Source organism: Camellia sinensis, chromosome 8 (genome assembly GCF_055761805.1).
Source record: "Camellia sinensis isolate YWXY chromosome 8, ASM5576180v1, whole genome shotgun sequence".
Taxonomy (NCBI): Eukaryota; Viridiplantae; Streptophyta; class Magnoliopsida; order Ericales; family Theaceae; genus Camellia; species Camellia sinensis.
This window is the reverse complement of record NC_138968.1, coordinates 191,512,211-191,584,299: the sequence shown is the minus strand read 5'-3', so window position 1 is coordinate 191,584,299 and position 72,089 is coordinate 191,512,211. Positions and strand designations below refer to the sequence as shown.

General features: G+C 38.7%; 1 protein-coding gene across 12 annotated transcripts; it reads right to left on the bottom strand.

Moving 5' to 3' along the window:
* Positions 1-32,758: 32,758 nt before the first annotated feature.
* LOC114323589 (uncharacterized) lies at positions 32,759-54,079 on the bottom strand. 12 transcript variants are annotated; one of them, XM_082884474.1, is made up of 6 exons: positions 53,873-54,069; positions 52,394-52,704; positions 38,192-38,269; positions 36,043-36,121; positions 35,876-35,959; positions 33,700-33,999 (listed from the first exon to the last, which is right to left on the bottom strand). In XM_082884474.1, the coding sequence occupies exons 2-6, from the start codon at positions 52,417-52,419 to the stop codon at positions 33,868-33,870; spliced, it is 399 nt and encodes a 132-aa protein (XP_082740600.1). In that variant the 5' UTR covers positions 52,420-52,704; positions 53,873-54,069; the 3' UTR covers positions 33,700-33,867. The 12 variants fall into 12 exon arrangements, 7 of the variants coding, with proteins under 7 accessions (XP_028127022.1, XP_082740600.1, XP_028127016.1 ...); XM_028271215.2 differs by having other exon boundaries at positions 53,748-54,062; XM_028271221.2 differs by lacking the exons at positions 33,700-33,999; positions 35,876-35,959 and adding an exon at positions 32,759-33,240 and having other exon boundaries at positions 53,748-54,062.
* Positions 54,080-72,089: the final 18,010 nt, after the last annotated feature.

The following is a 72,089-nucleotide window of genomic DNA, read 5'->3' as shown; positions in this document are numbered from 1 at the left end:
TTCATGCAACCAGCACTTTTACAGGCCTTAAAGGTTCGCTCGAGCGGGGTAGTCCATGCTCGAGCGAGGACCCTGTCTTCTGAGATTTTATTTTCGCATTCTGTGTTTCATTTTTCGTTCTCTCTCACTTGCAAGCACTCTTAGGCATGTGTTAAACATTGTAAATGAGTTAAAGAGATAAGAATAAAGCCTTATGAGGAAAATGTGAATTTAGAACGGATTGGATTGTTAGTGACCCTTTTGTGTTCATGGAATGTGTAGGGTCGAGCTCCAGGGCAAATCTGCAAACCGATCTGTAGACACCCCATTTTTGACCGACCTTAAGACTCAGACGTCACCGATTGAGCGCTCAGTGATGATGCATATTGTGCTCGTTCTGAGGTTGCGGAGTCTCGGCTGAGAGCCTTGCCTCCGGACTTCGGGCTCTTTTGTGCTTTGCCTCGATTTGCAAACCAGGTCCTGTTTTCTCCGTTTTTCTCTCCCCGAAGGGAGGGAGAGGTCTCATAGACCATCTCTCAGTGGCCGTAGGTTACGTTTCATGATCGTAGACCATTTTTCCCGTTTAGGGACCAATTTCCGGTTTTCGGAGCCGTCGGTCGTGTGCCTCGGTTCGGGACCGCTTAACTACCTCCGTTTGCTCCGATTTTTGGCACATACCTTGTTTCCTCTCTTTTGAGGGACACTGTGGCCTGAGAGACCACCTTCGTGGTCGCACGCCACTTCCGGTAGCTAACAGCCTGTTTTCGGGGCCCCGAGCCGCATGTTTTGGCCCCCAAACCCTCGTTTTGCATCGGTTAGGGTTCATTTTTGGTATGGACCCTATTTTCATTGTTTGGGAGGTGGTACTATAGTGGGAGACCAGTAATTCTTTTGGAAATCATTTTCTCTCTCCTCCAACTGATTTTCTTGGCAAAAAGCTAGTTTTCCTCACTTTTGGGCCATAATTTCTGGTCTCCCATACCCACCATTGTGTTGTACTCATCTGGGAGGCCACCAATATGGGTAGGCCGACCAGCTTTTCTTCCTGACCCTTTTGAACCTTGCTAGAAAGCTGGTTTTTCTCTCTCCTAGGTTACATTTTCTGGTCTCCCACCATACAACTGTATTCTACTCATCTGGGAGGCCACGTTTCTGGTATGGCTGACCAACATTCCTTCTTGACCTTTTTGAACCCTGGTCGGCCGGTTAGGGAAAGTGGTCGGCCGACCACTTAGACTGGTCGCCCTACCTTCTGCTTTTTGGCCTTCTTGAGTTGCATACAACTGTGCCAGTTGTGTAGTATTTGACCCACTGTCCGAGATTTTGAGCATTTTGTTGGTCTTTTTAAGTTGGTTTTGACCCTTTTGCTTAGCTTCAAGGAAAAGCTTGACCCTTTTGTCAAGCTTCTTGAGGAAGCTTGATCCCTTTGGTCTAGCTTCCTCAAGATGCTTGACCCTTTTGGTTAAGCTTCTTTGAAAAGCTTTGACCCTCTCTTGAGGCTTCTCCAAGAAGCCTTGGCTCTCTTCCTCTATAAAACAAACATTTCCCCTCCATTTGCAAGGGTTGAACATTTTGGTCTCAAGATAGATGCACTCCTCCATATATCTCTACATCCCAAGCCTCCAAACTCCATTATTCTTGGCCATTTACACTACACCTCCTAGCACAAAACCTCCACCATCCATCCAAGCACCTTAGAGCTGATTTTCAGAGGTTGAAGACTCACTATTTTGGTCCAGAAGCTGCTGGCCTTCTTCTCTTCAAGGGTAAGTCTCAATTTCCCCCATTTTGACATTGTTTTGCTCCATAGTTTAGCCCTATTTGCAAGCATTTTTGGACTTCAACATAAACTAAAAAAAGTCTTGTTTTGAGCTCCTCTTCAAGTTTGTTCAGGGTCATTTTTCTGTTTGGGGTCACCTTCCCCCTTGCATGCTTCATTTTCTCATGTTTTGAGCCATGTACTAGAGCATTTTTGATGGCCTTGGTTTGGCCTTTTAGCCACTAAAATCCAATGGATTTTCAGTGGTTAACATGTGTTTTTGAGCCCCAAAATCAGAGAGGGGTGACCCTCTCACCCCTTGTTCTCTTTACTAGCTTTGTTGGCCTTCCAAAGGGGCCCCCATTTGCATGTTTCAAAGGCACATTTCAGGCCCTATTTGGTGAGTTTTAAGGTCTGCCTTAGCTCTGTCCAGAGCCCTTTTGGCCGTATTTTGTGTCCCTCATGCATGTGTAGAGCAATCCTCCTCAAGGCCTTTCAAAGGGACCTTTCATTGCATGCTTCATTGACCTATTTCAGGCCCTTTTCAGTGAGTTTTAGGGCTGTCATAACCTCTTTCTAGAGGTAGTTTTGCCACTTTGTATGTCCATCATATATGTGTAGAGTAATCGACCTCATGGCTTTCCAAAGGAACACTTCATTTTTGCATGCATTGACTGAGTTTCAGTGGTTATTTGGGCATATTTTGGCATGGCATACTTCTGTTTTTGGCTGATTCGGTGAGCCCTCATGTGCTTCACATACTTGTAGTGTAAATCATGGTTCACTAACTTATTTCGCATGCTTTGTTGACCCTTGATTTTAGCTCTTTTTGGCCTTGCGTTAAACTGATTTTGTGCATATTTTAGACTTCCCCAGCTCTGTTTTTGGGTCTTGTGGTCGAATGATGTTTTTTTTGCATGCTTATAGTTCAATACCCATGCTTAATTTTGAGTTTTGAGGCTCATTACATGCATATACTGAGGTGTGTTCATGTTTTGGGTCCATTATATATCATATTTCAGAGCTTGTATCAATGCCATATTGCCATGTTTTATACTTCTTAAGTGTGCTTGAGAGTTGTCCATGAATGCCTTGCTTTCGGACCATTCAATGAGCTCCATTTCATTGCATCCCGAGCCATCATTTTAGGCCATTTCCCCACTGTTTCAGACCTGCCTAAGGTCTATTTGGGGTTGGTTTTTCCATTAGTGCATTGTTTTGGGTACCTCTAGAGTAACGCACTTCGCTAGTTTCGGTACCCGGGCCCCCTAGCTTGCATTGTGTGCCATGTTTGCATGTTTCGGGACCATTTTGTATCATGTTTCAGGGCTTAAATTTCTATGTTTGTATGCCATATTGCATCCTTTTCCATGCTTTGGTAGAGTGGCATTTGATGCCTTAGGATCGATCCCTTGCATCGTGCATGTTTGCATATGTTTCGGTTGTCTCATTTCCATCACATGGCCACTGATGTGAGTGTGGCTGAGGTCCACTCATATTGGTATAAGTCCATCTTGCATTGCGTATGCCATATAGAATCATCTTGCATTGTGTATGCCATGTTGCAATGTGTTGTGCATGTTATGTTGTTAGCATTGTGTATGCCATGTCATTTCTCGCATTGTGTATGCTAGGTTGTTAGTCGCATTGAGTATGCCATAGGTTGTTAGTCGCATTTAGTTCATGAGCATTATGCATGCCATGTAGTGTTAGCATTGTATATGCTAGGTGCATGTTTGCATTTCATCCCTTGCATGTTTGCGTCATTCAGTGGCATTGCATCTAGGATTGCATGTTAGAATTGCATTCATGCATATCATGCATATTGCATTGTGTTTGGAGTAGGGTTTAGTCCAAACACGGGAAACGAGGGACGTTTCGTACTCCAAGTGATGAAACGTGCCTCGATTCCCGGTCGCCGACGCTCTGGATTATCCATGATGGAGTTTAGGCCTTGTTGCGTTTATATGTGCATTCATTTCACATCGAGTTGTGCAATTCGATTCCTCGGCCATCATGCATCGAGATGCGTGATTGGTGGCACGAGGATTGAGGACCACACTCCCTAGAGCTTGTGCAATGACGGGGAGAGTAGTCGTGCACACATGTGTTGCAAATGCCTTGCTTTCTCTTTCTCTTGCCTTTGTTGCAGAAAAACTAGAAACTGGAGGCAGGAACAGGTCGGCCGACCAGCTTTTCTGGCAGGCCGACCACCCCTTTTGGTTTTTCCCACATAAACTGGTCGGTGGGTGGTCTCCAAGCCCAATAGCTGGTCGGTGGCCCTCCCACAGCTTCCCAGAGTGGAGTTTCAGCCTCTCGGAGTTTTGTGCAAGTTTCTGGATTCAATTGCAAACAAAGGCGAGTCAAGACATCTCGATGGAATTTACCGACAAGGCAAATTGAGCATGCATACACCCTCCATCATTCCGAGCAGAGCTGAGACAGTCCATTGCACGTAGCATAGCATGCTAGTTTACTTTGCTTACCTAGTTCATTTGTTAAGTAATTAGTGTTGTGTAATAATTCGTTATTTATTTTGGTTGTGTAATATTCATTCGGACCCTCCGAGCGAGGGCATGATTGTAATAAGTGTGCGTGAGTGTGATGTATGTCTTCCAACCCCACTTCTTTCTCCCTTTTATTTACCAACTTATGATGGTTAGATTAGGACATGTTTCAATTAGCATACTTATGCTCGCATGTTTGCATCCATTCATTTGTCTTGCATGCACCGGGCTTGGCGCATCATACTAACTGTATTGTATTTCAATTCCGAGTTGAATACTTATTAGTTGTAGCATTTCACATGCCATCTATAGAATAGCCGAGCCTATTTTAGTTGCATTCTGCATGTGTTGCATTAGGCATTTCTGTGTAGCTAGGATCATGCATGGATTTCTAACATAGCTTTTGTTTTGGCTTGGATTACTCGGTAAGTTTTATGCTTTAGCATCCTTGCATGCGTGTGAGTGACTGCCATGATAGCATGCTTACCATGAGGCTAACTGCTTATGTGATATATCTGCCTGAATGCCTGTGGGTGAAAGTCGGGTTATCTGAATTGGGATAATGCATTGACTGTGAGTTTTAAGCCCACTAGATAGTGGCAAAACCATGTTTTCTAAAGCCCACCCGAGGGTGGCAAAATCTGCATTTTAAGCCTACTTGCGAGTAGCAAACTGCTTTAAAAAACAAACATAAAATGTTTTATTCCAATTCAGGCGATCCGGTCTATACTTGTATGCTGTGCGCATCACATAGTAAATCTAGGCTAATAACAGGAATAAGAATGCATAATGTTTTCAAAACCCGATATCATGGTTAGTAGAGGCCGATCTTTGATCGAGCGAGCGGGGGTGCTCACGAAGTGACCTTCGCCAATCGTACCCAAGTTCCCGAGCCGAGGCAACTTTGGTGATGACGTACAGAAGGCCTTAGGCAAACGAGTCAGGGTTTCCTAAATTCCCTGAAATAAAATATTTAGGTGGTGACTCTGTATCTGGCAAAGTAGTCCATGTTTGGCACTTCTTTCAAAAAAATCTATTTTCAAAAACGATTTGCCGGATTTGGACTCTTTGATGATTCATCGATCTTGCATTGTGCTCTACGAGATTAGATACAGGACTGTGACATTTGAGTCCTGAACTGTAGTGAGCCCAATGAACAGAACGGGGGGGATTCCCTCCCGAGACGTTCGGGGACGTCTACAGTTTCTGGCGACTCTGCTGGGGAATTAGAGAACTTGACTCGAACTCATGACATCGGGTTTTGACTACACTTATGTGTTTATTTGCATTGCATGTGCATTGGTGCGCCTAGGACACCGTGTTTTCCGTATGCTATTCCTGAACGGTTTGCCGGAGGCTCGCTTTGCAAAGCGTGCCATAAGGCTGACTGGTTGCGGGCTCTGCCACGATGGGAACACAAACCCCGATTTTACCGGGGCACCCTTTTAACCATTCGACCTAGTGCATATTTGAAATCCATAGTGACCATTCCAAGCTAGGACAGGTTGCTTACCCGAGTTTAGGTTGTTTGAAACTGCTGTGTACGTAGTGAAACCCTGGCTCCTGACAAAATAAGACAGGAAAACCCTACCCCACCATAGGGGTGTTTTGGCTCTCATTTTCTTGCTATGTGCTTTTAGAGTGCGTCTCTACAGGAATACATGTATCAGTTTCCGAGTCCGAGCATCACTATTTGAGGAATCAGTTTTACCCAAGGGTATCAGATTTGAGGTAGAATTTTGGGGCAGAAATCAGTAACGAGTGTAGTCATTCAGCTATGCTCAAATCTGTTATGATGAAATTGGGCTGAGATGCTATCTGTTTTCTCTTTTGCTAGGGGTAGTCTTGGAACCATAGCTTCAAAAGGCTCTGAGATCCCCCAGATTCATTGGACTTGTGTTCATAGACTTTGTCGGGTCAGAGATTCAATTCAAGGGCAATCAGTATTCCTTTGCCAGAGGCAAGGTAAAAGGGCCAGTCAGGCACAGATCACCAGTTCAGCAGTTACCAGATCAGTGACCCTTATCCACCCCACCAGTGAACAGTCAGGCTGAGGCCTCAGTTTTTATCACAGAGATAAATATACCAGTCAGTCAGCCGAAACAGCAGAACATGGCAGGGATGGAGGAAATGATGCGTCAACTCTAAGAAAGTATGCAACTCATGCAGCAAGACGCTGCTCGCCAGACGGCATTTGCCAAACAGCAGGCTGCGATCATGGCCCAGCAGGCTGAGCTAATCACCAGGCTGTAACAGCAAAACAGAGCATTTGCTTCGCATCAAGCTCCTCCCCCACCAGGAGCTCCAGCACCTGGGGAGACACCAAATGTCCAGGAAAGTACGGACATTCCGACGGGGCCGACTCCGCCCACAATCTTACTCCAACTGTCTAAAGCACTAATCAACCTACCAAACTCTCCCTTTGAGTTCGAGATAGACCATACAGCGTTGAAGTTGAGCAAGCTTGAAAAGATGTTCAAGAAATCTCAGGGAGTAAAGTCCATCCCGGACATCGAGGATGGGTATACCGATGCAACTGTGACGTTGCCGGACAGATTCAAAATGCCGCATATCGATCGCTTTGACGGCTCTAGAGACCCAAGGGTGCACCTCCACCTGTTTTCTGATATCTTGAGGCCAATGGGTTTGACCACAGCTCAGAAGTTGTCTCTCTTTGGTCGTACCATGTCTGGGATAGCCGCAATCTGGTATGTGAAATTGGAGGACTCTGTGAAACGGAACTGGGAAGAGCTGACTGAGGCCTTTATTGCTCAATACTCCTACAACACACAGATCGAGGTCACAACTTGTGATCTCGAAGTCACCCGCCAAGAACCAAATGAGGGTTTCTCAGAGTTTGTGACGAGATGGAGAGCAAAGGCCTCAATAATGACTACAAGGCCTTCCGACAAAGATCAGATCAGGATGATTGTTCGGAATTTACATGGCATGTTGTTGCAGAAAATGATCGTACTACCACTGTTTACCTTTCCAGACCTTCATTCAAATCGAGGATGCCATCCGACAAGGGATGTTTACAGAAAATAATGAGCCGTTGAAGAGAAATGTTGCTCGCAATTCCAATGCTACTACTGATGGTAGTGCAGCTGTGAAATGCTCAGAAGTAGACTCTATCACCACTTCCCTCAATGGCCAAAAGACCGCCACTTCAAATCGCTCCCAAGCCCGAAAATTCCATCCTCTTTACATGAGTCTCTCTCAAGCTTTGAAAAAGCTGCGAGAAGAAGGGCACCTAGAACTCCTAGAACCCCAACCCCTTCCAAATCCTCTTCCACCAAGATATGATCTAGCTAAATACTGTGCCTATCATCAACAACATGGTCATGATACGAACCGTTGCATCCGCCTCCGTCATAAGATTCAGGATCTTATTGATGAAGAGACCATAGCTCCACCCAAAGGACCTCAAGTTAGTACTGACTCGTCACCTCCCCACCTCAACCTCATCCATACACTACCATCCACCTTCGACCCCAGCATATACATCACCTCGGCCTATCTATCCAAGCCTAAGGTGTTCATTCCAGAAAGCATGGACTTATGCATGATGGATGCACTTGGACCCCAATCATCTCAAACCCGTGAGCCCACTACTTTTGAGTTGATGAGAATGATTGAAGATCTTCAAAGAACTGTGACAGATCTGGCCTCCGGGACATTAGCTCCCTCATCGACCACATCACATACCGGGAATTTCATGACAAAAGGCTCCCCAATCTTAGGACTGGCTGCATTTGAAGAAAGCCAAACCCTTGGCAAAGGGGAAGCAGGTGGTAAGAACAAGGTAAGGGCAAGCATTGGTCCCCATGAACACTTTCAATGGGCTGTTGAGGCTTTGAAGGCCGAAGGACTAAACAAACAGCAAGTGCTTGCAGTGGTTGCAAAAACTGTGGATGATACTTTTGCCACTCAAGTTGGGGGTAATCTGAATCAAGGGGCAAACCGAGACAAGAGATGTTGTACCAGAAACACCCATTTTAGCTCCAATCCTACACTGGGAAGAGATCATCAAAAGTTAGCACCTACCGACCCCTTCGCCGTTACATCCAACACAACCAACTCACAACCTGCCAAATACCCACCTCGGGGGCCAAAGGGTGTTCACCCCACTAGACATGTCTCTGTCAATGGCCCGGAGGGTCTTGATCGAAAAGGGGCATCTGAAGCCTCTAGAGCCGCGGCCATTACTGAATAAACTTCCTCTCTCCCACAACCCGGCGAAGTACTGTGTCTTTCATCAACAAGCTGGCCATGACACTGACATGTGTCTTCGTCTTCACCATGAAATACAAGATCTGATTGATAAAAAGGTCATCGTCGCGTCAGGTCCTGCAAAGTCTATCAGCGCTGGATCGGTGAACTTGGGAGATAATGTGACCATGTGATGGGGGAATGAACCAGCTACGGGCGGCGCTCGATTTACTCCAGACATGGGAATGGCACGCATTGTTTTGAGCATTTGCGAGTGCTAGCTTTTGTGCTTTCTGACTTGGGTATTGGGTCAGTCTTGTCGTTTTGTATTGAGTCAGTCTTTTCATGTTAAGTCAGTAGGGTCTGCCTGGTTGTACCGAGTCAGTCCTGTTTTGTTGAAGTCGGGTGATATCGGGGGTGTTACCTCGGACATCACTTGCTTGTTTTGTGTTTGTTTTTTCGTTTTCTTTTGAGTCTGTTTCTGCCTTGAAGCCAGTAATGCCAACAGATTTGAATGAACAACAGTGGTCTTTCATGCTTTTGTGCTTGCTTCTGCCTTGTGCCAGTTGTGCCAGAAAGTTTGAATGAAACGGCAGTACTTTTCGCCTACTTTTTTGTGCCTCAAACTCATTATATTGACCTAAGTTTTTCAAAACTTTTTGAACATTGTGATGAAAACGAAGAGGAAGGAATTCCTCGGGATTTGTAAAATTTGATCAACTGAGAGAAAGAGAGGCGTGCTAAGCCCTTGATGAATGAAATCATGTTTGTTAATGTGAGTATTGAGAAGGACTTTAGCTTGATCCAGATTGGTTCCACACTATCTTCAGCGCGAGTGATTAGTAGCTTTTCTTAAAAGATTTCAAAAAATATTTTGCGCAGTCCTGCGAAGACTTGTGTGGAATTGCTCTTGAGATTGTGCAGCTTAGGATCGCTCTCAGCCCCGAGACTCGGCCCCTCACTTTCAAACCTTGAACTTGAAATTCAGAATGTTCAACGGTCAACTACAATGTGAGGCCTGTGTGCCAGATTTGAAGCAGCCCATGAACTAGGGGCAATGAGGTCAGAAATAATCAAAATGAAGGTTACGAAGCTAGATCAAAAGCCCTCGAACTAGGGGCAAAGATGTCAAATGTGCTCGAAGAGTCAAAAAATTGGGATGTTTCTCAAGCTAACAAAGATCGGCAAGAATGCCAAATCCTAGAAGGGAGGAAAGAAGAAAGTATTGCTAAAGGATAACTAAGTTCCTACCCACAACACTAGGGGCAGATTCAGCCCCCCTTTGGATGGACTCCTGCATCATCAGCAAACAGCAGCCATTCTCCTAGATTCAGATGACTTCAGGATCTCAAAACCATTTGACATGGACAAAGCTACACTTTTACCCTTGAGAGGCTCGCTGGGCCGAAAACCCAGAAGGGCGACCCAGACAAAAGCTAGAGCAAGAAAAAGAACAAAAAGAACAAACAAAAAAGAAAAAAAGAAAAATGCAAAGAACGAAGAAAAGAAAAGAAGAAAAATGAAGAAAACGAAAAAGAAAAGATGAAAAAGAAAAGAAAAGAACAAAAATAATTGAAAAGAAGAAAAACAGAGCTCGCAAGGTTGAAAACCCGGAAGGGCGGCCTTGGCAAAAGTTAGAGCGCAAAAGGAGAGGTTTATACCCGAGTGTACCTTAACCCCGAACTGCGTAAGGCTTGATTCCCATCTTTAGGATACGTAGACAACTTTACTCTGAAGTCCAGCCGTAAAACACTTCAAATCCGACTGTGTCCATGTGATGGTTCTGGTCATCTTTGTCTTCTCTGTATCCGAGAATTTGGTTGTAATTGTCACTGTGAGGACTGGTTGCCATGTGCTGCAGCGCAATTCAGACTAGGGGCAACTTTTCGTTGCCATACAGTGTGCCGCGGTGCTATTCAAACAAGGGGCAGCTTTCCGTTGCCATGCAGTGTCCTTTAAGCAGGGGGCAATTTTCCTTCAAATCTGAGGTTGTGCATCTCAAGAGTAGGTTCCGTGCTCGTTGAGCAGTGGTCGTTTGCAAAAATAGTTTTTGAGAATTTTTATCGAGGTTGACTGATTTTCTCGAAAGTATTCCATTTTTCAAAACTAGACCATTTCTTGGACCCAAAAAAGGAAAATTTTCAGTGCTCATAGCCTGACTTGCATGATTTTAAATCAAAAAATTGAACAAGCATGTTAATCTAACTCTCATGTCGATCAAAATTGTTTTAGTAGAAAACCAAAACAAAAATGGTCAAAATAATGAACTAGGAGCACAGTTGAGTCAGGTATTCTATCTTTTCCCCGTTGTCAACATACTTGCCAGAAAAGGGCACCATACTTGCCGGAAAGGGCATTCTATTCACCAAGAAGGGCACAACTGAAGCTAACAGCAAAATGTCGAAAGCTCTCTCATCCTCCAAGCAACGAGGTAGAAGCACGAGCTGGAATGGATCAAGCTATTCCACTCCCTCATCTGGAAAGATCTGATCACGTCCAAACTCCCCAGCAGAGCATCGTCAACCGATGTCAGCTACAGATTTGCTACACACCCAGTTGTAGCACAGCCCCTCTGTGGGAGAAACTCACTGTTGTGAACAAGAATGAGAATCTGGCAGAATACCAGGGGCTAGAGCCCACAATTTCCAACTTATCCATCAACCACCCAGGGGAGGGATAAAAAATGAGAGATTGAAGAATAGAGAGGTGTGCGCTGAGAGAAAAAGTGAGGAAAAGGACTTTTTCAGAAAAAATAGAGCTTGAGGGCCGAGTGATGTGAGAATCACAAATAAGAAAGGGTGGGAAACAATACCCAGAGAAACGAGCTTCATGTGTTTGTCTGCGTGTCGTGTTTTTTTGTTTTATCTCGATTCTTGTTTTGAGTCGTTCGGAGTGTTACTCGATGTGTTTAGGTTGTTTACCTTTTGTTTTCTGTTGTTGAGTTGTAGTGAGCTGTGTTCAGTCTTAGGCTCAATACCCCGGTCAAAAAACTCATCTCTCAATTTCAAAAATAAAATCGTTTTGCACTCCGAGTGCCGTGCCGTTCTCCACATCTATGCAAAACAAGATTCGTTCTTTCATAAAACCGCAAGGTTCAACCCAGGTCATGCGCGAACCGTAAAACTAGGACCTATCTGAAGCTATATAGGTTTCGGGCTGCAAAGCAAAAGAAAAGAGGGAAAATGTCGGGCATCTGAGTTTGCTTTAACTTTTGCAAGTTCCGTCATGGCATCCTGTATGTTCAGAATGAGCTGTGTGTTCAAAATTAAAAGAATACTGTGTTATGAGCCATGTGTTCAGATCGAGCAGTGTTGTGTCATGAGCTGCGTGTTCAAAATGAAGTGAATGAGCTGTGTGTTCAAAAATGAAAATTTATGAGCTGCGTGTTCAGTATTAAGAATGAGCTGTGTGCACAAGAAGTATAGGAGCTGTGGGTTCAAAATTGAAAAGTGTGAGCTGCGTGTTCAGCATATTAACTGTGGGTTCAGAATTGAAATGTGTGAGCTGCGTGCACATGAAGTATAGGAGCTGTGGGTTCAGAATTGAAATGTGTGAGCTGCGTGTTCAACATAAAGTATATGAGCTGTGTGTTCAGAATTGAAAAGTTTGGGCTGCGTGTTCGATTTTCAACAAATGTGCGCTGTGTGTTCAAATTCGAAAATGGGCTGCGTGTTCAGAAATTTAAAAGTTTGGACTGCGTGTTCAACTTTCAACAAGTGTGTGCTGCGTGTTCACAATAAAAAATGGGCTGCGTGTTCAGAAATTCAAAAGTTTGGGCTGCGTGTTCAACTTTCAACAACTGTGTGTTGCGTGTTCACAATCAAAAATGGACTGCATGTTCAGAAATTCAAAAGTTTGGGCTGCGTGTTCGACTTTAAACAAATGTGTGCTGCATGTTCACATTCAAAAATGGGCTGCGTGTTTAGAAATTCAAAAGTTTAGGCTGCGTGTTCAACTTTCAACAAGTGTGGGCTGCCTGTTCACAATCAAAAAATGGGCTGCGTGTTCAGAAATTCAAAAGTTTGGGCTGCGTGTTCGACTTTCAACAAATGTGTGCTACGTGTTCACATTCAAAAATGGGCTGCGTGTTTAGAAGTTCAAAAGTTTGGGCTGTGTGTTCAACTTTCAAACAAATGTGCGCTGCGTGTTCACATTCAAAAATGGGCTGCGTGTTCAAAAGTTCAAAAGTTTGGGCTGCATGTTCACAATAAAAAATGGGCTGCGTGTTCAAAAATTCCAAAGTTTGAGCTGCGTGTTCAACTTTCAAAAATTGTAGGCTGTTTGTTCGCGACAACAAGTTCGAGCTGTGTGTTTAGATTTCAAGAAAATGTGGGCTGCGTGTTCACGACAAAAGTTTGAGCTGTGTGTTCAGATTTCAAAAATGTGGGCTGCGTGTTCACGCCAAAAGTTTGAGCTACATGTTCAGAAATTCAAGTGCTTGAGCTGTGTGTTCAAAAGGCAAACCAAATGCTGTGTTAGGGACTGAGTGTTCAGATTGAGCAATGTTATGAGCTGTGTGCCCGAAGAATGAGCTGTGTGCCAGAAACGAGCTGTGTGCTCGAAGAATGAGTTGTGTGCTCGAAACGAGCCGTGTGCTCGAAAACGAGCCGTGTGCCCGAAATGAGCTATGCGCCCGAATGAGCTGTGTGCCCAAAAGAGCTGTGCGCCCAGATAAACAAAGTGCTGTGTTTCGAGTTACGTGCCAAATAAACAAAATATTGTGTTGTGAGCCGCGTGCCAAACAAACAAAGTGTTGTGTTGTGAGCTATGTGCCAAATGAATGGAATGCTATGTCGTAAGCCGTGTGCCAAGTCTTGCATTGTGCATGCATTTTATCGCGCTATCTTGCGCACCTCATTCGCACTGTTTTGTGCATCTCATGCATTTTGCATACATTTCATTTCACGCTATTTTGCGCATCGCACTATCTTGCGCACCTCAATCGCACTGTCTTGTGCTTTGCATTTCATTCACGCTATTTTGCGCATTGCACTGTTTTGTGCAGTTTACATTCGTGCTATTTTGCGCATCGCACTATTTTGTGCAGTTTATCATTCGCGCTATTTTGCGCACCTCAATCGCACTGTTTTGTGCAGTTTACATTCGCGTTATTTTGCGCATCGCACTGTTTTGTGCAGTTTATCATTCGCGCTATTTTGCGCACCTCAATCGCACTGTTTTGTGCAGTTTACATTCGCGCTATTTTGCGTATCGCACTGTTTTGTGCAGTTTGTCATTCGCGCTATTTTGTGGACCTCAATCGCACTGTTTTGTGTAGTTTATATTCGCGCTATTTTGCGCATCGCACTGTTTTGTGCAGTTTATCATACGCGCTATTTTGCGCACCTCAATCGCACTGTTTTGTGCAGTTTACATTCGCGCTATTTTGCGCATCGCACTGTTTTGTGCAGTTTATCATTCGGGCTATTTTGCGCACCTCAATCGCACTGTTTTGTGCAGTTTACATTCGTGCTATTTTACGCATCACACTGTCCTGTGCATTGCATTCATTCGCGCTATTTTGCGCACGTCAATCACACTGTCTTGTGCATTGCATTCATCGCGCTATTTTGCGCACTTCAATCGCACTGTCTTGTGCTTTGCATATCACATCGCGCTATCTTGCGCACCTTACCTGCACTTGTTAGTGCATTGCATCGCGCTATCTTGCGCACCTTATCTGTATCACCCTGCTTTGTGCATTCACCATGCTCATACTGTTTTGTACACCTTTAGCATCGCACTATTTTGTGCATCTGTTTAGCACTGTTTTGTGCATTCGCTCTGCATCGCACTGTCTTGTGCACTTTCTGGTCCGGGAGACCTTAAATCCTCTAGTCTAGGAGACCTTAAATCCTGCATCTTCATTCGCACTGTCTTGTGCACTCTCTGGTCTAGGAGACCTTAAATCCTCTAAAGGTGCAATTCTTTTGGTGTTTGTCGTGCCCGAACGACTTCCGGTGGTCTGGTATAGCCACCTGCCTGTGTTTGCGGTGAGTTCTTAGGAGACCAACTGAGACGGTGGAAACTAGAGTTCGAATGGCTCATGCCTAGAACGCAAAGGTTCGAGATTTCCGAGACTAAAGTCTGGTTTAAATACCCAGGGGTATATCCTCGGCTTGAAATCTGTATGGCAGCCCCATAGGTTGAGATAGCATATGTATGCGCCTCAATTCTGGATACTGAACCAACCTAGTCTGTCACCCTGTTGGAGAATAGGAAAAGCTGCGACCATAGTCAGGGAGAAAAGTAGTATCTCTGGTTCAACCAAGAAGAAGCGAAAGATCCCCAACAGCATGAGGTATGTCATTGCCGATTGCCCCTGTAAGGTACCTTCACTTCCTAGCTATTACATTGCATTGCATTGCATAAATCCTGAATTATCAAACCGGCTTCGCGTAGCGTATAAGTCCAATTATCAAACCGGCTTCGCGCAGCGTATAAGTCCAATTATCAAACCGGCTTCACATAGCGTATAAGTCCAATTATCAAAATCTTCCTGCATAACATTTTGCATTTTTGCCCCTGCCCGCGGGCACATCTCTTTGTTTATCTCGTCTGTTTGTCTAAGTCTTCGGCCTTGTCAAAAATAGGTCGTCTCTGGACTTTGACATTCACTCCCGTCACTTATGACTTTCGAGTTTTGTCAAAGAGAGGCAACTGTAGACACCCCATTTTTGACCGACCTTAAGACTCAGACGTCATCGATTGAGCGCTCGGTGATGATGCATATTATGCTCGTTCTGAGGTTGCGGAGTCTCGGCTGAGAGCCTTGCCTCCGGACTTCGGGGCTCTTTTGTGTTTTGCCTCGGTTTGCAAACCAGGTCCTGTTTTCTCTATTTTTCTCTCCCCGAAGGGAGGGAGAGGTCTCGTAGACCATCTTTCAGTGGCCGTAGGCTACGTTTCGTGGTCGTAGGCCATTTTTCCCGTTTAGAGACCAGTTTCCGATTTTCGGAGCCGTCGGCCGTGTGCCTCGGTTCGAGACTGCTTAACTACCTCCGTTTGCTCCGGTTTTTGACACACACCTTGTTTCTTCTCTTTTGAGGGACACTGTGGCCCAAGAGACCACCTTCGTGGTCGTACGCCACTTCCGGTACCTAACAGCCTGTTTTCGGGGCCCCGAGCCGTGTGTTTTGGCCCCCGAATCCTTGTTTTGCATCGGTTAGGGTTCATTTTTGGTATGGACCCTATTTTCATTGTTTGGGAGATGGTACTATAGTGGGAGACCAGCAATTCTTTTGGAAATCATTTTCTCTCTCCTCCAGCCGGTTTTCTTGACAGAAAGCTGGTTTTCCTCACTTTTGGGCCATAATTTCTGGTCTCCCATATCACCATTGTGTTGTACTCATCTGGGAGGCCACCAATATGGGTAGGCCGACCAGCTTTTCTTCCTGACCCTTTTGAACCTTGCTAGAAAGCTGGTTTTTCTCTCTCCTAGGTCACATTTTCTGGTCTCCCACTATACAGCTCTATTCTACTCATCTAGGAGGCCACCTTTCCGGTATGGCCGACCAGCATTCCTTCTTGACCTTTTTGAACCCTGGTCGGCCGGCCACTTAGACTGGTCGGCCTACCTTCTGCTTTTTGGCCTTCTTGAGTTGCATACAGCTGTGCCAGCTGTGTAGTATTTGACCCACTGTCCGAGATTTTGAGCCTTTTGTTGGTCTTTTTAAGTTGGTTTTGACCCTTTTGCTTAGCTTCAAGGAAAAGCTTGACCCTTTTGTCAAGCTTCTTGAGGAAGCTTGACCCTTTTTGTTAAGCTTCTTTGAGAAGCTTTGACCCTCTCTTAAGGCTTCTCCAAGAAGCCTTGGCTCTTTTCCACTATAAAACAAACCTTCCCCCTCCATTTGCAAGGGTTGAACATTTTGGTCTCAAGATAGACACACTCCTCCATATATCTCTACATCCTAAGCCTCCAAACTCCATTATTCTTGGCCATTTACACTACACCTCCTAGCACAACACCTCCACCATCCATCCAAGCACCTTGGAGCTGATTTTCAGAGGTTGAAGACTCACTATTTTGGTCCAGAAGCTGCTGGCCTTCTTCTCTTCAAGGGTAAGTCTCTATTTCCCTTATTTTGACATTGTTTTGCTCCATAGTTTAACCCTATTTGCAAGCATTTTTGGACTTCAACATAAACTAAAAAAAGTCTTGTTTTGAGCTCCTCTTCAAGTTTGTTCAAGGTCATTTCTCTGTTCGGGGTCACCTTCCCCCTTGCATGCTTCATTTCCTCATGTTTTGAGCCATGTACTTGAGCATTTTTGATGGCCTTGGTTTGACCTTTTAGCCACTGAAATCTAGTGGATTTTCAGTGGCTAACATGTGTTTTTGAGCCCCAAAATCAGAAAGGGGTGACCCTCTCACCCCTTGTTCTCTTTACTAGCTTTGTTGGCCTTCCAAAGAGGCCCCCATTTGCATGTTTCAAAGCCACATTTTAGGCCCTATTTGGTAAGTTTTAAGGTTTTCCTTAGCTCTTTCCGGAGCCCTTTTAGCCATATTTTGTGTCCCTCATGCATGTGTAGAGCAATCCTCCTCAAGGCCTTTCAAAGGGACCTTTCATTGCATGCTTCATTGACCTATTTCAGGCCCTTTTCAGTGAGTTTTAGGGCTTTCATAACCTCTTTCTAGAGGTAGTTTTGCCACTTTGTATGTCCACCATGTATGTGTAGAGTAATCCACCTCATGGCCTTCCAAAGGAACACTTCATTTTTGCATGCATTGACTAAGTTTCAGTGGTTATTTAGGCATATTTTGGCATGGCATACTTCTTTTTTTGGCTGATTCGGTGAGCCCTCATGTGCTTCACATACTTGTAGTGTAAATCATGGTTCACTAGCTTATTTCGCATGCTTTGTTGACCCTTGATTTTAGCTCCTTTTGGCCTTGCCTTAAACTGATTTTGTGCATATTTTGGACAGCCCTAGCTCTGTTTTTGGGTCTTGTAGTCGAATGATGTTTGTTTTGCATGCTTGTAGTTCAATACCCATACTTAATTTTAAGTTTTGAGGCTCATTACATGCATATACTGAGGTGTGTTCATGTTTTGGGTCCATTATATATCATATTTTAGAGCTTGTATCAATGTCATATTGCCATGTTTTATACTCCTTAAGTGTGCTTGAGAGTTGTTCATGAATGCCTTGTTTTCGGACCATTGAATGAGCTCCATTTCATTGCATCTCGAGCCATCATTTTAGGCCATTTCCCCACTATTTCAGACCTGCCTAGGGTCTATTTGGGGTTGGTTTTTCCATTAGTGCATTGTTTTGGGTACCTCTAGAGTAACGCACTTCGCTAGTTTCGATACCTGGGCCCCCTAGCTTGCATTGTGTGCCATGTTTGCATGTTTCGGGACCATTTTGTATCATGTTTCAGGGCTTGACTTTGTGTGTTTGTATGCCATATTGCATCCTTTTCCATGCTTTGGTAGAGTGGCATTTGATGCCTTAGGATCGATCCCTTGCATTGTGCATGTTTGCATATGTTTCGGTTGTCTCATTTCCATCACATGGCCACTAATGTGAGTGTGGCTAAGGTCCACTCATATTGGTATAAGTCCATCTTGCATTGTGTATGCCATGTAGAATCATCTTGCATTGTGTATGCCATGTTGCAATGTGTTGTGCATGTTATGCTGTTAGCATTGTGTATGCTAGGTTGTTAATCGCATTGAGTATGCCATAGGTTGTTAGTCGCATTTAGTTCATAAGCATTATGCATGCCATGTTGTGTTAGCATTGTATATGCTAGGTGCATGTTTGCATTTCATCCCTTGCATGTTTGCGTCATTCAGTGGCATTGCATCTAGGATTGCATGTTAGAATTGCATTCATGCATATCATGCGTATTGCATTGTGTTTGGAGTAGGGTTTAGTCCAAACACGGGAAACGAGGGACGTTTCGTACTCCAAGTGACGAAACGTGCCTCGATTCCCAGTCGCCGACACTCCGGATTATCCATGATGGAGTTTAGGCCTTGTTGCGTTCATATGTGCATTCATTTCACATCGAGTTCTGCAACTCGATTCCTCGGCCATCATGCATCGAGATGCGTGGTTGGTAGCACGAGGATTTAGGACCACACTCCCTAGAGCTTGTGCAATGACAGGGAGAGTGGTCGTGCACACATGTGTTGCAAATGCCTTACTTTCTCTTTCTCTTGCCTTTGTTGCAGAAAAACTAGAAACTGGAGGTAGGAACTGGTCGGCCGACCAGCTTTTCTAGCAGGCCGACCACCCCTTTTGGTTTTTCCCACATAAACTGGTTGGTGGGTGGTCTCCAAGCCCAATAGCTGGTCGGTGGCCCTCCCACAGCTTCCCAAAGTGGAGTTTCAGTCTCTCGGAGCTTTGTGCAAGTTTCTGGATTCAATTGCAAACAAAGGCGAGTCAAGGCATCGCCATGGAATTTACCGACAAGGCAAATTGAGCATGCATACACCCTCCATCATTCCAAGCAGAGCTGAGGCAGTCCATTGCACGTAGCATAGCATGTTAGTTTACTTTGCTTACCTAGTTCATTTGTTAAGTAATTAGTATTGTGTAATAATTCGTTATTTAGTTTGGTTGTGTAATATTCATTAGGACCCTCTGAGCGAGGGCACAATTGTAATAAGTGTGCGTGAGTGTGATGTATGTCTTCCAACCCCACTTCTTTCTCCCTTTTATTTACCAGCTTATGATGGTTAGATTAGGACATGTTTCAATTGGCATACTTATGCTCGCATGTTTGCATCCATTCATCTGTCTTGCATGCACCGGGCTCAGCGCATCATACTAACTGCATTGTATTTTAATTCCGAGTTGAATACTTGTTAGTTGTAGCATTTCACATGCCATCTATAGAATAGCCGAGCCTATTTTTGTTGCATTCTGCATGTGTTGCATTAGGCATTTCTGTATAGCTAAGATCATGCATGGATTTCTAACATAGCTTTTGTTTTGGCTTGGAGTACTCGGTAAGTTTTATGCTTTAGCATCCTTGCATACGTGTGAGTGACTGCCATGATAGCATGCTTACCATGAGGCTAACTACTTATGTGATATATCTGCCTGAATGCCTGTGGGTGAAAGTCGGGTTATCTGAATTGGGATAATGCATTGACTGTGAGTTTTAAGCCCACTAGATAGTGGCAAAACCATGTTTTCTAAAGCTCACCCGAGGGTGGCAAAATCTGCATTTTAAGCCTACTTGCGAGTAGCAAACTGCTTTCAAAAACAAACATGAAATGTTTTATTCCAATTCAGGCGATCCGGTCTATACTTATATGCTGTGCATATCACATAGTAAATCTAGGCTAATAACCAGAATAAGAATGCATAATGTTTTCAAAACCCGATATCATGGTTAGTAGAGGCCGATCTTTGATCGGGCGAGCGGGGGTGCTCACAAAGTGACCTTCCCCAATCGTACCCAAGTTCCCGAGCCGAGGCAACTTTGGTGATGACAGACACGTGGCCTTAGGCAAACGAGTCAGGGTTTTCTAAATTCTCCAAAATAAAATGTTTAGGTGGCGACTCTGTATCTGGCAAAACAGTCCATGTTTGGCACTTCTTTAAAAAAAATCTGTTTTCAAAAATGATTTGCCGAATTTGGACTCTTTGATGATTCATCGGTCTTGCATTGCACTTTGCGAGATTAGATATAGGACTGTGACATTTGATTCCTGAACTGTAGTGAGCCCAATGAACAGAACGGGGGGGATTCCCTCCCAGGACGTTCAGGGACGTCTACACGATCATTGTGAGTAATATCTGAAATACATATTATTGTCCAATTGCTTACTTCTATGTAAGTTTTGTAAAGTTCATTAATTTTGAATGGTGGACAAAGTTTGAGAGGCTTAAATGCCAGTCTGACATAACAAGTTTGAAGGGCTTAAATGCCAGTTTATTATGACGAATTTGAAAGGCTTAAATGCCAGTCTGACATAACAAGTTTAAAGGGCTTAAATGCCAGTTTATTATGACAAGCTTGAGAGGCTTAAATGCAAGTTTGACATAACAAGTTTGAAAGGCTTAAATGCCTGTTTGATATGACAATTTTGAGAGGCTTAAATGCCAGTTTGAAAGGCTTAAATGCCAGTTTGATATGACAAGTTTGGAAGGGCCGAAAGACCAGTCTGATACAAAAGTTTGATAAGGCCAAAAAGGCCAGTCTGATATAAACGTTCGAAAAGGGCCAAAGGCCAGTTTGACATGAATGAATTGGGCCAAAGGTCGTCTGTTGTATATTGTTTCAATGTATTTTCTTTATTCGATATTATTCACTGGGCTTCCGCTCACGCTCATTCATGTGTTTGTAGGTGAGCCAAGAGAGGTCCAGACTCAGCCCCAGTGAAGTCTGTATGGAATAACCGAGTTTTGGAAAGTCAGCCTATATGTCTCACGCATGAGACTCGCCTTTGTCTTTGTTATTTTGTTTTATGTTGTCGCGTTGGCGGAGCCTTTGTATATGTCTGTATATAGTTCATGGGTTGACTTAGTTTCGGATGATCCTGTCTGTACAGAACTTTTTTATACTTTAATTCTGTTGTGAGTTATTAATGTTTATATGTATGACTTGTTTGACGTGCCATGTAAGCACAGCTCTAAGGACAAAGTTTTTAAATTGCTTCCGTTTGGCCCCCATTAACTCTGATAAAATACGTTTGGTTTGGTTTGAAGTCGTAGGTAATTTCACGATTACTGGCCGGTTATGTCCTTAAACTACAGGGGCGGGTTCGGGTCATGACAGAGTGGTATCAGAGCACGAGTTAATAACTCACACACTTGTCCAAAAGAGCAATAAGCGTCTAGAAAAGATCTAGGATGCATTCATGTGATATGTATGAACCTGAAAGCATCAAGAATACGCTTAACTGTTTAATGTGAACAACTATGTGTTATATGTTTGTGAACTGCTTGCATTTCAAATTATCTGGTTATGTATGCTCTTTAGTATATGCATACCCGTATATCTTCTGTATAAAATATAATGCAAGTTTAATCAGATGATGAGAACAAGAGGTGATGAGATAGAGGAGTCTTCTACTGCTAGACTGGACATAATGGAAAGACTAATACAGGAAATGGCAGAGACTTTGAGACAACAACAAGAACGGCAACAACAGTGGCAGCAGCCACATCCTCCACCTCCACCTCTGGCACCTCCTGTGCCAGAAAATCAGAATGATGACCAAATCATAGCCCTCACCAAAGAGTTTAAGAAAATGAAACCACCACAATTCCATGGCGGACTAGATCCTTTGAAAGCTGAAGCTTGGGTTCTCGGGATCGAAAAACTATTTGAAGTGTTCCTGTGTTCGGAGACACAAAAAGTGCTTCTAGCCACCTTTATGCTAGAGGACGAAGCAAGAAGATGGTGGATGTTAATGCATGAGATTTACAAAGACGTTGACTGGGCAAAATTTCTAGAAATTTTCTACGACAAGTACTTCCCGCAGTGTGTTCGGGATAGGAAAGTGGCGGAATTTATGGAATTAAAGTAAGACGGTATGACAGTGACTGAGTATGAGGCCAAATTCACTAAATTTGCCAGGTTTGCACGGCATGTGATTGATACAGACTATAAGAAGGCGAGGCATTTTGAAGGTGGGCTTCGAAGTGACATCCTTCAAAGAGTGAATGTCTTAAAGCTAGAAACCTACATTGGAGTGCTAGATAGGGCCATCATATCAGAGGCCAACATAGTTAGACAAGCCAAGCCAACAACAGAATGGAAAGGTAACAAAAGACAAGGCTTCTTTTCAAAGAAGAAGTTTCTGAAAAAGCAAAACATGGGCTCCTCAAATACCTCGAATTCTTCCCAAGACACATCTCCCATGTGCAACATTTGCAGCAAAAGGCACCATGGAGTTTGTTACCGTGTATCAGGGGCCTGCTTCAAGTGTGGTAAACAAGGGCACATGGCCCGAGATTGTAATCAGAATGGAGGAAAGAAGGCTGCTAGTTCCACTACATCGATCCCAAAGCCAGGAAACACTTTGAGATCCCCTACCACCGGGGATACCGTAAGACATGGGAGAGTTTTTGCACTTGTTCTGGGCAATACACGGAATGCCAATGCAATTGTCTCAGGTACTATTTCTATATGTAATCAGGATACTTTTATGTTAATTGACTCCGGATCCACACATTCTTTTGTGCCATGTGCATTTGCATCTAGACTGAATAAACCCTTAGAACCATTGCCATATCTGCTATGTGTGTCTGCTCTATCTGGGGAATCTGTATTGTGTGAATCTATATACTGATTTTGTGAAATGCGTGTTGAGGATGTTATCCTATATGTAGATTTGTTGCCCTTGAACTTTAGGCATTTTGATGTAATTTTGGGCATGGATTGGTTGACCAAGTATTGTGCCACCATCGATTGTGTGACAAAACGAGTTGTATTTAAACCACCAGAACATAAAGAGATTGTGTTTGTGGGTAATGGGGTAGTGCCTCCACCTTATTTGATATCTGCAATGAAAGCATGTAAACTGATCAGGAAGGGGTGCCAGGGTTATTTGTGTTATGTGTTGTCTGAACAATCTGTGAATGTTGAATTGAATGATATTCCTGTCGTTAGAGAATTTCCGGATGTGTTTCCAAATGAATTACCAGGGGAATTGGTAGACAGGGAGATAGAATTTACAATTGAGACTATGCCAGGCACCCAACCTATTTCTAAAGCTCCCTACAGAATGGCTACTACCGAAATGAAAGAATTGAAAGAACAGTTGCAAGACCTGCTTGACAAGGGGTTTATATGACCTAGCACTTCGCCTTGGGGTGCACCAGTATTATTTGTGAAAAAGAAGGATGGAACTTTGCGTTTGTGCATCAATTACCGGGAACTGAATAAGGTAACGACAAAGAACAAGTACCCCCTACCCCATATTGATGATTTATTTCACCAGTTACAGGGATCACAGATGTTTTTCAAGATTGATTTGAGGTCTGGGTACCATCAGTTGAAAGTAAAGGCAAAAGATGTTGAGAAAACAGCGTTTAGAACAAGGTATGGCCATTTCTAGTTTCTTGTTATGCCATTTGGAGTGACTAATGCTCCGGTAGCATTTATGGACTTAATGAACCGTATTTTTAAGACCTACCTTGATGAATTTGTCGTAGTCTTTATTGATGACATTTTGATATACTCTACAGATAGATTTGAACATTAACAGCATTTGAGAACTGTCCTGCAAATACTTAGGGAAAGGAAATTGTTTGCTAAACTAAAGAAATGTGAGTTTTGGTTGGATGAAGTTGTTTTCTTAGGGTATGTGACCAACAGAGAAGGGATTTCAGTGGACCCACAGAAAATAAAGGCAATTGTGAATTGGCCTACACCGACCAATATAACAGAAGTTCGCAGTTTTATGGGTTTAGCTGGGTACTACAGGAGGTTTGTGAAGGATTTTTAAAAAATAGCTGTGCCTCTTACCCAACTGACACGCAAGGGGCAACCTTTTGAGTGGAACGATGAAAGAGAATCAGCCTTTCATGAATTGAAAACAAGATTGACCACCGCACCGATTTTGACACTACCTTCAGGTACGGAAAATTTTGTGATTTTCAGTGATGCATCTTATAAAGGTTTGGGTTGTGTGTTAATGCAGAACGGAAAGGTTATTGCTTACGCCTCCCGACAGTTGAGACTGCACGAGAAAAACTACCCAACACATGACTTAGAATTAGCCGCAGTTGTTTTTGCTTTGAAAATCTGGCGGCATTATTTGTATGGGGCAAAGTGTGAAGTCTACACAGATCACAAGAGCCTGAAATACTTCTTTACACGGAAAGAGCTAAATATGCGACAAAGGAGATGGCTTGAGCTGATAAAAGACTATGATCTTGAGATTCAGTACCACCTCAGGAAAGCCAATATAGTTGCTGATGCCTTGAGCAGAAAATCAACAGGAAGTGTGGCTTGTTTGCTTACTGAACAGAAAGAAATCTTGCAAGATTTTGAGAGGTCTGAAATCGAAGTGGTAATGTGCGAACAGGGCGGATTGATAGCCGCTATAACAGCCGAGCCGGTAATTATTGATGAAATCAAGCAGAAACAGAAGGAGGATGAATTCCTCAGGAAAGTGATTGATGAATTTGAGACAAATCCGAAGGCAGAGTTTAGCATTGAGAATAAAGTGTTGAGATTTCGGAACAGAATATGTGTCCCAGATATTCTGGAACTGAAGAAGAGAGTTTTAGATGAAGCCCACAAATCGGCATTGGCTATGCATCCGGGTAACAATAAAATGTATCGGGATTTGAAACAAACCTATTGGTGGCCTAAAATGAAGAAAGAAATTGCGGAATATGTGTCCAAGTGCCTTCAGTGTCAGCAGGTTAAAGCCGAACATCAGAAACCAGGCGGTCTACTACAACCTCTCCTTATTCCTGAATAGAAGTGAGAGCATGTGACTATGGATTTCGTTGTTGGCTTACCTCGGACTTTGCGTGGTATGGATTCTATTTGGGTTGCAGTTGATAGACTGACTAAATCTGCACATTTTCTGCCAGTTAGAACCACGTTTAATGCTTATAGATTGGCTACTATTTATGTTGATGAGATTGTCCGTTTACACGGAGTTCCGGTATCCATTGTGTCAGATAGAGATCCAAAATTTGTATCTAGATTATGGAAGAGTTTGCAGGAAGCTATGGGAATAGAATTGAGATTTAGTACTGGATTCCACCCACAGATAGATGGGCAATCGGAACGAACAATACAGACTTTGGAAGATATGCTTCGGATGTGTGCTTTGGATTTTCAAGGGAGTTGGGAAGACTATTTGCCACTTGCAGAATTTGCTTATAATAACAGCTTCCACTCCAGCATCGGTATGGCACCATACGAGGCTTTGTATGGTAGGAGGTGTAGATCACCTATTTGTTGGACAGAGGTCGGGAATAGAGCTTTGCTTGGGCCTGAAATTGTGCAAAACACTTCTTAGAAAATCAAGGTCATTTGACAAAGGCTCCAAACAGCTCAGGACCGACAAAAGAACTACGCGGATGTCCGAAGGAGACTTCTTGAGTATGAGGTCGGTGACTATGTGTTTATTCGTGTGTCATCAGTAAAAGGCCAAATCAGGTTTGGAAAGAAGGGCAAGTTGTCGCCCCGTTACATTGGGCCGTTTTAGATTTTGGAAAGGCTCGGTCCAGTTGCTTATAGAGTTGCTTTGCTACCGGGATTTGAAAAAATCCATAATGTGTTTCATGTGTCGATGTTGAGGGGTTACCTCCGAGACCCGCTTCATGTGATTGACTATCACCGGGTAGCTTTGGATGAAAATATGGAGTACGCTGAATGGCCGGAACGAGTTGTTGACAGGCAAGTGAAGCAACTGAGAAACAAGTCCATCCTAATGGTGAAAGTTAAATGGAAAGAACACTATGGGACGGATGCCACGTGGGAAAAAGAGGAGGAAATGCGACTACGCTATCCACATTTGTTTCCCGACGAAGGTAAACTAAGTTTGGAGGACCAAACTTCCTAAAGGGGGGAAGACTGTGATACCCCTATTCCGTGGTATGCTAATTGGTCATTAATTTGAGTATGATTATGTGATTAATATGATTGTGTGCATCATTATGTGAAAATATGTGGTTTTGAATTTCTATCTGTTCACCGTAGGAATATCTGTTTGATTATCTGCCTTGGAAATTAAATTGAAGGCCTTATCGGCCACAGAACCCGAAATTGATTACGCCATTATGATTAGCGTAATTTTTAGAGCCTATGGTGAAATTTAATTGAAAATTGATTCGAGTCAGATTAAATTGATTTAATTAATGGTTTAGTGCCCAATTATTTGATATTTATATTTTTGGCTAGTGGGACTTATTTTAAATGGGCATTCTACACTCAATTCCCTTTTTATATTCATTTGGGCTGATTTTAACTCTAAGATAAGAGAGGGGAGGGTCGGCTATAGAAGGAAAAAGGGGAGAGTTGTGCAATTTTGGTTCAAGACTTGAATCTCTTGAAGATCTAGCTCTAGATTTGGCTAGAGCTTGAGTGTTAAAGCTCTTAGGTGAGTGGATTCATGGACTCTTGTTTGTAATTTGTAAGTTCAAAGTTGAAAAATGTTAAAGAACATGAATTGAGTTGGTTTTGTTAAATTTGAAGTCTTAGAACACATGCATTTAGGAAATTGTTATGAATTTCCAGATTTGAACACAATGTGTGTGTAATTGCTTTGGATGTTGCATGTTTGAGCTCAAAGGGGTATGATCCATGTAAGTTTGTAGTTGAAGCTCATGTATAATCACCATTGGTATCATCTAAGTTGAGAATGGGAGCTAGACATCACATGCATGTACAATCTATAAAGATAAGAGCTTTGAATGCATGAATGTGTGTGTTAGAATTGAGTTTGGTGTCAATTTGAGCCATGCATGTGTTGAATCTTTGGAATTGAGCTCCATGTTGATGTGTTTTGGTGTTTATACCATGTTAGTACAAGTATGTGTGGAATTGGAGCTATAAAATGCATGGAATATTGGTTGAGAGTCGAATTTGAACTCAAGAACACAATCTGGGAAACCCAGAACTTTGATGTCCGCTCAAGCGGGGTAATGACCGCTCGAGCGGGAAATACGTGCTCCCAGTACTTTTTGCAGACTTGGTGTCCGCTCGAGCGGGATATTTCACGCTCGAGCGTGGAGCTTTGTAGACAGGCCTTCCGCTCGAGCGCCCTATTTCACGCTCGAGCTTATTTTTCATGCAACAAGTACTTTTGCAGGCCTTAAAGGTCCGCTCGAGCGGGGTAGTCCACGCTCGAGCGGGGACCCTGTCTTCTGAGATTTTGTTTTCGCATTCTGTGTTTTGTTTTCCATTCTCTCTCACTTGCGAGCACTCTTAGGCATGTGTTAAACATTGTAAATGAGTTAAAGAGATAAGAATAAAGCCTAATGAGGAAAATGTAAATTTAGAACGGATTGGATTGTTAGTGACCCTTTTGTGTTCATGGAATGTGTAGGGTCGAGCTCCAGGGCAAATCCGCAAACCGATCACTGTGAGTAATACCTGAAATACATATTGTTGTCCAATTGCTTACTTCTATGTAAGTTTTGTAAAGTTCATTAATTTTGAATGGTGGACAAAGTTTGAAAGGCTTAAATGCCAGTCTGACATAACAAGTTTGAAGGGCTTAAATGCCAGTTTATTATGACAAGTTTGAAAAGCTTAAATGCCAGTCTGACATAACAAGTTTGAAGGGCTTAAATGCCAGTTTATTATGACAAGTTTGAAAGGCTTAAATGCCAATCTGACATAACAAGTTTGAAGGGTTTAAATGCCAGTTTATTATGACAAGTTTGAGAGGCTTAAATGCAAGTTTGACCTAACAAGTTTGAAAGGCTTAAATGCCAGTTTGATATGACAATTTTGAGAGGCTTAAATGCCAGTTTGATATGACAAGTTTGAAAGGCTTAAATGCCAGTTTGATATGACAAGTTTGGAAGGGCCGAAAGACCAGTCTGATATGAAAGTTTGATAAGGCCAAAAAGCACAAAGTTTTTAAATTGCTTCCGTTTGGCCCCCATTAACTCTGATAAAATACGTTTGGTTTGGTTTGAGGTCGTAGGTAATTTCACGATTACTGGTCGGTTATGTCCTTTACCCACGGGGGCGGGTTCGGGTCATGACAGAGGCCCCCATCTATTGTTGTGTTATCTAAAAAATATCCTAATGATAATGTTGATGTTTGGCACTGTGCTCCAACTAAGGCTATTCCGATTCTGATACGGACTATGTCTGTGGGTTTACCGGAGAGGCGAAGAGATTTGTTGTTAGGAGGTTTTGGGAAGAGTGGTTCAGTTATTCATGAACACAGAGGTCGTCTGAGTTTATCTAAGATTGATGTATGCAGAGGTGGTGATGGTGTTAGTGATGTTGATCCTGGATCATCGATTTTGGAGGTTGGTGTTAGAAAAGAGGAAGTTGATCGAAGAGGATCAGTTGTTATGGACCTCGCAGAATTTTCTGATGTTTTACAAAATGTAATAATGAGTGTAAAAAATAGTAATGAGACTAAAGATGTAACAGTTGATGATAAGGGAAATGTTGTAACTAAATAAAAGGTTTGAGTGGTTTCATAAATAAAATTAATTTTTTTTTTATTAATCATGACAGTGGTTACATTTACATCAAACCATTCTCTCATTTTTGGGGACATTGCATTTAATCAACTACTATCTCCATTAGTTAATATAATACAAGGAATTCCTCCTCTAATGGTGAGATATGGTCGAAATTTGATAAATACGTGGAAGTCTCTTTGACATCCAACTAGATTCTTCATTAGTTCAGTCGGGATTGTTGAATACTTGATGTCGTCTATGATATTGTAGACGGCGTCTTGATCGTAGTCCTTCAAGCTTATTCTGCCGGAGAAGTAGTTGTGTTGTTCGAGACTTCTAGCCCATGCGGTTTTTCCTGTTCTTGAGGGTCCTTCGAGGTAGAGGGAGATTAGACGAATGGGCCACTGTTCCGAATCCTGTTGTTAGAGGAGAAGGATAGTTCTTCGTCAGTATATAAATTGTTGATATTATTTTTGTATATCCCTAATCTAATCCAGTCGTCTTCCATCCAAACGGAGAGACAACAATTTTGACATAACTTGTATTGTACAAAATTTCGACTTACAAACAAAATATTATTTTCTGCCCATTTTTTTACTTCTTCATTTAGAAAAGGAAATGAATTAAAGAGGCTAGTATATGGGGGCATATGTTGTTTGTAATGATCCCTCGAAAATATTTTTAATTGGGGGTATTTTGTGACGTAATCGTTTGGACATCTTTCTTTGTAGAGTGTAAAGAATTGTTCCTCCGATTCTGCTTCTGCAAGTATTCCCTACCAAAGTTCATCTCTGTTCTTGGAAGGACTTTTCCCTTTAGATGATAATTCTCCCTATTCCACGAAGTTGCCCCCTTTCTGTATATACTGTCGAATTGCTGTTGGAGAATGAAGTTTTTCTATATTTGGATGATAGATTCTATCGTTGGTTCCACTGAGATCAAAAAATCTCTAGTTGGAGGTTTGGATTTTCTTAATGCATTGAACCATGGCATGAAGGTGAGGGTTTCCATCTTCGTGGAGCTCCCTTGCGACAAGTATGTAGTATGGCTGACAGGCAAGTTGGAGAAGAGATTGGAGGAGTTCTAAGAGTTGTTCTTTTGGGCAAGGGCATTGTAGATAAGTGATGAAAACATTCTTGGCATAGAAACGGAAAGAGGCTTGGCAAGGCATTTTGTAGTGTTAAACAGTGAACTCACACCAACTGTACAAGGCTTCCTTATTAGTTAAAAAATCAAGTGTGAGTGGTCTGACTAGGGGGGCGCTATATTAATATTACCAGCGCCCCACCCCCCACGCTGATCTAGGTCGTCCATTGATATACTTATGGACACGTGTATGGATGTAGTAAAAAGGAAGTCACACTTGGGCCCTAGTGTGAGTGGTGTGAGTACTTTTGATTCCTTTGTTAGATAGTGCTATACACGTGTCATGTTTGTGGTGGTTTGCGTGGTTGTAAAGTAAAGATATTTTAAGAATGATTGACATAAAGCAAAGGCGGGAGTAAGGATGTTGCAACTGTATGCTGAAGAATTAAAGGACGTTAAATTTGACAATAAAGGTGTGGCGAGATTGCTTAATGGTATTGAGTTGGGTAATAAAAGATGTGGCCGTCAATCAGACAAGATCATGGTTAAGGGTATAAAATTAATTGGGAATATTCAATTGGGACAAGATGCTAAAGACGAAGTTGTGGTCCACCACGTATTATTTTTTGTCATAAGTGATAATAGTTCGTCAAATTACGTCCCCACACCAGACAAGATATTTATTGGAGTTGGTGAGGGTAATCCTAAGACCTGGATTGTCGATCTTGACCAGTCCGACAGGTATTGGATGTTAAAGAAAATGAGATTTAAGCCTGTTGGTGGCAAGGACAAAGAGTACGTTCGGTATGGAATAAAGGTTGTGGACCAGTTCTTCCCAGTTGATGTTGGGACGGACTATAAGGATACACTGTTGGGAAATGTTGGAAGTATTCAGAAGGGTGCCATATATTTAGTGGCTGCTACTGTTAGTGGAAAAGAACGTAAAATTTCATTAAAGAGTCAAATGTACATCAAAACGGTTTAGAATTCTAAATTTATGTACTTTTATTTGTAATGTTTTGGTGAATGGAGGTAGACGATATAAAAACTGGTGTTGTTAAAGGTGTTTCAGCAAGTGACTTTAGTTGTATTGAACTTGCGTTGCCTAATTTATTTTCTCAGTTGAGGTTGAGATACAAACAAAAGAGTATTAAGGTTAATAAAATATTGATAAAATATTCCCCCCTTTACGCACCCAATGCTAGTGGGTTGGTTAGAGTAAACGTGTATGATCGGAGGTTAAATGATAATGGCAGTCTGCAGGCGTATTTTATTTTCCCTGGGGGATTGTCAATGCAAGTTAGTTTATTACCGAAATGGTTATTGTTCAATTAATGACAAACAGGTGCCATGGATGGTGAAGTATCGATTTAAAATTTTGAATATTAAAAGAGGGATTACATATTGTAAAATAAAGGGATATTTGAAGTATTCTACGAGTAACATGTCAAAAGATGTGCAAATGAGGGCCCCATCTATTGTTGTGTTATCTAAAAAATATCCTAATGATAATATTGATGTTTGGCACTGTGCTTCAACCAAGGCTATTCCAATTCTGATACGGACTATGTTTGTGGGTTTACCGGAGAGGCGAAAAGATTTGTTATTCATGAATGCAGAGGTCGTCTGAGTTTATCTGAGATTGATGTACACAGAGGTGGTGATGGTGTTGGTGATGTTGATCCTGGACCATCGATTTCGGAGCACTACAACAAAACTGACTTTTTACGACACCACATCAACGACACACAGTAAATGCACGCCGTAGTTTTTCACTTTTACGACTTACTTTTTTTGCACGTCGTAAATACTTTTCCAACCACGACGTGTCTATTGCGTAGGCCGTGAATGGTAATAGCAATGATTTTTTTACGGTTTGCAATGCACGTCGTAAATAATAAAACTTTCTACGACGTGCATATGGCGTGCCGTTAATATATCAATTATTCACGACGCACATACATCAGTCGTGAAAAGTGAATACATTTCACGGTATACACAACGCCCGCCGTTAAAAGTATTATTTTTTTTACGCCAAAATAAAATTTGGGGCGCCAATCACCCAAAAAATATATATATATTAGAATTTTTTTTTCCCAAAATAACTATTTTGCCTCCGAACATCAGAAGGATTTCAATCTCTCTCTCTCTATCTCCTCTCTTGCTGCAGCTTTCACTCTATGTTTTTTGGGGTAACTGCAGGCTTCACTCTCTCTCACTCACTCTCTCGTTCTTTCATCCCTCTCTCTCTCTAGCAATCGGTGATCAGCCAGCGAGACAACCGGTGGTGATCGAATCAGGTTCGCCTTCGCAACACATTCAGTTAATCCAATTAATTCCAGATCGAGATCGTACGACCTCGCTCTCAAATTCGATCCGCCCAATTTCAAAGGTAATTTTACAGTTTTTTTCTTTTTTGGGTTTGATCTTGCAAAAGCTGGACCTTAAATCAGTGGAATATCGATCTTCATCAGTTTATTTATGGGTTTTCAATTATTAGGTGGAAAATAATTTATTTCCTTATAATTTTGTTTATAGGGTTTGCGGTTGTTTTTTAATTTATACTATTCCTGTTATTTTTAGGTAAATATTTAGCTTACGTTTGGTTGTGTTTTGTAAATGTGATTTGAGAGTATGAGTTGCATTTTGAGTTTGTAAGTTGTAAAATTATGATTTGAGTGTAAAAAATTTGTTTGGTTATGATTTTTAAATAGAGTGTTGAATTGTGTTTTGAAGATGTATTTTGAATTAAGTTTTAAAAATTTGATGTGACATGTGAAATATGAAAATTTGTTTGGTGATGTGTTTTGAAAATAATTTTCAAAACTTAATTCAACCAATAATTTATTATTAAACACACAACGCATTTATCGATATCTATATTTTTTATCAACAATAATAACCAAACTATTTTTAAAATACTGAAATTAAAAATTGATTTTTTTGTCAATTAAATTTTTTTTAGTAATTTTTTTGAATAATTTTTTTTTTCAAATAATTTTTTCATTTTAAAATAAACCTATATCAATTATTTTGTGTCAATTAATTTTTCTATCAATTTATTTTTTACGCCTGTACAAACATATTATAAAATACGTATTTAATTTTTTTTTTAAATTTTGTTAAAGTCAACAACTTTTGAGAATACATATTAATAAAAATTAACATAAATACACTAAGTTTAATATTTTAAAATACAAATCATAACGTAAATCTTACAAAACATTATCAATTTTTTTTCAGGTACGGGGTCTCTTTGTGCAAAGGTTCAAATAGTTCTAGGTTCAAACAGTTAAAAGCAGAGCAAGCTGGCCACAGGGGATGACCGGTAGGTCGACCGGCCGGATGACCCGGGGGACGACCGGTCGGGTGTCCCAGGTATCTCTTCGTGCAAAGGTTCAACAGTTCACAATTTAAAATACCAACAGATCTGAAATAAAAAAAACTCGTCTACAAATTCTCAGAAATCATTTGGGAACTGATTTCAATTTCTCTTCTCAGAAATCATTTGGGAACTGATTTCAATTTCTCTGAAATCATTTATACATAACAGATGAAGATTGATTTACCAGATTAATGGGCAAAAGGTTGAAACAGTTCAGGAAAATCAGAAAACATCTGAAACAAAAAAAAAAAAATAGTCAGCTACAAATTTAAACAAAAAGATTTGAGAACTAATTTCGACTCATCTGAAATCATTTGCACATAATAGATGAAGAATTTATTTACCAGATTAGTAGGAATTGAATAGTTATCGCAAAAAAGGAAAAAGACAGACACATTGAAATCGGAGAACTGAAGTACGAGATACCAAACAGATTTTCAAAATGTAATTTGAATTAACACGCGGAATCAATTTTTTAACGTCGTATCCAAACGTCATGCGCGAGCTCACGTGTTGAAAATTGATTTCAATTAACAACCAAGCAGAGCCTAAACCTCTCATTTGAACAAAATATCTTTCCTTTGAAAACATTAGTTCTTTAGTCAAATTTAGGTCACATGTAAAAAGAAATGTCGGCATGCCTGCCGAAAGTTTGGCAAAATATAACCACCCTGTCAAACATACAATCACTGTAACTATAAAGACAAGAAATTTACCCATAAAGCTGCTAGTACTACGTGCACTCGCTTTAGACAATAGGAAAGAAAAAAATGGTAATTTGGTGCACTCGCTTTAGACATAGGAAAGAAAAAAATGGTAATTTGGCACGGTGCAAGTAAAAATCTATCAACAGTTAACTATTACAAGCCCAAAGAGAGGGCCAACACATGCCCATGCAATCCAACAACAAAATAATGCCCAATGGCATTGATACAACTGTTGATCTTCACAAAAGAATCATAAACTCCAGCTTTAATCAAGGACTGGTGCATCTGAAACGTAAAAATAGGGTATGAGCTCCAACTAGTAGTTGAGACCGTCTAAAATTTCAAAACACTTTTACAGTGACATATGTGAGTGATCATGGATGTTTACATTATGTAGCTCCAAATCAGCATTTGTTATTGCAATGAATAAGACTACCATCATTTCCAAATCTTATTACCAATTTGTCACGCCTTACACCATTCCTCGAAATTTATTTCCCAAATCAAGTTTCATCATCAAAACCACCCAACACAATAACATTCACACAACACACACAACCAGGATTTGTGTCTTCCTTGGACTTTACTTTAGCACAATTTGAGTAAAATTCCGGCTTTATAGGTTTGCTAACTAGAGGGACTTGTAATCTCACTTGGCCAAGTTTTTGGATTTTCACCTTGAAACTTAAAATTCATAAGCACTTCATGAATAATTACATTATTTATATAGTTCAAAACCAAGATTGGATATAGCAATGAATAAGACTATTATCATTCTCAAATCTTATAACATGTTATTCATCAAATCGTACGTATTTAACGACTTTTTAAGGTGAGAAATCATATATTTAGCATGCTGACATTGTCTCAACTAGCCTAAAAAAATCAGACAGCACAGGTTGAGATTTTCATGAAATAGCACATGTAACTATAAAAATGCATAAAGAAAAGTAAAAAAATCGAAATTCCCAACCAAACCCAAATAGAGAAAAAATTCAGAAATCCCAATAGTGCCGAAAAGCAAATCTGTTCAGATGAACACGAAGCCCTTGCAATGATCTACAAGTTCTCTTTCACTTGAAAGTTGAATCCCCCTCCAAAATGCCAAATTTGTAGAGAGATGAGCGAAGGGCAGGGTTTGTGACGTGCTTTAGAGAGAGAAGGGAGAAGAAGGAATGAGGTGGAATGGTTTATTTTGGGACAACTGAAGGTGGAGTCCACAAATTCAATTTTGGGGCAAAATTCAAAATTTGCAGCAGGCACTCTGGTGGTGTTGTGTTGAGCATCAGCTTCAGGTACCATGTTTTCTTGTTAATTTTCAATTATCAGTATTCTGTTGCTGCTTCTTATGTCAGTATGGGTTTTGATCAGGTTTCAACTTTCTTGGATGTTTGATGGATTTTGGCTTTCCTATGTATATATTCCATCAACTTGAAGTAAAGGAATATTGTTGCTGAAACAAGTTGATGATTGCAACAGTAAAGTTGCTTTTTAAGGATTTTGTAAGTCCTAAGCCATGTCTTCATGTAAAAAGTTAAGGCCATTAAGGTTTTTTGTCACAAGTTGGGTTTTCGGGGCTTTCCATTTAGTTTACAATGCTTGACATCTGTATGTGGAGTTATAATCGGCTAATATATGTGCACGAAGCATTAGTACACTTCACACTGACTATACTGCCTTGAGTTCTACTGAATTAAATGGCTTTTATTGAAGGATTCAAGAGTGAGGAAGGCATCGCTGTCTCCTCTCATAACCCCTGCTATCCATCCTATCCTAAGCCAAAAGACTTGAGAGTTTCCACAACTGTATGTAGCTTAAACTGAGTTGTATTATGGTGTTTTCAGAAGTATTTACCACTTTAAAGTTTAAACAATTCCATGTATCTGTTAACATAGCTTATCCACTAGATCATGTCCTAATCCTGTACTTAATTGCATACTGACTATCATATGACATAGTCTATTTTTTGTTTCTTGGGGGTCTTTCAGTGAATTAGCCAAAAATATAAATTCATAATAAACAATTTGAATTTAAGTATGCAAAAAAGACAATTGTCCACATCAATAACTCGTATCAGCAAATAGCTTTAATAGATGTCACAATTACCATCATCAAGCAAACACAATATGTGACAATAAGGAAATCAAAGCACAACACATACCAATAATACACAGATAAAGAAAATGTGATGTATGCATAATGGACTCTGGCACACTACATTGGTTTGATGATTTGCGTTGGGTTGCTGTGCATCAAAGTAAACAGTTTTGGAAGAGAACCAAAAAAAATAAGGAACTAATTAATAAAAAGGATTGGCCATTTAAGTACCTTCTCCACAGGTTGCCCAGTGATCTCCGATGGTAATCTTGGAACAGGGGTTACTGCAGTGCTGACAGTTGAAGTAGCTCTACAAGTTAAAACACAAATGTAAGTCTACAGAAGCAAATAAAAGAAATACAAACCAACAGAGACGTTATGCAGATACATCCCTAATAGTTTACCTGAATTTCTCTTTTTTGTTTTACAGATACAAACAAAGGCACACTATCTATTGCAAGCAATTCAGTTCTTACAAGAATGTACTCAATATCATATACTGTTGCAGTTTGCAATTTAAGCCCAATGACACAAAACTTATTTTGATTGGTAACAAAATTGAGCACCCCACCAACCATTCCTCCAATCAATTTGGATTAAAAATTATTCACTAATTTCATATATTCCTCTAATCATTCCTCTTTTTACCCGAAAAAGAAAGACTAACACATCTACAAAAGACAAACATAAAACAATGTTAACCAATGCACCGCAAAAAGAATGGGGTGGCATGTGGGTAGTAAATAGGGTGTGCCATTATTGACAATTAAGTGTGATTTTCTTAAAATGACATTAAATTAAACCATAAAAACGAGAAGGAAAATGCTCGAAATTGTTTGGTCATACAGTTCCTAAAACATATAGCTAGGCATGTGGGCAAAGAGGGAAAATGACACTAATGAAAGACCAAATGGCACATGCTCGAAATTGTGTAAAATTTGGTGGATTGATGGAAACTGTCTTGGAATCAGGATCCTTCAATTCACCATGGACCTTGATCGATTTTGGGCAAATTCAATCGTTTAGGCCATCTATTTCACGATTTTGCCATTTTTAGAAAGTTTTGTTATGATTCGTCAATTACTTGGTCCATACGAATCCGATTTGACCATAGTTTTTTTTCAAAATATTTCTTTTCATTCTAGTATCAAATTTGGGTTTAGGGTTTAGGAAAAATTTTGCTATTTCAGTACTTTTTCTTATTTTCCTGTTAATTAAGACACTACCTAAATTGGTTCTTCCCTAGTATGATAGGGTTTCTTCTATTATAAATAATGATTGTACACCTTAAGCTTCTCAATTAATTAATAATATACAAATTTTCTTTGAGGATTGTCAGTATTTTTCTTATTATTATGATAATCTTTAGATTCAACAAAGTTATAAAAGAGTTGTGATTTTCTAGTTGCTTTACAGATGCAGACACATAAACTTCAAACACAAGGTATAACCAAATAGTAGACCAACACCACACAAATAATACTTACCACACCAGATGGTAGACCAAGGGCAGGGGCAGGGACAATAGGATCCCTTGGAAGAGGGAGTTGCATCCCCATCCTCTCACGATTATAAAATTTTTTATAATTAATCTATTAGGCAACAATAGATATAAATCAAAATGAGAAATTTTATATAAATATATATAATAATAATAATATATGGTAAACCTCACCATGAGTATATCAAATTCAGACAACCATTCATCCATAACCGGATACATGGCAGACAAATATTGGTTTTATAATAATAATATATGGTAAACCTCACCATGAGTATATCAAATTCGGACAACCATTCATCCATAACCGGATACATGGCAGACAAATATTGGCTTCCAACTCCTCTCTCATTTCTGACGTCCCGAGCGATTCTTAAATATCCATCATGCCCCCAATTTTTTCCCCACGAGTTTTGAATTATGAAAAATTTTCTTGAATTCTCTACCCCATAACCAACTATAACAATTGCATGGCAATAAAGTTTTTCACTAGGTTCTTCTCCTTCATATATAAAAGGGTTGTCCATACTAGCACATTTGAATTTCAAACCAACCATCATGGTTGCTAGTACTGGTTGGGTTGTCAATGCCAACAAAAGATACTCCTCATTACATTGGGGTATTCTGATGAACCCATCAATGGTTTGCTTTTTCGTCATATCATTACCATATCTCATCGTTACACCATATATCATGGCGTACTCATAGCAGTATTTAGGTAAACATCCCACAGCATGAGGTGTTGCACTTGGATGACATTCTATCAATTCTGACCAATTTAGCATTGATTCAACTCCTGCGACAATTCTAAACATAACTTCAACGGTGGTTGCCGTACTTAAAACATAGCATATTTGTAAACCTCTCTGATCTTTTTACCTCTGGCATGCATTGAATCCAACTGCAAAATGCAGGAACAACCCATTTTCCATCATCAACTTGCAGATGTATCCAATTCTGTATAAAAAAATAATAATAATAATTAAGCAAATAAATAAATAAACTATAAGTGTTATCGGACTATTGAAAACAAAATCTAACACAAAAAAAAACTTACCGCACCCAAGCTCCGATTCAATCCGTTGACGAGCTGTCAATCCATCGTTAAACTTAACAAATGCAGGTAACAAATTTCTTTGGGCTCTAACATCATTGTAATTGAACTTTTTGTCACATTGAACAAATTCCTTATGCATTATCTCAAAAATAGGAGTTTCCCACACTTTTGACATGTTTTACAAAAACAAGAAGAATGTTCCAGTTTCAAATGTTGATCAGGGAAGAAAACCAAAACCTCCGTATATGAGGACAAAATTCTTGAGGACAAAAACCTCCGTATCGCTACAGTACACGAGGGAAAAGGAGGATTTAAAGACAGGAATTGCCTTATGATTCGGGGGCCCAGAAAGAGTTAGTCGGGAGAGGCCCAATTAATCTCATTCAGTGGGTGGTCTGTACCCTAGAAGCAAGCTCACGTAATCGAAAATTGCAAAATGAATAAATAAATAAAATAACAACGTATAAAACATGTGATTTTTTTGAAGGGCAAATATTAAATTTAGAAAAATTATAATACAACCATTCACATCTACTAGGTGATCGCGGAATGGATTGAATCAGGTGACATTTCATTCATCATCCGTTCAAAATAGGCAGATTAGAGAAAAAATCAATCTGCATCCATCTACTAGTTTGGCGGATGTATATTGCACAGGCCATGCCAGTTGGCAGATGAATGCGATCAGTTTGGCGGTTTAAACCTTATAAATTTTAGACATTTTTTTGAATTATAATTTATAACTTTGAGAGAAAATGAGAGGCTATAGAAGATAATGAAAGTTGTAGGTAAAAAAGTCCAATTTTATTTTATTTTATTTATTTATTTATTTTAATTTGTCCTTTTCACAATAAAAATATGACATGAAAGATCTTAGATATTAAAATATTTTAACTTGGACATTTTATAAGATATAATCCATTTGTGGGACTTCTATCCAAAAATCTCAATAAGATAATATGCTTCTTGAATTTATTTTTATTTTTTTTTAGTTTCTTTATACAGAGATAGATGGATGACTTAAGTGGTGTTTAATAAAATTGAAAAAATAAAAATTAAGTGGTGAAAATTGAATGCTAAATTTTGTAAGCTAAGAATATGTTTGATAAAAATGTAAGTGTAGAATTAAAATAAATTATTTGATATGTACAATATTAAATTTAAATTTTTATATCTTTTAATTGTATATTGTGATAGTAAGTCGGTTGGTGGTGGTGATGGAAGTAGAGGCAACAATGGTAACTATAGTGCCAATGATAATGATTGTGAAAATAAGAAAATAGTGATTGCGGTGATAGTAAAGGTGTAATGTAATGAAGATAAAAGTGAGTTGGCGACAGTGGTGTAATGATGATGATTATTGGGATGATGGAATGATGATGTTGGTTATGGTAATATTTGTAGATGTTAGAGGTGATCATGGATCTGTTCAACCCACCAACCTAACCGACCGATCTAACCCAATTAATTTTAGGTGGATGCATGTCTTTCGGCCGGCAGATGCAGATAAAATATTTCAAAATCTGTGGACATGGTTCGGACGGCAGATCAATTATCCCGCACCCGTATGAACCCGATCCGATTGTAGATGAAGTTCAAAAAAAATAAAAAAGAAACTGCTAACAAATAACAACAAAGAATAGAAATAATACAGTATATATTTTTGTAAAAATAGAAAACATTACTTTGAAAATATACATACACGGTGCCATAGTTTATGATAGACAAATAATACATTTTTTTTTTTTCTTCAAATTACTAGTTATTATAGATTGTAAAAGTTATGAATTATAATTCAAAAAAATGTCTAAAATTTATAAGGTTTAAACCGCCAAACTGATCGCATTCATCTGCCAACCAGCATGGCCTGTGCAATATACATCCGCCAAACCGGTAGATGGATGCAGATTGATTTTTTTTTTTAATCTGCCTATTTTGAACGGATGATGAATGAAATGCCACCTGATTCAATCCATTCCGCGATCTTTACCAAGAATGGTGGAAAAAGATGCTCGCAATCTCTGTGACATTCGGAATGATGAAAGGCATGATACTCGCAACTGGAGGAACACTGAAGGATTTGGGAGTACAGGAAAAGCTGCCCTACAGTACAAAAATGAATAGCAGGATCTAAATAACTGTAAGATAAGCAAAGAACTATAGAAACTATAGAGAACTTACAGAAATTTTTATAACAGAGAGCGGAAGCTTACAAACTTTACAAGACTTGTGACTCGATTTCAAGTGTCAAGTGTAGTTTTTGGAACTTGTCTTGATGCTTGAAATATAGAACTTAAGACTCTATTTATAGACCTTAAGGGATAAGATTAGCATAAGATTGGGGATACGTGCCGAGTATTCATTGGACCTCATCGACGCACGATCGTGATCTTAGCAGAAACCTTATCGTTCTAGGACCAAAATATCTCTAATACGACACAAACAGGAGATAAGAGATAATATTCCTTCAGCTTTACCCAACAGTGGGTATTGATTGAAGGGGAACATTATCAACCAGGATACGACAGGTTCATAGCTCTGGTTCACACAACTGTATTGAAAGACACGCCAGATTATGACAGGTTCATAATTCAGGCAAATTATTTACAAAATATCTATAATAAGTTAAACTGATATTATTCCCACAGTTTTTCTCAGTTGCCTGAGTATTGATTAAAGAGGAATAATATGCTGACCGACACTATTATTGACAAACATGCTGACCGACACTATTATTGACAAACACTACTGATGGCTACTTGCTTCTGATAGCTACTAGACTATGCTCATCATGCCCACCACGTTCTTCCCATGGAATATGATCCACCTGTTTGATCTTATCAATAATGAAACATTCTCATCAGCATGACGAGATCAAATAATTCATTATCAATCTCATTCAGTTCACAGGTCTGTTGGTGTACTTCGGGCAGTATGTCTGAATAGTGGTTGTCACTGCAGGCGGCTCTGACGACAGCTTCAAGCTTAAGCTGTTGGATTTTTCGTAACTGTTGGATTGCAGTACTTTTGTAAATACTTTCTCTTGTCAATTCTGACGTGAGAGTTATGTGGCTTGCCTTGCAAGGTGAAGATAATCATTTAGAAACTTAATGATATCCTTCACATCCCGGCAGGAAAGTCGTTCAAGGTCACGATAAGCTTCTTCCTGCATCAGCGTTGATCCTTGGTAGGGATCTTCAAGAGTAAACACAGTTCTCATCTGAGAGATGATATTCTGTGTACCTTCATTCCCATCGCCTATGGCCACAAGGTTAGCATATTCATCTGCATACCTCATTCGCCATTGTGTCCAGATTAACTTCTCCGTTTCTCCAAGGAGATTTTCCATGAACAGAAGTTTATCCCGAACATCTGTAAATCCCTGAGAAGCAACATAGGACCTTGTAATTGATTCCCATCTCATGAAAACATCATCAAATTTTCCAAGAGATTGTGGAATAATAAACATCGCTCCGGTCTGCTGCATTGCGGACGGTAAATTCCACATTTCATTGTTTGCTCCTCGTCGGAAATTAGATCGTATTCCTGTATTTTGTAAATAATTTGTAAAGTTGAAATCGAGTCACAAGTCTTGTAAAGTTTGTAAGCTTCCGCTCTCTGTTATAAAAATTTCTGTAAGTTCTCTATAGTTTCTATAGTTCTTTGCTTATCTTACAGTTATTTAGATCCTGCTATTGGTATCAGAGCTGGTTAATATGGCTATTATAGCGTAAACACTTATCAGGGTAGTGAAGGCCTCTGTTGTTGAATGATTTATTCTGTCTTATTTAATGTTTAAACTATATTAGTATCCTGCCAGGGCAAAGGTAATCATATATTAACCAAGGCAAAGGCTATTGAACTTATCAAAATTATAAAAAGGTATAGCATGATTTCTGTATTTAATTCTCTAAAGGCAGTATAATCCTTGAAGTTAAGATTTAAGTAAAAGACACAGGCCCTATATCTGGCAGAGAGGAGTAAGTCCAGTGAAACCCTGTGGTGAACAAAAATTTAACTGGTAAGGACTACTTGGACCTTGAGATTTAAATATAGTCTATAGCGCTTCCTTTTGGTAAATTGATAATCTAGATAGCTCAGACTAGTTAATATATTCTTACTCAGACCAGTAGAAATGATATGACAAATATATGGGAACAAAACATTAGAGAATGGTATGATAAATCAGGAACTTCACGCCTGAACTACCTTGATCTTGCCTCAACTGAAAAGCCATCAACTAAAGAACTAGCTCATAATATTGCTGTAATCTACGATCGAGTCTGTCTCTCAAGCAAAGTAAACTTGAAAGAATTTAAGGACCAGCAAATTCAAATTCAGTCTCTAGAAGCGTCAGTTCAGCAGCTTGGTAAAAAGGTAGAGAAGCTTGAAAAAGGAATTAGTTCCTTAACTCAGGTTTTCCTTGAAAGACAATCGTGGAACAAAGGGAAACAGCAGCTAAAGTCGATAGAAGGGATTCTTCAACAGCTCAAAAGGGCACTTGTTGAATGAGTCAAAACGAACTGGTGTACCTTGAAGCTCTCAAAGCATCTGAAACAACTGAAGCACCAGGGATCGGCTTAACAACTTCCTCTGATAAGTTGTCCACACCATCAGGTGTAAAAACCCTGATACGGCAGAATAATACCATAATTGAACTTTGTTTAAGATTGTCAAAACAGGTTGAAGCACTTGAAGGGAGAATCCGAGCCTTGGAAGCCCAGAAGTCTCCAGCACTTTCAACCGACGATCTTGTAGCAAATATCGCAAAACTCTCTCTCGGACCAAAGGAGAAGCCAAAGGAAGGAAAGGGACTTCTCAGAGTTCATCGGGATCCAAACAAGTTGTTACAGGACGAGCTTGATAAACTCAGGCTTAAAAACTCCTAAATGGCCTCATCTTCGAGAACAAGAACGGTGACCTTGCCAAGAGTCACTAACCAGCCACGGCCAACAACAGCAACACCTGGAGCACCATTATTTGAAGATCAGATCCGAGAATATCGTCAGGACCAGCGACGAAACTATGTTTTGCAAAGAAGAGCAAGAAACGCACTTCAAAGGATACGAGGACGCCCCTCAACATCAAATACCTTGGAGCAGCAGATCTCTCCAGAAGTGCAACTACAATTATCTATGGCAGATCGAGCAAGTATAGCACCAGCTGAGGTGTTATACAGGACCAGACGAGATGATGCACATCATCGAGTCTATGTTCATAGATCTGAAGAAGCCGTACTCTGCGTAGGAGAAACGCAAGTTGAAAGGCCCTTCATCCAGGAAGAAAGTTATGAAGAACTACGAAGGAGCCATATGCAGTACATCCATCTCGGAGTTGTTCAAATCCGACTCCAAGTCCTACATCGGATAGAGCAAGGGAATCTTGCTGTTCTAGTTCTGCGGGATACAAGATGGACGGGAGACCAAGCAACTTTCGCATCTATGGAGGTTGATTTAACACGAGGAATACAGATGGTCTATATAGTTCCAAATACTATGATGACTATTGGAGATTTCTACAATCATGTGCAGATCGTAATTCAGACAAGAGGATACGAGAATTGGCAAGGAGGTGAAGCCAATTTATTAATTACTCGAGGATTAGTCGGAAGGTTATCCAACACTCCCAACGTTGGATTCGCATATGAAATTCAAGGAGTTACTGAATTTCTAACATCTCGAGGAGTCAAAGCAATCCCAGGAGAACAAGTTCCCACTGATGTCTTGCGAGGACGTAACTGGATTATTCGACCACCAGTCAGAAGGATACATCCTCAACAGCCTACAACAGCTGTCTCTCGAAATTTACCTGGAGGTAATTTCAGCCTGCGATTCGGGGACTATGTAGCCGCTCAACGTGCAGATCCAGTTCATTATGATGCCAATGATAATGAAATTATGCAATCTGACGATGACGCTCAGTCCATCCGGAACGAATCCCATAATCAACAAGAGACACTGTTATACCTTGAAGAGCAACCAAGCCAGAAGGAAGATCTCAATATTCATACGGATATTTGGGATACGCTTGGCCAACCTAGTGGCAAATATGATTATTTAGTCAAATATAATGCTCCTAGCCACTACTCTGGGAAAAGTTTTGAAAAAGAGCGTCAACAAATACTTGCAACTGGATGGGAATCAGATGATGATGATTATCCTCTGGGATATAGTTCCACATATATCCCTCATCCTGATGATGAAACAGACTATCCAGTTATCCAGCAACAAGAAGAGACACTGCTTTTCTTTGAAGAACAACCAAATGTTTTCAAAGAAACTCTTGAAGAAGCAAGCACGAGATATGCAGAGTTCCAAAGACGAACGGAAGGTGGTGAAAGGCGATCACCAGAAAAGCAAGAAAGGCGGCGGCCATATTCCGAACGAAGAAAGTGGAAACCACGACCTCAAACTTCTGAACCACATCCACAACAACATCGACACAGGCAAAGAATGTTGCCGACACCAGAAACTGATACTGATGCTGAATCATCTTATCCTCCCCAAGAACAGTCCAGGAAGCAAAGAAAAGACAAGAAGGAAAAGCCACTTTGTCGGACTTGCTATCCTATGAGCGAGTATGAAGGATTCGATGCTGTCCAATTCATCAAACTGGTACCACATGCAACCAGACCAATCCGAGCAACTGATGGAGCTGTTGGTTATGATCTAACATCAATAGCCATGTATGTTATTCCAGCCTATGGAAGAACATTAATCTCTACTGGTCTAGCCATGGAAATACCTTGTGGAATGTATGGACGTATTGCCTCAAGATCAGGACTTGCCTTACTACATGGCATCGATGTTGGCGCAGGAGTAATTGACCCTGATTACAGAGGGGAGATTAAGGTCCTTCTCTTTAATCATAATCAGGAGGAGTTTGAAGTTCGCGCCAGTGACAGAATTGCTCAGATCATCTTTGAGAAGGTTTCTTTACCAAGAATGGTGGAAAAAGATGCTCGCAATCTCTGTGACATTCGGAATGATGAAAGGCATGATACTCGCAACTGGAGGAACACTGAAGGATTTGGGAGTACAGGAAAAGCTGCCCTACAGTACAAAAATGACGATTCAGATGACTCTTTGGAGTATCATGATCCTTTGGGATATCAACATGATGAAGAAGAATCTGACTCTACTCTCAACATAGTAGCTATGATGGAAGAAGTGGACAGAAAGGCGGAAACTGAATATCCACAGATCGCAAAGATAAAGGCTTTAATTGAAAGACGACAACAGAAGCAGCCTCAATATCTTTTATTTTCATCATCAGCTGTAACCTCTCATTACAATCCTCCGCAGGATTCAATGATGGGTCCCCCAGGTTACCCACCAGCAACAGGACAAGGTCCTTCGATCAATATTCCTGAAAGACCTTCTTATACAGGAATACGATCTAATTTCCGACGAGGAGCAAACAATGAAATGTGGAATTTACCGTCCGCAATGCAGCAGACCGGAGCGATGTTTATTATTCCACAATCTCTTGGAAAATTTGATGATGTTTTCATGAGATGGGAATCAATTACAAGGTCCTATGTTGCTTCTCAGGGATTTACAGATGTTCGGGATAAACTTCTGTTCATGGAAAATCTCCTTGGAGAAACGGAGAAGTTAATCTGGACACAATGGCGAATGAGGTATGCAGATGAATATGCTAACCTTGTGGCCATAGGCGATGGGAATGAAGGTACACAGAATATCATCTCTCAGATGAGAACTGTGTTTACTCTTGAAGATCCCTACCAAGGATCAACGCTGATGCAGGAAGAAGCTTATCGTGACCTTGAACGACTTTCCTGCCGGGATGTGAAGGATATCATTAAGTTTCTAAATGATTATCTTCACCTTGCAACAAAGTCAGGTCGATTGTTCATCGGGGAAGAGTTATCCTCAAAACTTTGGTCAAAAATGCCAGGCGACCTTGGAGAAAGAATCAAGAAAGGATTTGCAGAACGACATGGTGCAAATACAATTGGCGTCGTTCCCCGAATTCTTTATGCTTACAAATATCTGGAAGCTGAATGCAAGAACGCGGCATTCCAGAAGTCACTTCGTAATCTGGACTTTTGCAGGGAAATCCCTATCCCTGGATACTACAAAGAACCAGAAAAGAAGTATGGTGTTCGAAAGGCTACCACTTACAAAGGCAAGCCACATAACTCTCACGTCAGAATTGACAAGAGAAAGTATTTACAAAAGTCAAAACATTGTAAATGCTACTTATGTGGAGAGGAAGGACATTATGCACGAGATTGCACGAAGGAGAAGAAAAATGTCAAGAGGGTAGCTGTGTTTGAAAATCTGAGTATTCCTGAAGATTATGATGTGATGTCTGTAGAACCAGGAGATGAGGACTCAGATGCAATCTACTCAGTATCAGAAGGGATTGATGATACTGAACAAATTGGAGGTGGTTTGACGGAAACCATATACATGCTTCGAGAAGCTGATAATGTTTATTGGCTTGGAAAGGAAGGAGGATATCGGGCTCAAGTTAAGGTCTCACCTGAGATCTACCACTGTCAACATGAATGGGATCAACAAAACCCATTACCAGAAGACAGGAGACCTGAATGCACCACATGCAGAAGAGATTTATCCTCATACTCGAAGGCTTTCTGCAACAAATGTAATGCCTTGACATGTGCTCTTTGTGCCAAGCATTACTTCAACCTCACTACGTTCATTACTCGGAAAGCTCCAATTCCCTACAACCAAAAGCCATTACTACAGGAGCAACAAGAGTACATTCGATGGTGTGAAGCTGAGATGAAAAGACTTCGGGAAGAAGCTATCCAGTACAAGACTGAACTTGAGGAACTCAAGTTAGTAATTCAGCTTCAGAATGATGAACGAGAGCTGAGACAGAAAGGAAAGTACAAGGAAGAAGAGATTCTGGAGCTTGAAAAAGAAGCTGAAGCCCATGTTCAATTTGAAGAAGGATCCTCAGAAAAGATTCTTGCTCTTAATGAAGTAAATGCAGGAGAAGAATATAGGGAGAAAAAGAAGAACATGCTCTACAATCTCACCGTGGAACTGGAGGTTCCAGGAGTACAGCGAATACAACTACGCGCAATCCTTGATACAGGTGCAACCACTTGCGTCGTAGATGCTGACTCTGTCCCAGAAGACGCCTTGGAGGAAAATACTTATACTGTTGAATTTAACGGTATAAATTCGAAGTCAAAGGCCAACAAAAAACTGAGAGGTGGAAAGATGTATATAGGGGACAATTGGTTTCGAATCCCTTATACATACAGTTTCCCATTCAAGCTTGGAGGAAGAATTCAGATGATTATCGGGTGCAACTTCATTCGAGCAATGTATGGAGGAGTACGAATTGAAGGAGATAATGTTACATTCTACAAGAATGTAATAACAATCCAAACCCGTCAATCAGTGAATCTCTTGGAGGAGCTTGAAGAAGAAGAGGATTTTACAGTGGATCATTATTATGAGCCTTCAACAGAATGGTTATTTCATTCCACTCATATTAGTCCTCATTTTGAGCGTCAGTTCGAAGAATTGATGATGCAGCTCAAAACCTGTGGAATCATAGGAGAAGACCCTATGAAATACTGGTCACACAATCAGATTACCTGCAAGTTAGATTTGAAGAATCCTGATTTCACAATCAATGATCGTCCGATGAAGCACATAACTCCGGCGATGAAGGAAAGCTTCAAAAGGCATATTGATCAGCTTCTACAATTGAAGGTAATCCGGCCAAGTAAAAGTCGACATCGTACCACAGCCTTCATAGTAAATTCTGGTACGTACATTGATCCAGTCACGAAAGAAGAAAAACGTGGCAAAGAGCGTATGGTGTGTAATTATAAAAGGCTAAATGATAATACACACAAGGATCAATACAGTCTACCTGGTATAAATACCATAATGGCAAAAATAGGCCATAGCCGTATTTATTCCAAGTTTGACTTAAAAAGTGGATTTCATCAGGTTGCAATGCACCCTGATTCAATTGACTGGACTGCTTTCTGGACACCCCTTGGGTTATATGAATGGCTAGTCATGCCATTTGGATTGAAGAACGCTCCAGCAGTCTTCCAGAGGAAAATGGATTTATGCTTCAAAGGCACTGAGGATTATATTGCCGTCTACATTGATGACATCCTGGTTTTCTCTCCGGATGAAAGAACTCATGCCAGGCATATAAAATCCATGATGGAAATTTGTAAGAAGAATGGGCTCATCCTTAGCCCAACAAAAATGAAAATTGCCAAAGCCCAAATAGATTTTCTTGGGTCAACAATTGGGGAAGGGAAGATAAAGCTACAACCACATATTATAACCAAAGTGGCCCAATTCCCAGAAGAAACGCTCAAAGAAACTAAAGGCCTTCGTTCATGGTTGGGCCTCCTCAATTATGCCAGGCAATATATTAAAGATTTGGGCCGTATGCTAAGCCCATTATATTCAAAGGTCAGCCCAAACGGAGAGAAGAGGCTGAATGCCCAAGATTGGGAACTGATCCATAAGATTAAGGCCAAGATCCAGAAGTTGCCTGATCTATCAATTCCTCCAGCACAATGCTCCATTATTCTTGAAACTGATGGATGCATGGAAGGGTGGGGAGGAATCTGTAAATGGAAGCTAGCTGCTAAAGACCCACGATCAACGGAACAGATTTGTGCATACGCCAACGGGAAGTTCAATCCGATCAAATCCACCATTGACGCTGAAATCTACGCATGCATGAATTCCTTGGAGTCTTTCAAGATTTATTATCTTGATAAGCAACAGCTCATTTTAAGAACTGATTGTCAAGCCATAATCAGTTTCTTCAATAAGACAGTGGACCATAAACCATCACGGTCTAGATGGATAGCATTTACAGACTACATTACTGGTCTAGGCATAGATGTTATATTAGAACACATCAATGGTTCTGATAACACTCTTGCTGATGCTCTATCCAGACTTGTTTATTCACTGTTTTCTATTACAGAATGGCCAACAGAGGTGGAGCAGGACGATATGGAGGTGCTAACCGGCCTGCAGCAGTTAGAAGAACTTATCCAGCCCTTCAAAGACATGAACGGATCATCCTTTCCCAGACAGAGCCATCAAGTCGCTGGATTGATCCTCAATTTCATCCCATTGTTGTACGATACCAGTCTCTCATGCAGCAAATTGAAGATAGGTTCACCTACGACTCAGGAATCCCCCTTGATGAAATGGCAGAGATCCAGGCCAGTCTCACCGAAGAAGAAGACAATGCCATCGAACAGGCAAGAACTGCAATCCAACAGTTACGAAAAATCCAACAGCTTAAGCTTGAAGCTGTCGTCAGAGCCGCCTGCAGTGACAACCACTATTCAGACATACTGCCCGAAGTACACCAACAGACCTGTGAACTGAATGAGATTGATAATGAATTATTTGATCTCGTCATGCTGATGAGAATGTTTCATTATTGATAAGATCAAACAGGTAGATCATATTCCATGGGAAGAACGTGGTGGGCATGATGAGCATAGTCTAGTAGCTATCAGAAGCAAGTAGCCATCAGTAGTGTTTGTCAATAATAGTGTCGGTCAGCATGTTTGTCAATAATAGTGTCGGTCAGCATATTATTCCTCTTTAATCAATACTCAGGCAACTGAGAAAAACTGTGGGAATAATATCAGTTTAACTTATTATAGATATTTTGTAAATAATTTGCCTGAATTATGAACCTGTCATAATCTGGCGTGTCTTTCAATACAGTTGTGTGAACCAGAGCTATGAACCTGTCATATCCTGGTTGATAATGTTCCCCTTCAATCAATACCCACTGTTGGGTAAAGCTGAAGGAATATTATCTCTTATCTCCTGTTTGTGTCGTATTAGAGATATTTTGGTCCTAGAACGATAAGGTTTCTGCTAAGATCGCGATCGTGCGTCGATGAGGTCCAATGAATACTCGGCACGTATCCCCAATCTTATGCTGATCTTATCCCTTAAGGTCTATAAATAGAGTCTTAAGTTCTATATTTCAAGCATCAAGACAAGTTCCAAAAACTACACTTGACACTTGAAATCGAGTCACAAGTCTTGTAAAGTTTGTAAGCTTCCGCTCTCTGTTATAAAAATTTCTGTAAGTTCTCTATAGTTTCTATAGTTCTTTGCTTATCTTACAGTTATTTAGATCCTGCTATTGACCTAGTAGATGTGAATGGTTGTATTATAATTTTTCTGATTTAATATTTGCCCTCCAAAAAAATCACATGTTTTATACGCTATTTTATTTATTTATTTATTTTGCGATTTTCGATTACGTGAGCTTGCTTCTAGGGTACGGACCACCCACCGAATGAGATTAATTGGGCCTCTCCCGACTAACTCTTTCTGGGCCCCCGAATCAGAAGGCAATTCCTGTCTTTAAATCCTCCTTTTCCCTCCTATACTGTAGCGATACGGAGGTTTTCGTCCTCAAGAATTTTGTCCTCATATACGGAGGTTTTGCTTTTCTTCCCCGATCAACATTTGAAACTGGAACATTCTTCTTGTTTCTGTAAAACATGTCAAAAGTGTAGGAAACTCCTATTTTTGAGATAATGCATAAGGAATTTGTTCAATGTGACAAAAAATTCAATTACAGTGATGTTAGAGCCCAAAGAAATTTGTTACCTGCATTTGTTAAGTTTAATGATGGATTGACAGCTCGTCAATGGATTGAATCGGAGCTTGGGGGTGCGGGTGCGGTAAGTTTTTTTGTGTTAGATTTTGTTTTCAATAGTCAGATAACACTTATAGTTTATTTATTTATTTGCTTAATTATTATTATTATTTTTTTTATACAGAATTGGATACATCTGCAAGTTGATGATGGAAAATGGGTTCCCGCATTCTGCAGTTGGATTCAATGCATGCCAGAGGTAAAAGATCAGAGAGGTTTACAAATATGCTATGTTTTAAGTACGGTAACCACCGTTGAAGTTATGTTTAGAATTGTCGCAGGAGTTGAATCAATGCTAAATTGGTCAAAATTGATAGAATGTCATACAAGTGCAACACCTCATGCTGTGAGATGTTTACCTGAATACTGCTACAGGTACGCCATGATATATGGTGTAACGATGAGATATGGATGAGATATGGTAATGATATGACGAAAGAGCAAACCATTGATGGGTTCATCAGAATACCCAATGTAATAAGGAGCATCTTTTGTTGGCATTGACAACCCAACCAGTACTAGCAACCATGATGGTTGGTCCAAAATTCAAATATGCTAGCATGGACAACCCTTTTATATATGAAGGAGAAGAACCTAGTGAAAAACTTTATTGCCATGCGATTGTTATAGTTGGTTATGGGGAAGAGAATTCAAGAAAATTTTTCATAATTCAAAACTCATGGGGAAAAAATTGGGGGCATGATGGATATTTAAAAATCGCTCGGGACGTCGAAAATGAGAGAAGAGTTGGAAGCCTATATTTGTCTGCCATGTATCCGGTTATGGATGAATGGTCGTCTAAATTTGATATACTCATGGTGAGGTTTACCATTTATTATTATTTTATATATTTATATAAAATTTCTCATTTTGATTTATATCTATTGTTACCTAACTGATTAATTATAAAAAATTTTATAATCGTGAGAGGATGGGGATGCAACTCCCTCTTCCAAGGGATCCTATTGTCCTTGTCCATGCCGATGCCCCTGGCCCTGGCCCTGCGCTTGGTCTACCATCTGGTGTGGTAAGTATTATTTGTGTGGTGTTGGTCTACTATTTGGCTATACCTTGGGTTTGAAGTTTATGTGTCCGCATCTGTAAAGCAACTAAAAAATCACAACTCTTATATAACTTTGTTGAATCTAAAGATTATCATAATAATAAGAAAAATAGTGACAATCCTCAAAGAAATTTTGTATATTATTAATTAACTGAGAAGCTTAAGGTGTACAATCATTATTTATAACAGAAGAAACCCTATCATACTAGGAAAGAACCAATTTAGGTAGTTTCTTAATTAACACAAAAACAAACAGGAAAATAAGAAAAAGTACCGAAATAGCAAAATTTTCTCCACCATATCCCCAGCCACCGTTGAGCTCTTTCCCACTGTATCCACCTCCACCGTCACTCACTATAGAACGCTCTCTCTATCGTCTCCACCACCACCGCAGCTGATCGCCTCCATAGTTCGTCACCAATGCCACCATGTTAAATCTACCACCGATAACCACCATCTTCCCCTTCGCCACCATAGTTCGTCTGCCTCCACCATCTCAGATCTGAGACTGATAACCTCAGATCTAAGATCAATCATCTCAAATCTACGTTCTCTCTCGCCTCTTCTTATTTTTCTCGCGATACTCTGTTTTTCAAATAGAAAAATTTTAACTTGGTTCAAGTAAATTCAAGATCGAAGATCTTAGATTTGAGATTAGAGACCTTAGATCTAAGATCAACTACAACAAATATGTGCTCTCTCTCTCTATATATATATATGTATACACACTAGTTGTCACATGTGCCTAAAGGCACTTGCGACATTCACATGCTGAAAAATATAGCACATCACATTAAAATTTTATTTGGTACAACTTGTATGTAAAAATGAGTTTGGTTAAACTTAGGGATGGCAACGGGGCGGGGACTACACTCCCCATCCCCGATCCCCGAAAGTGATATACTCCCCGTCCCCGCCCCCCGATCCCCGACGGGGACCCATAGCCCAGCCCCATCCCCGCCCCCAATCGGGGATCCCCGACCCCGAAAAATCCCCAGTGGTTTTTTTTTTTTTTTTGTGTGATCTGTAAAAATCTGTAAACATCCTAATCCTATTGAAATATATTTGTCAACATATTTGCCAATTAAAAAAATTCTATAAACATCAAATTCAAACACAGCAGCATCAATAAATCTGTCAAAATGGATCAAATTCAAACACAGCATCAAAATGGATCAAATTCAAACAGCAGCATCAATAATGGATCATGGAAGAGTAGTAATGGTGCAGCTGGAATAAATCTGTCAAATATTCAAATCAATAATACAGTTCAGCCTCAGGTAATTAATAATAACAGATATGTGCAAGATTCAACAAATCAAAGATTAATAATACAGTTCATGTGCAAGATTCAAATTAAAGATTATTAAAGATTCAAAACAGATATGTGCAAGATTCAAATTAAAGATTATTAAAGATTAAAAACCATATCATATATCTATATATATATATTTAAAATAAATAAATTTAGAGAGAAAAAAAAAAAAAAAAAACAGAGGTCGAAGAACAGAGATACTATGAAGAAAAAAAAAAATTCGAATCGAATCGAAGAACAGAGATACTATACACACACATATATATGTGTATGTAAACCCCCCCAATATCGAAATCCCGAGAGAGAGAGATACCCTTTGAAATCGACGGTGAGGGAGCATCCCCGAGGGAGGAGTGGCGGTGAGGGGCGAGGAGCCGTCGTGTGTGTGTGTGAGAGAGAGAGAGAGAGGGAGGGGGAGGCGAAGCTCTAAGTTCTAACCAGCAGCGGCGGTGAGGGAGGAGGATCGACAGTGAGGTACGAGCGGCGGTGATGGAGGATTGGCGGAGGATCGGCGCCGTCGGAGTGTGAAAGAGAGAGAGGAAGGCGAAACCCTAGATAGAGAGAGAGAGAGAGAGAGAGAGAGCAGAGCGGCTCTGTCTGTGTGTGTTGTGTGTGAGTGGTCTCAGCCAAAACCCTATACACACATGTTAATGTTATTATATATAGGCAGGGGCAAAATAATAAATTCACGTCGGGGCAGCTGGGCCGGGGAGGGGGAGCGGGCCCGGGGCCGGGGCCGGGGCCGAAACATGTATCCCCGTTCCCAGCCCGAATATCATCGAAAATTTAATTTTTAATACCATCTCCGACCCGTCGAGAGTATTTTTCAAGGAATAACCGTTTAATTCGGGGTCGGGAGATTAGGTCCCCGTTGAGCCGGGTACCAATCGCCATCTCTAATTAAACTTTAAAAGAATTTCATACCTTCCAAAGAATAAAACATAAATACATCACATTGGAACTTAAGCAAAAATTAAATAAATTATAATTAGCTTGTTTGGTTCCTATTTTTATAATTCACTTTTCAGAAAATTGAATTTTTTTTTTCATGTTTTTTGTTTTTACTAAATTTTTTTAATAGTTTAAGTAATTTTTTTTTAATTTTTAGATACACCTAACATAAATACACTTAAAAAATATAATATTTGTGAAAAAAATCTTTAGAAAATTCACTAAATATCATAAATATAAAAAAAAACGAGAATTTAATATATTTTTTTGTATTCTCGTGTATTTATTGATTTTTTAAAATATTTTTTTACAAATATTTTACTTTTTATATTCATCTAAGTAAGATACATCTAAAAAGTAAAAAAAAAAAAATTGTTTAAAATTTAAAAAATATTCACCAAAAATGAAAATAAAAATGAAAAACAAAAACTTTATTTTCAGAAAATTAAATCCAAAAAATTAAAATCAAACCCACTAAATAATTTTAAATTATCAATAACCCAATCATTATTGAACCATAGCCAATCCTAGAAGGCACCATAAAACTAAAAACTAACATTTTTTATTTTTTAAATGTTGAATAAGTCGAAAACACCCAAAAAAAAATGGCATAATTTAACAGTATGAACTAATCATGAAAATAGGAATAATAGGCTTCAAGAGCCATTCAGTATCTATTGATAGTTATTACAATTTTATACGAAGAAAAAGCCAGATAAATTGGTCAAAGATGAAAAAAAAAAAATGTTTAATGTTTAATATTTTATAAATCTCATATTACATAGCAAGCAATGAAATTTTTATCTAGTCTACCAAATATAACATACAAAATAATTTACATAAATTTTATGTATATAAAACTTGTACAAAATATTTGGTAGTAACATTTTTAGAATTTTAAACCACGATAATTAGTATTTAATTTGACATATTAATATATATAAATTTTTGGAAAAATTAGTCTAGGTTCCTCTCCCATTTTTAGTAATGGAAGAGATCCACAATATTATTTTATGATGTTTAAGATCCCTTAACTCCACACTCATATATCACAGAGAAATTTGAGTCTCTCAAATCAAATCTCATTTCTCTCTCTCTCTCTCTCTCACACACACACACTCTAAACTCTCTCTCTCTTTTTGTACTATGTCACTACTAAGCTTCAACAATGGCAGATAAAGAAGAACAACAAAAAACTCTGATCTACGAATCAAGAAAAACTCCTCCAAATCCACAATGAGAATCACTAGGTTTCTCAAACCCTATGCCCATGGAGTATAATCAGTAAGCTCCGCCGTGGAATGACCACCCATTGAGTCCATCTCTGGCGAGTCGAATGGGTTATAGTTTGATACCAATGGTGATCGAGCACTCCTCCAGAGGTAAGAGAGCCTACGACATATTCTCTCGCCTTCTCAAAGAACGAATCGTCTGTATCAACGGCCCTATCTCCGACGACACTACTCATGTCGTCGTCACTCAACTTCTCTACCTTGAGTCCGAGAACCCTTCCAAACCCATCAACATATACCTCAACTCCCCAGCAGCGCCGTCACTGCAGGTTCATCCTTTTAACCCCCCAAATCTCAATCTACTCTCATTTTATTTCATTACAATTACATATTTTGATTTTGAGTTCTATATACGAAGTTCACTGTAACCTTGATTTAGTATTTCGGTTGTATGAGTTTTTGTGTGTGAATTTTCTCTGGATTTGGCCACTGTATGAATTTTCTCTGGATTTTGCTACTGTGTGAATTTTCTTTAGATTTTAGCCACTGTGTGAATTTTCTCTAGATTTAGCCACTGTGTGAATTTTCTCTGGATTTTGGCCACTGTGTGAATTTTCTTTAGATTTAGCCACTATGTGAATTTTCTCTGGATTTTGGCCACTATGTGAATTTTCTCTAGTTGTTGGCTGTGAATTTTTTCTAGAAAACTCAAGGATGTGGTGGTTCCTTTTTGATATTTGGTTGCTTCAATTTCTCTATTAATTTGTTTACTTACTCAGATATTGAAAGAAGAAAAAAAAAAAGAACAATGTGATTTTGAATGGATTTTCTCTGGTTTGATAATGATTTGGTATATATTGATCTTGAGGTTCCTTTTTTATCAATTTTCTCTGATTGAGTCAAAACACAATTTTCTCTAGTTTGATCAAAACATAGAGAAAATTATAAGCAAACTAGATAATTAATTTGGGAAAGATGAGGAATGAAGTTGGAAGAGAAAAGAGAACTGCCACTTAACACTCTCGTGTGTGTAATTTTTTCTGACATGTTTAATTTTCTCTAATGTAGTTATCTATGGAGTATTTCTATGCCTAAACCAGAGAAATTCTCTTATCTTTTTTTTTTTCTTTGGTTCAATTTTCTCTGATTTGATCAAAAACACAAATTTCTCTACACAATTTTCTTTGGATAGAGCCACACAAAGCCACACAAATTTTCTCTAACACAATTTTCTCTGGATAGAGCCACACAAAGCTACACGAATTTTCTCTACACAATTTTCTTTGGATGGAGCCAGACAAAGCCACAAAAATTTTCTTTACACAATTTTCTCTGGATAGAGCCATACAAAGCCACACAAAGCCACACAAATTCTAATGGTATGTGAGTCTGGGAAGAGTTTCTCTTCCATTCTGTAAAACTCAGGTGTTGTATATAATTATTTTTGGATAGATTAGTAATTAAATTAATTTATATAGGTCATTTATTAATATCAAAGAATTAGTTATGAGATGGCATTATATTTTCTATTACTTAGATGGAAAATTTTGTAATTTTGAGAAATTAGGTTTATAAGCCCACTTGTTGTGGCTTTAAGTCCGGGGAAACAAACAAAACAAAGGCTAGTGAATTGCTCCATAGGCAGCAAGGGTTTGAAAAGGTAAAAGAAAAAAAAATGAAAAAAGAAGAGAGGTTCAAGTGAGGCTGCAATAGGAATTGGAGGTAGCACGTTGGGTGATTTTGGGACACCCATTGGTTGAGGTAAAATCTGCCTGTACTGTTGATTATTAAGTTTATGTTGAGGAATTAAGCAATCAATGCAAGGGAATTTGGAAGATCTATAGGTGCCTACTTAGGTTTTGAGAATTGGGTGTAATGTATAAGTGTAACTTTGGGTGGGTAATAGAAACAGTAGAGTTTTGTATCATGGGTAAGGGTGTGTTTGGCTATAAAGTTGGGTTGAATGGTTTGGTCACTTGGATATTAAAGCAATACATTAATCTAATATGGTAGGGCTTTTGTGGGTGTATGTAACATGTAAAAATATTAATTTATTTGAGATTATATTTATTAGGTTTGTGTGATTGAAGTGGTGGAGCTAGGTGTTTGGAGTTGGTATTGAAATATTATTTTTTAAGCGTTTGATGTAAATAACCCTCTATCATTGTTGGTTCATTTTTATTCCTATTGAATAATTTAAAATTATAAATATTTATTTATAGCCTTCATGTTCTCTTAAATTAAAATATGGGTAAAGTATAAAACAACATCGAATATTATTATGCAAATTATTTGAATATTTTGTGAAACTATTCTGAAAATTATACCAAATGTTTATTCTGAAAATATTGAATAATTTATTTAAAGGTTGTGTATTGTTTGAATTTTGAACATCACTCTAGTCTGACTATGATTTGGACCCTAGCCAATGGGGGTTATTTATTGGCAGATAAACTAGTTTCTTTTGGGGCTTTACCACCGGCTTATGTATGGTTCTAGGCCTTGTCACGAGCTAAGTGGCCGTAGTCACGAAGACTTGGGTTTGTGTATCGCATCATTAAACCATCTAAATATTGAACTATCGATTTGAACAACGAAATTTCTTCGAATTATCTCATTGTCTTTTCAATTAGAATGTATTGCTACACTGTTTATTTTCAACTATGAAACCATCTTACAAAATAAATTGTTATTTATTGGATTGTAGCAAAAATATATTTATTGGTTGTCGACAATTTTTTTTTTTTTTTGTATACTTGATCCAACTAGCAGTGATGGTTGGTTATTTACTGGGCTATGTAGCTTATCCTTATTTATTTATTTATTTTTCAAATTCTGAGTAGAGCTGAGCGGTGTTTTTACTTGTGTGAGTGCCAAGAGTAGGACTAGGATTTAAGTACTTGGATTACTATTTTGTTAGTGGATTATATTAGTGGACTTAGTGGACAATTTCATATGATAAGAATTATCTATTTTTATGAATTTTAGCATTATGATAATTAAGGATTTAATTTGAGTTTTTACATTGTTGGTTATGTGTTGGGCTCTTAGCCTTGCATGCTCACTTAAATGAGTGTGCGGTGTTGTCACAGAGCTTGGGGCGTGACACATTCTCTCTGTATTATCTTTTATTTTAATTTTGAAAATTGAAGCTTTTCTTCAGTGTAGCTATCTATGGAGTCCCTTTTCTGCATTTTAATCTCTTGAAATGTAGACTGAATTGTAGACATCAACAATTTCTCTGATTCAAACTAGAGAAAATTCAAATTTCTCTAAGTTCAAACCAAAGAAAATTCAACAACAGAGAAAATTAAGTAGAGAAATTGAAATTTCTCTGAGTTCAAACCAGAGAAATTCAAAGAAAATTGAATGCTTTGAATTTTTTCTAGTTTGAACCCAAAGAATTTCTGGACTTCTCAAAGAATTCAAGCTTTTCGGATTTTATGAGGGTTTCAAGCTTTTTGTGAGTAACATTTACAATATGATCATCATTAAGAAGCAAGTCATGAACTTCATACCATTGTTGGTGAAATTTACTAGTCTGGTTAAGTGCTATGTTGTGATATCCATTGCTTTTGGTGTTTTGAATGTCTTACAGTCCCAAGACAATTGGTCAAAATGAAAATAGTGTTTGTTCAATTTTCTCTGGGTTGTTGTTGTCTGAATGTCTTATAGTTTGGAGAAAATTGGTCAGAATGAAAATGGTGGTTGTTCAATTTTCTTTGGTTTGATCAAAAACACAGAAAATTATGAGCAAACCAGAGAAAATTGGTCAAAAACACAGAGAAATTCTTCTGGATGGATATTATAGGACCTTAGACATTATGAAAATATTTAGTATCCTTTATGCTATAAAATCTTAATACCAGAGACCTTAAAAAAATCCCCTAAATTTTTTGTTGCAACTTGCTTTTTCTTTTCGACTACATAAAGAAAAAAATGGAGAGAGAGAGATAGAGATATTTTTTGTTGTAACTTGCTTTTTCTTTTGAACTGCATAAAGAAAAAAAAAATGGAGGGAGGGAGAGAGAGAGAGAGAGAGAGAATATCTAACTAACCATTAATTGGGCTTATTATCTCAACCCATGAATCCAATTATATCTTTATTCCGAGTAGAACAATTTCAACCTTTAGATTGAGTTAATCATCACTATTCACAATGACATATAGAATATTTTTAATACATTTTAAAAAACTCACTTGCTTTATTATATAAATATATATATATATATATATATTTTTTTTTAGTGCCATTTTTTTTGGAGACTTATATATGGGTCTTAATAGGTGAACTTATTGTCCAATAGGTCTTATGATAATTAATGACGTTTTTCATCAAACCCTATTAAAAAATGTCATTAATTTAATTTTCAGCCACTATTTGAAAATTGTCACAAAAAAATATCACTAATTATAAGTTTTAGCAATATTTTAAAAAAAGTGTCACAAAAAAGTCACTAATTTTCAACTTTTAGAGACAGTTAGAAAAATTCGTCACAGAAAAACGTCACTAATTGTCAGTTTTAGCGATACTTTATAAAAATCGTGACAAAAAAAAAGTCACTAATTGTCAATTTTTAACGACATATGCAAAAAAATCATCACAAAAAATTTTAACGGTAATTTTACTAGGACTTATTTCAATAGCACTTAATAGGAATTAAGTCCAACTATTAAGACCTATTTTGAATATTGAGGTTGAGATCTCAAACAAAAATGTTATTTCCAAATGTTCAATAACAAAATTAGTAAAGATTTACCATCTATCAAAGTAAAACTTTACTATTAACATTATTAATTCGATATTGTAACTAATTTCTCATTTAATATTTATACTAGTAATGGTAACGATCATAGTCAGTATGGTGGTTAGTGATGTTAATTGTAAAAATTTACTATTTACATGTTTAAATTAGACAGTGAAATTTTACTGTCTAAATTAATAGAGTAAAATTTTACTGTCCACAATAATAGCGAGTTTTGAATGTTTTGTGTTACTATTTGTAGTTGTTTGCTAAGTGGTGGTGGCGGCAGTGGCAACAACGTTGGTCATTAGTTGATGGTGGGGAAAGTTGCTAGAAATGGTGGCTAGAGTAGATTGTTGAGGGAGATAAGCCGTTGGAGGATGATAAAGAAAATTGTCAAAAAATGGTCATTGAAGATTTTTGCCAAAAAAATGTCATTGGAAAGTCTGCGACCTTGATGTTGGTCGCTAGAAAATTAGCGTCGGCCGATGGTAGTCGCTGAAAAATTGTTACCAGTAAACAGTGGTTAGTAGTGGCCGACAATAGTTAGTGGTGGTTGTGGTAATGTAAGGTGTTGGAAATGAAGGTTAGAAATTGAGGGTAACATTATTTTAATATTTTGGATTTTGTCCTTATTGAATGAAAACATTTTACTTTTTCCTTTTGACAACAAAATTTGTGATTGAGAATTTCTTACCAAAAACCCTATCTTTTTTGGTCAATTCAATTAATAAAAACATCAAAATTTACCCCCCTTTTTTTTCACCTCAAGGTACACATTAGTAGGGGCTAGAGGTTAGTTTTATTTATTTATTTATATATTTATTTTTAACATGTAATTTATGAAATAAAACATACCATTAACTTTTCCATCTAAAATAACAAATTGTGAGTACCATACACTAAATCTATTTTAAGACAAAAATACTCCTACATCTTCAAATTTACAAAAAAATGTCACCTTCCATGTTTCTATTGTTTCTTTCTACTCCTTTCCTTCCCAACCATTACCACCTCCTCTCTCCTTCATTTTTTCTTCTCTTCCTTTCCTTCCTTCTTTTTTGGCTCCCTCATCAACCTCAACTGTTTCACTCTGTACTGCCCTGGCTTCCTCTATGACTCCTTTTTTCCCTCAAACCACCACCCACTACAAAATCACTTTACCACGCGTCATTAATGCCCTCCAAATTCATTAACTTTTAGTGCCCAACTAACACACAAAATGATTTACCATATATTTTATCTTTGATATTGATTGTCCAAAATCAAACACTTCTTTGATGCCAAACCATATATATATATATATATATATATGTATATGTGTGTGTGTGTGTGTGTGTGTGTGCGTGGTTTTTTAATAGATACTAGTTGTGTGAATGATTCTCCACAGGACACTGTCATATTTTTTTGTTTTTGTTTTTGTTTTTTTAAGCCAAAACAAAGTGACATTTTGTGGAGTTGATTTTCAATGTTCAAAGAATGGCTGGTTTTTAAATGCTGGTGAAGTGGAGACTGTGTTTCAGACTTTCAGTGGCTATTTGTGTGTGGGTGTATTTACTGTTATGATGGTGAGATGAGAGTGGTGAGTGATTTTCTAGTGTGCAGGAGTGTGTACTGCTCAAGTGCTAAAGTTGGGATAGAATTTACTACCGTTGGCAACCATGGGAGGACCATAAAGTAAAGTAAATATGTATAGATATATAGGTTTAATTTGGAAGAGAGAAAGAAGACAGAGGTGACAGTATTAAAATCAATTTAAATATTTTATTAACAGGAGTTATATACACATGGCATGAGAACTGGTAGAAACATCCCAATAGACATTCTTCTACTTATTCTCCTCATTTTTTTTTTTTTCCTTTTTGACATTGGCTAGTCTTTGAACAACGGCACTGCTTGAGCATTGAATTGAAACAATCGTATTATAAAAGACTAAAGCTTACTTGTCAGGGATCCCTCAAACAACTAGATTTATTTTTTAATTTTTTCTACCACCTAAATTGAATTACATGTGAATGCATCTCATGTTAGAGGAGCAACAATTAAATGTACAACGATATGCAGTCTTTAATCTGTTTCCATGCTTCGCGGTAGATATTTCTCCCTGTACTGATAAAACTGCCTGGCACCTTAAATTGGTACTCTTCTCTGCATTATGGCCTTCTTTTCATTTGTCTTCATTTTTTGTATTGGTCAACTTGCTCGCAAGAAAGTGCAGCCTGGCAATGAGAGGTCGAGGTGCCCTTGTTACTGGTCAAATCCCCTTACACACAGAAATCCTACAAAATAATTATTCCATTAACATTAGCAAGAAAAGCATGGTTAAATAAAATTCGTTCACGAGACTGATGAGTTGGTATTAAGGGATAGGGGATCATCTCTGAATGAGTTGAACAAGTTGGAATTCAGTTAGTCACAGCCTTCAATTACAGTAAGCCACTGTTTTGTGAAGCATATAGTTTATTTCAGATCTCCTTAGCATAAAGTTTATCATTTTATATTGTGATTTGATTTGTAGAGAGTGAACAGCTTGTGTGTAAGGATGACAGTTGGCGGAGTTGGGGTGGTGTTTTGTCAACTGAACAGTGCTATTGATATTTGATCATTATTTTATTGTTAATGATAATTCCAAAATTTGTTGGGGTAATGAGTATATTAAATGAACAATGGACAATTGAGAAGTTTGTTGTTGTATCATCATCATGTTCTCTTAGTTTATTAGTTACCATGGGTAATGGAAAGAAGTATGGGTAATAGACAAGTTCATGGTGATTTTGTGTCCAGATAGACCCTTAAACTATAAGCAGAGGAAGGATGTAACTCACCTACAAAACATTATTAGGTCTCAAGAAGATTTTCCCAAAAAATGCGTTATGCTGGCATTGGTCTTCCAAGATCAAGAGAGAAATTTGAATAAGAGGGATAGGATGAGTATGAAAATCAAATCCATTGAATTTTGGTCTCTCTAAAAAAGTTCATCAAAGCACAGAGCTTTGCTACTAACAGGCTCAGTTTGGTTAGATAGAGAATATAGGAAAGTGAAAGAAAAAGAAAAAAAATATTTTTTATGTGTTTGTTTAAGTTTCTTGTACAATTCAAATTAGCTTGTTAGTTAGGCTTACGATTTCTCGCAAAATATACAGGGAAATTTATTTTTTCCTGCAAAACTTGACAATGCTTATTTTATTTCCCTCTTTACCGTGCTTCTCTCCACAACTCCCTATTATACGGTGATTACATTTTTTCCCATAATTTTCTTGCAATGTTGACACATTTAGTGTTTATTGTGAAAAAGATCTATTTACCTGTAAAAATTTATGATACAGAGGTCCATGCCCATGGAACATCAATAGGATTAAGGCTGGATTCATGTTAAGCAAACATCTGCAATAGTGGCCATTGTGTGTTATAATACTATCTATGAAAAAAAAAAAAACAATTGGCTTCAACTTTTGCCAAAGTAGGATGGTAAAGTAAGCTAGCATTTTGCAGGTTTCAATGGAAATTCATAGTCCCTTTGTTGGTGGGTGGTGAGGTTATAAAGCTGCTGCAGAGGTTCCCATGGGAAGTGGTAGTTCTACCTTGCAAATAGATTACTAATAGAGATGAGAGTAATTAGATGGTAATAATTAGACTACCTCATTAACTTGGAAGTACATTCCATTGAGTGGAAAGCTTCCTCTCATTGCCATTCCACATGGTATCTGCACATGAGGCAAGTATCAATAAACAGCTCTTAGTAGCCTTCAATGTTACTTTTAGCAACAATAATTGTAGTATATATCCCAGGTTTGGATTTCCTCACCAAAAGTGTCCCTCATAATTGTTAATGAATTTGCTTCTCGTACACTACTGCATGAGAAGCACTTTTGCTCATTGCACAGTTTGTCTGATTCTTAAGACCCACACCTGCCTTCTGGTGGTTGAATTGAATTTGCAGTTTCTCCTGTATGAATGATGCCAAAGTAGATGGAAACAATAAGCACTTAACAAGACAATAATAGCATTTATACCTGAAAACTTAATGTCAAATAGCCTCGGATCGATTTGATGTGTGTCATTTGGGTTCTGACAAGAGTATGTTTGAGCTCCTCCATGATGGTATACGATGTCTTTTGGTGTATTGTAAAACATACAACTAAGGTTGTACAGAGTTACAGTTTGAGGTATAATATATCATAAGATTACCCGGTGTCCATATAACAAGAAGGTATGGACTTGGATCATCTAGTTCTCGTTTATCCAGCTGAATATTTTAGAGGGTCAGTTGGGAGCAATCTGTGTTGCTGATAGGAGAATGAAATAAAACAAAAGCAGAGGTAACTAACCCCTTTTAGGAGAGGGTATAAATCTGGAAGTTCATACCTGCAGCAGGATGGAAGGAGTTAGTTGTGTAGCAAAAAGTATCTTAGCAAGTTGTGTTATTTAACATTTATTAATGTCTAAAAGGTTTGTTTGTCAATACTGATAAAATAAAATCTTTATTTATATATTAAATAATATAAATTTAAATATTTTTATTTAAATAATATAAATAATATTAAAAAAAATTATCGAGCCGAGCCGAGCCGAGCTCGAGTTTCATTAATGTTAACAAGCCGAGCCGAGCTCGAGCTGAGTTTCTTATCGAGCCGAGTTCGAGCTCAATAAACGAGCTTGATAAGTAAACGAGCTAAGCTCAAGCTCAGCAAAGCTCGGCTTGGCTCGATTTGTTTGCAGCCTTACCCTGAAGTCAATGACTTAAAGATTCATATTCAATCGAACGCCTTCCATAATTTCCAAGGATCTACTTAAGTTGGAAAGTTTATTTTTTTTAGAAGTTATTCCTTAATCACATGTTTTCTTGGGGATTTAAATTTTAAAAAGGCAATCATTCTTTTTTCTTTTCTTTTTTTATCACTAAGGTAAAAACCCAAATTCAAACTCAAATTCATTAAAATTAGGAAACCACCCCCTAATTTACTATTGATTACTTGAATCATGATCAAAATATGAATCACTGCCTAAATTGAACCCCCAAATCTTTGTAATTGGATCATTGTCCCAAATAACTCAGATTGCCACAGAATCAAATCATTACCATATCAGACTCTTCAGATTTTGGAAATGAAAGCACTGTCTTCCGAATTGTTGATCCCTAGAATCAAATCAAATCATTTCTAAAATATCACATAAGCACATAATTTGCATTCATGCCTATTGGGGAGTAGGATTGCCCTGTCAAAATTTAGAAATGAGATCTAGGATTCACTAAATCATTTTAAAAGGCAATAATAAAATCCTAGAAATGAGGGCATCATGCCCCAGTTTGGAAGGTGCTAATGCTCTCTATATGCAAAAGGTAAGTTTGGTCACAAAAAAGTATATCGGTTATTACTATCAATATACCTCTCATTCCACAAGGAAATGATCAAACAGTACTAATAGCATAATCTAATGCTTGCCTTATTGACATAACATAGCCCGCGAATAGTGTCTGGGATATTATGCAACAAACCTGAGGATAGGAGAACGGACCCAGTCAATTTTGTTTAACACTTACCATTGGATCTCGAAGTCATCATCATCACCCATCAGGTGATAGTTGCCCAACCAAGGGAATTTTTAGGAATTTTAAGGATTACTGCTAGAGTGATCAATCTAAACAATTGTCTTTCCATTATTTATTGTTTCCCGAAATGTGCCCCAATTTATTTTCAAAAGTGCATCATCAAATTTCAACTTCTATTTTTTTTCAAAATCCTTTTTCAAAATAAAGTCGCTTTTTTTATTTAAATTTTCAAGTTTTTATTTCCTCTTTTTTTTCAAAAGTTTTGAGGAGTTCAAATTTTATTCCAAGGAATCAATCAAACAATCATCATTTAGCCAAATATCTTATAAAGGAACCAAAATTTTATTCAAAATGAAAGACTTGGTCATCACTTCCTTGTTTAACAATTATCCATAAAATTGAGGTTCCCTCAAAGTTAGTGGCCCAAGGATTTTTACATGATGAAAAGAACTTTCCATAATTTCCGAACTCTACTCAAATTTTAATTTCAAAAAATTTCCAAGGAATTTCAGATCTTATTCCAAGAAATCAATCAAACAGTTACCTTATAGTCAAATGTCTTCTAAAGAAATTCAAAATTTTATTTCAAAGTGAAAGACTCGGTCATTACCTCCTTATCTAACACTTTTCCACAAAATCAAATTCCCTCTAAAGTCAAAAACCTAAAAATTTCTGTCTAATCATAAACTTTTCATAATTTCTAAAATTCTACTCGGGTTTTCTTCCAAAATTCTTTCTGTAACGCCCTCAAATTTAAGTACATAAACCACTCATTCAGGATATCCATAGACATGGAGAAATAAGCATATATTCATTTATCAGAGTATTCTTTACAAAAAGTATTACATGTTGACAACAAAAGTAAATGCCCTACGGGCTTACAACTTTCCAAGTCAACACTTAGTTTCAACAAAAGAGAATTCTAACTCTTAACATATTAAGCCCTAGGCTTGAATTACATGTAACACAAAAGATAACTACAAAAATTAATAAGCCTTCAGCTTCTAAACCTCCCAAGCTGCATCCGTGGAGGCGGCATATCACCTGTATCTGAAAATGATGTCCCATATAGGGTGAGCCAAAGCCCAGTAGAGATACGCTAAACATAATATGAGAATTAACTAAAACATTAGCATTTGATAACTGTTTAACTCATATAAACCAACGTACATCTCTTCCATAACCAATTCATATTCACAACCACATTTTAATCCCTTTCCGTTTCATTATCCAAACCAAGTCATAGATATGGTTCATTGTTTATCTAAACAGTTCAAAGTGAGACTAATACTTCAATCATAATCAATTCAAATGAGACTACAACTCATATTATCAATACTTCAATCATAATCAATTCAAATGAAACTACAACTCATATTATCAATACTTCCATCATGTACATTATGCAAACGTAATTAAGGTTTTGAGACTTTCACCCTGGACACTCTGGCCAACTTAGTTATCAATGGAGTCCATCCCCTATCTCCTCCCGAACAGGTTTGAGAGTACATCCCCTATCTCCTCCCAAACCATGGAGTACATCCCCTATCTCCTCCCAAACAAGATACATATGCAATGTATTTAAACGCTTTATCATATACAATGATCAATCCAGACACATATTCAACGTGTTAATTCAATAGTCACATTCAATGACATAACTCAGTTGATTAGTTTTAATTCACCTAATCATCATGCAGTGTCTACAACAATCAAGACTATCCTCCACCGATAGCCCAAAACAGTTATTTCTAACAGGTAAATAAATATATCAAACAGACAAATAAATATATCAATATTTTTATAGGTGAGTGATTAATCAATCCAACTACACCATTCATTCCCATAACTTCTCAATTTCATGATTTTCAACTCAATTTCATATTTTCATAACTTTTCCAAATTAATTATACAAATTAATTAATCGCATTTACTTAGGGCATTTTCCCCTTTTCTTTTCAACTTTAGCCCTAAGGCTCAATTTCCTCAATCTTACACCAATAACCCCATTTTCCAAGGTCTCACATATACATGGAGCTTGACAATTGAAAACCCCTCTTTTATAAATTCAAAACAAACCCTAACTTTCCCAAAACTCCCAAACAATACCATCTATACAAAATACCCAACGTTTATGTCAAAACTCATAGAAAGGAGTAGGTTATCCCTACCTCAAGTTTCGGAGCTCAAAGGAGAAGAAGGAAGAAACTTAAAGTGCTCCAAATCCAACCTTTTTCGGATCAAAGTGTAGCCTAAGCAAAGCTCTACCTTTTCTTCAAAGAGGCTAGGGTAAAGACACCCAAGAACTAAGTCTATTCTAGAGAGAATATGTATGTAGAGAGAGAGTGTGCTGGATCTAGGGTTTTGAGGAAGAAGGGTATGAAAAAGTGAAGTAGAAACATGCTGCTGCAACTAATATACTCGAGGCTCGCTCGAGCGAATGAGTGGTCGCTCGAGCGACCAGACACAAAAGAACCTCGCTCAAGTGTAAGAAACGTCGCTCGAGCGAACAATGCAAAGCTTCAAGTCTAAAACCCAGAAGCACGCTCGAGCGCAAGAGTGATCGCTCGAGCGAAAGAAATCTCGCTCGAGCAAAGAAACACAACCTTCAGGTCAAAAAGAGACACAAACGCACGCTCGAGCGCAAGAGTGCTCGCTCGAGCCAAGAGACACACCACTCAAAGCTCGCTCAAGCGAAGGAACCCTGGCTCGATCGAAGGAACTAAAACCCAAAGCTCGCTCGAGCGACAAAAGCCTTGCTCGAGCGAGGAAACCAAAATCTGGGCAGCAACTGTTTATTTCAAATCGCATCCAACCTGTTACAAACCTGCCCAATACATCCCAAAACTCGAATACAAAGAATTAAAGGATGGAAATGCGATATAGACAACAACAATCATGACGGAACCCAAGTCCGGAATACAATAAACAATGGAGGTAAAACCGGGATCGCTATACTTTCCCCCCAAGGCACTTCAGATTTTATTCCAAGTATTTAATCAAACAATTGTGTCCTTAGTCAAATATCTTTTAGCGGATTTGGAATTTTATTCAAAATTGAAGATTTGGCCACCACTTCCTTATCTACCATTTTTCATAAAAGTTGAAATTCCCCCTAAAGTCAATGACTTAAAGATTCTTATTCAATCAAACACCTTCCATAATTTTCAAGGCTCTACTTGAGCTGCAAAGTTTCTTTTTTTTAGAAGTTATTCTTTTATCACATGTTTTCTTGGGGGTTTAAATTTTAAAAATGCAATCATTCTTTTTTTTTTTTTTTGATCACTAAGGTAAGAACCCAAATTCAAACTCAAATTCTTTAAAATTGGAAAACCACCCCCTAATTTACTACTGATTACTCAAATCATGATCAAAACATGAATCACTGCCCAAATTGAACCCCAAAATCTTTGTAATTGGATCATTGCACCAAATAACTCGGATTGCCACAGAATCAAATCACTGCCATATTAGACTCCCCAGATTTTGGGAATGAAATCACTGTCTTTCTGATTGTTAATCCCTGGAATCAAATCAAATCATTTCCAAAATATCACATAAGCACTTAATTTGCATTCTTGCCTATTGGGAGGGTAGGATTACCCTGTCCTAATTTAGAAATGAGATCTAAGATTCACTAAATCATTCAAAAAGGCAATAATACAATCCTATAAATGAGGGAATCATGCCCTAGTTTGGAAGGTGCTAATGCTCTCTATATACAAAAGGTAAGTTTGGTCACAGAAGGGTATATCAGTTATTACTATCAATATACCTCTCATTCCACAAGGGAATGATCAAACAGTACTAATAGCATAATCTGATGCTTGCCTTATTCACATAACATAGCCCGCGAATAATGTCGGGATATTATACAACAAACCCGAGGATAGGTGAATGGACCTAGTCAATTTTGTTTAACACTTACCATTAGATCCTGAAGTCATCATCATCACCCATTAGGTGATAGTTGCCCAACCAAGGGAATTTTTAGGAATTTTAAGGATTACTACCGGAGTGATCAATCTAAACAATTGTCTTTCCATTATTTATTGTTTCCCGAAATGTGCCCCAATTTATTTTCAAAAGTGCATCACCAAATTTCAACTTCTATTTTTTTTCAAAATCTTTTTTCAAAATAAAGTCCCCTTTTTATTAAATTTCCAAAGTTTTCCTTTCCTCTTTTTTTTCAAAAGTTTTAAGGAGTTCGGATTTTATTCCAAGGAATTAATCAAACAATCATCCTTTTACCAAATATTCTACAGAGGAACCAAAATTTTATTCAAAATGAGAGGCTTGGTCATCACTTCCTTGTCTAACATTTCTCCATAAAATTAAGGCTCCCTCAAAGTCAGTGACCCAAAGATTTTTACTTGATGAAAAGAACTTTCCATAATTTCCGAACTCTACTCAAATTTCATTTTCAAAAAATTTCCAAGGAATTTAAGATCTTATTCCAAGAAATCAATCAAACAGTTACCTTTTAGTCCAATGTCTTCTAAGGAAATTCAAAATTTCATTGCCTCCTTATTTAACACTTTTCCATAAAATCAAATTCCCTCTAGAGTCAAAAACCTAAAGATTTCTGTCTAGTCAAAAACTTTTCATAATTTCTAAAATTCTACTCCTGTTTTCTTTCAAAATTCTTTCCTCCGAAGGGGCTTTGGATTTTATTCCAAGGATCTAATCAAACAATTGTCGCCTTAGTCAAATATCTTTTAGGGGATTTGGAATTTTATTCAAAATTGAAGATTTGGTCACCATTTCCTTATCTACCATTTTTCATAAAAGGTGAAATTGCCCCTAAAGTCAATGACTTAAAGATTCTTATTCAATCCAAAGCTCTACTTAAGTTGGAAAGTTTCTTTTTTGTAGAAGTTTTTATTTTATCACATGTTTTCTTGGGGATTTAAATTTTAAAAAGGCAATCATTCTTTTTTCTTTTTTTTTTCCGATCACTAAGGTAAGAACCCAAATTCAAAACTCAAATTCTTTAAAATTGGGAAACCACTCCCTAATTTACTACTGATTACTCAAATCATGATCAAAATATGAATCACTACCTAAATTGAACCCCCAAATCTTTGTAATTAGATCATTGCCCCAAATAACTCGGAGTGCAACAGAATCAAATCACTGCCATATCAGACTCCCCAGATTTGGGGAATGAAATCATTGTCTTTCTAATTGTTGATCCTTGGAATCAACTCAAATCATTTCCAAAATATGACAAAAGCACATAATTTGCATTCATGCCTATTAGGGGGTAGGGTTGCCCTGTCCTAATTTAGAAATGAGATCTAAGATTCACTAAATCATTCAAAGAGGCAATAATACAATCCTAGAAAGGAGGGTATCCTGCCCTAGTTTGGAAGGTGCTAATGCTCTCTATATGCAAAAGGTAAGTTTGGTCACAAAAGGGTACATCAGTTATTACTATCAATATACCACTCATTCCACAAGGGAATGATCAAACAGTACAAATAGCATAACTTGATGCTTTCCTTATTGACATAACATAACCCATGAATAGTGTCCAGGATATTATGCAATAAACCTATGTTAGAATGTATTAGAACTATTTCCTATTTCATCCTTATGTATATTTAGTATCTTTATTTATGCCTTAGGGTGCTCCTGTAATTATGCTAATGATTTAATATAAAAAGGGATGAAATACCACTCATACCTCTAACTTTTCTCTTTCCAAAATAAACATGGTATCAGAGCCATTCTGAAACCCTAGAAGCACCACACCAGTCCCAGCCACCAACGTACCAACCATAGACACCAATCGAACCACCTTAGCATAAACATACCCTAGTCCTACCACCACAGCACCAGTTGCAACCACCTGCGGTTCCAACTCAGTCAGCTAGGCTGTTGGCAGTCCTAGCCGCAGCATCCTAGGGCTTCGATAGCACCTTAGGTCTCGTCGGACTCCCCTTTTTCCCAGCCCAGGTCTGTCGGCAGGCTTGAAGGGCAGTCGTGGGTGTCTTTCTCTCTTCTCAGGCTGCCGATAGACTCTAAGGAGCTGTGATTCAGTCTGGGTTGTTGGTCACTCTCTCTCGTGGGTCTGGGTTGATGGGAGAACTTTAATCTCTGACCATTAGTCCTTAGGCTCTCTCTTTATGTAAGTTGTTTTTTGTTTTTTCTTTGTATCTCTTTTTTTTTTT

What these genes read in the sequence shown, in the direction of transcription:
- LOC114323589 (XM_082884474.1), bottom strand. Translation starts at nt 52,419, where the DNA reads ATGGTGGAGAAAATTTTGCTATTTCG. An exon ending in GGATTCAATGCATGCCAGAG is followed by an intron (nt 36,122 to 38,191) that starts GTAAAAAGATCA and finishes TTTAACTTGTAG; the next exon opens with AGCTACTTCAACTGTCAGCA. An exon ending in TCTTTATCTGTGTATTATTG is followed by an intron (nt 34,000 to 35,875) that starts GTATGTGTTGTG and finishes TTTACGTTTCAG; the next exon opens with ATGCACCAGTCCTTGATTAA.